This window comes from Gavia stellata, chromosome 6, assembly GCF_030936135.1.
Source record: "Gavia stellata isolate bGavSte3 chromosome 6, bGavSte3.hap2, whole genome shotgun sequence".
Taxonomy (NCBI): Eukaryota; Metazoa; Chordata; class Aves; order Gaviiformes; family Gaviidae; genus Gavia; species Gavia stellata.
Genome location: NC_082599.1, coordinates 47,337,420 through 47,409,508, shown reverse-complemented (window position 1 = coordinate 47,409,508; position 72,089 = coordinate 47,337,420). Strand labels below are relative to the sequence as shown.

At 40.6% G+C, this 72,089-nt stretch overlaps 1 protein-coding gene across 1 annotated transcript; it reads left to right on the top strand.

The window, feature by feature from the left end:
• The first annotated feature begins 41,110 nt into the window (after positions 1 to 41,110).
• Positions 41,111 to 69,122, top strand: PIK3R4 (phosphoinositide-3-kinase regulatory subunit 4). The gene is made up of 19 exons (XM_009822148.2): positions 41,111 to 41,840; positions 43,172 to 43,305; positions 43,481 to 44,063; positions 46,357 to 46,491; positions 49,024 to 49,245; positions 51,714 to 51,887; positions 53,043 to 53,188; positions 55,314 to 55,517; positions 56,389 to 56,590; positions 58,155 to 58,354; positions 59,291 to 59,501; positions 61,445 to 61,610; positions 62,415 to 62,579; positions 63,753 to 63,964; positions 64,246 to 64,377; positions 65,788 to 65,888; positions 66,942 to 67,030; positions 67,469 to 67,577; positions 68,518 to 69,122. Exons 1-19 carry the CDS (start codon positions 41,111 to 41,113, stop codon positions 68,686 to 68,688), a joined length of 4,086 nt encoding a protein of 1,361 aa, XP_009820450.2. The 3' UTR covers positions 68,689 to 69,122.
• The last annotated feature ends 2,967 nt before the right edge of the window (positions 69,123 to 72,089 follow it).

The window sequence follows — 72,089 nt, the reverse complement described above, 5'->3', positions numbered from 1 at the left end:
AGAGTTTTCCAAATGAATTTGTGAACTGCAAGGAAGTGTTAGGACACAAGAATCATTTTGACATGATGGTGTTAAGCATAAAATATTAAACAATATAATATCCATCAGCCCCAGAGATTCACAAAGTATTTCAGATTCTGGACATACCACCCCAGGGATACACAGCAATCAGTTAGCGGTTTTTATGCTTCAGAACAGTAAAGAACAGAAATTAGGGAAAATGTTTCATTAGAGAAATGAGTCAAGCCTCTGTATAACTACAAAAATCATAGCACCTTAGTCATTCAAAGCAAGCGGCACTTTTAACATGTCATCTCGTAACATATGCATAGTTTTTACATACCAAGAAGTATACAACTATTATTAAACAAACTTAATTTGACATGTCTGAAGCCATTATAATGAAGTTGTCATTAATAGCTGTATAGATTTCTTAGTTGTCCTAGTAGAGAAGTACTATATCATTTGTAATACCTGCATATTTCATAGAGTGCTTATACTGGAAACTTGAGGCAGCTACACCAAAAGCGTCTTTAGATATAGAAATCTTTAGAAAAGCAAAATTAAAGCCAGACTACAGGTGCCCCCCCTCCTTTTAACCCAATATTAGCACTTAGACTACCACAGCCGTAATATGAGCATTATCACTGTTACAACACTGGCAATAATAGAACTCATTTCCCCTATACACGCTAAGAGACAGCATCATTTCCAGCTAGAGGTTAACTTGTGTGTGATGGGAGGTACTGTTAATCTCAGAGCAGAGATCAAATGCCAGCTATTTCAGCAAAAGCTGCAAGATCTTTTACTGTGTAATGTGTCCCGTTCAGACCCTTTAGCTACATCCTCAGTATCTCATCTCCAGGCTGACTAGATGTCTGAAATCGTTCCCACTTGGAAGAGTTAATTCTTGCAGAACTCTTAGATTGTCACTTGAGGACATGAAATGTGTCCTTTAAAATGCATGTAGTCCTATAATTTCAGGAACTGCATGTCAAACATATGTCAGATTCAGTCATACTAATGTTGCTTGGCATATAATGACTACATTTACAGGCAAAGTTGAACAGTACCATTTTGATTCAACTAATGTAGATTTTAGAGCCATGAGGAATTATTTCTGTAATCCAGGCTGACTGTATATGTAAAGAGAACTTCTATCTCTAAACTGTGCACTAAGTCTATAACCTCTATTTCATCCATATAAAATCTTTTATAAGCACCTCTAATCAAAATTTCAGAGTTTGGGCTGACAACAGATTAATTATTCCAAAGGTTAAATACTGATTGAAGGGTCTACCTTATTTCCAATTTTAATGCAGCCTGCAAGCTTTTTTCTCCTTAATTAAAAAACCCATCCTTTGTGAGCACTCTTTTCCTCAAACAGTTACTTTGAGATAAGACTTTGACTGTTAAACTGGGCAGAGTTACCATTTTTGAGGAAAACAAAAGGTAAGGCAAAAGAACAATGCACTACACAAGCAAACATCTGATAAGCTCTGTTAGGAGAACATCCTCACAAGAGAAACTGTACTCTGTTCCTACTCAGACCTTAGAGCGACTTACAAATCCTGCCTGGTCACAGTTAGGGCAGTGATTTGAAGGAAAGACAGCTTGATGCAACTCAGTATAGGTGCTATTATCCAACTCTAATCAAATTAATTTAGAAAGCAGTGATTGAACTGTGAATTTGAGAAAGACAAATATGTTTTCATGCCAGGGAGTGGCTCTCCTGTGACAGTTAGGGGAATATCCTGCCTGCTCTCCAGCAGTCTGGTGACCTCCAATTGATTGACTTGTTAACTGACAAAGCTGCAGCAGGGACTCAACCACTACCAGGTATCTGAGTCAACAATTTTCTCAGATACGTTCTCCAGGGTAGGGTTTAGGGTTTTGGTTTTTTAATACCTGAGAGGTAAGAACACTGTCAGAGCTTTTCCAGTGTATGAAGTACTCATGATTTTTCTCCCCTGCATGATCTCTTTGAGGAAATGCTGCTCTTAAAGGCAGTTTTAATAGGATGCCTCCCCTCTTACCACTCTTATTTTCATTAAGTGTGTGGGTGTTCCACGTTTTTGAGACTCTTCTTTCCATGAGTTCCACAGTTACTGGGGGAAAGGGACAGATACATCTCACTTCCTTCAGAAAAGAGGCTAAAAGGGTTCTGCCAAAGCAGCTGTGTTAATTGCTAGACATACATACTGTCAATGCCAAGCACAATGTAGAAATCATTCTGTGCTGCCTCAATTCAGGACTCCCAGAGGTCATTTGGTGGTTTCCCTAAAGGATCAAACCCCATCTGTCATTGCTCATGTATAGAAGCTCATTGATGGTATCACTCTTATGCATGAACTGTTAGCTAGAGAAATTATTTCAGCATTCATCTTGTGGCTGGTGTGTAGCTCAAAAATAATTCTAAAGAAGTATTGGCTGGAGAAGCTGTAAGGATTCTGCCAGGATTCAGAAGGAGAGCTGGTGGTTTCTTAGCACAAAATGATGGTTCCTCCATTTTCTTTAACATTGGTCAGATGTCCTTTGGAAGCTGACTGTAAAGGAAAAAAGCATCCTGTGGTTTCTTTCAGGAAAAAGTTTTATCTGGGTCCAGCTGGCATTTTCAACAGGAAGTCTAGGTTTTATGGCCATGTTTTCGAAGGAGGTAACCTTACAATACTCTTGAAAAGTAATTTCCTCTAATGTTAATTCAGGTACACTCAAACTAGCAACAAAGGCAAAATTTATTTCTTGCTTTGCCAAATGAATTGAAAAATTACTTCAGGAAAGGAGATAACCCTCCCAGCATACACACCATTAAAACAAGCCACATACATGCTTTCTATTGTATTTCATCTAAGCAGAGAGGCCTCTTAAGCACCGTGAAATAATAGGCCTTTTATGTTTGGCAAGAAAATAACTGGCATGTTTATAGCTATACTATAGCTTTATCAGCAGAGGAAAACAAAGTTTTCTGATTGTTAAACTCAGAAATGGGGTTGACTGGGATCAGTCAGCCATGTCATTAAAACCACAAACCCATTCCATAGTCACTGAGGAAAACTCATTTCCAGGGCTACTCAGCTGCTGTTTCAGGATTGTTTGCAGTCACTTCCATGGCTAAAATTCACAGGGCTTTGGATTTTCCAGCCCCACAAAAGAAGCCGTAACCATATCAAAATATACATTATATTTTCACCTTCTCTCTGGTGTCTTCCTTTCCTTCATTATCATTTTTATTTGGAACTTGTTTTAAGAAAAAAATTTTACTTCATCTGTCAATGACAGTTCCAAATCCTAGGACATTGTTTCATTCATTTCCTTACTCAGGCTGAATTAATATTAAATGCCTCATACCTTTTAAGAACTTAATCATGATCATTTTTATGGAAAAACTCGATGCATAGAATTAGATAAGAATTACTCTTAAAAAATACATATTCCCATAATAAATAGCTATACAGGTCTAGATAAAAGCCTCTCTTAACCACAATTACCTCCTAAACTCAACTATGCTGTTAAAATGTCACTTACTCTCAAAGAAACTCTATCATATAACCATAAAACACATCTTCATACCATTTCTATAAAGCTTGTCAAGAAGCTTTTAGTTTTTTGTGCTTTAAAACATTCGAGTTAAAAATAGGAGAGAAAATCTTCAAGATCATAAATAATTCCATTATTGGATCATACCGATACTCCATGAAGTCCATGCTCCTGGGCCTGGTATGTTCAGTAAGGAACGATTCCAGAAGGTGATCCAAGAAAGAAAACATTTAATACACTGCCAGTATGGAAATTGTCTTCCTAAACCATACTGTATACCTGAAGCAAGCAAGTTTATCCTTCTTAGTATAAGTCTGGATGTTCTTATCTGTACACATGTCCTTCTTATAATCTGTTTATCTCTTGGACTTCATAAGATTCTGTGGTAATTTCCAGAGTCTATCTTTTCTGAACAATATGCGTTTATTTCACAGCTTTAGTTTTTACTGAAATATTTGATGTCTAATGCTCTTACAGATGATCAGTTTCTGTAAAGTTTCTAAGCAACCAGTAAACAGGATTTTTAGTTTCCAGAGTAAAACGCAACTCATTAAAGTGAATATGCAAAGCTGAGGTCAGATTGAAACCATTACACTTATTTTAATGTTGTATTTCATTTAAAATGTTTGATCAGTGAACAAGTCTCCTAGGACGCGTATCTTTTCTGGAACATCACAGTGAACAGCAGTTCTTCACCAAGCCTCATTGTCTGATATTATGCAGTGAATGTAATGTAAAGAGAATGAATGATAGCATCACATTCAGTTCATTTTATATTGATAAAGCTTTGTGTCTTGGGACTACCATGCTAATAGCCACATGAATGCTTGTTTTGATTAAATGGATTTCTTCCAGCAGCTTGGAGCAGCAGTGCCAGAACTATATTCCACTGAAGGTATTCACATCCTTACATATATGGAATGATTGAATTTAGCATCAAGTTACAGGTTGCTCTCTAAACCATTCAATCTCACCAATTGATGTTCAAGTTATAACTGATTTATGCATCCTCTGAAGTTCAGCTGTCAGGACAAACCTTGACCAACTCAAAGCTATTAGCCAACTAGCCCTGCATACATCCTGTGCTTGTGATTTTTGCCTCCGCGACTGTACAAGCAGCACTAGGAGCATCAGACAAAACTGTCTGAACAGAACATGACAATAGCACTGTTAGCATGGATCCATCACCCCTCCTGAGCTTTAATTTAATACCTGTCCAGATCAGTAATGGGTGAATATTGGGAAAACAACGACAAAAAACCCTCGAAGAAAAAGCTGTTAGTCATCTACTGATAATATTTATTAAAAGGCATTGAGCCAGTATTAAGCAAACAATCTCAAGGACTTACCCTGCTAGATAAAAGAACGTGATCCTCAAAAATAAAAAGCTTATTCTTAACACCATGCAGGGCAACCTGCTGAGCTCAATTGCACTTCCCACCCCTGTAAGTGTTTGTAGAGTCAAAGAAGCAAGTATTAGTATTTGGTGAGTATCAGCCCCGCCAACATTAGACAAATCCAAGAAGGAATGCGGTGTTTCTTTAAGCATGTAGTGCTTGAGCTGTTAGCCATTGTAAAAACATTAGGAGTAAGAAAGAAAATAATGAACATTACTGTACCAAAACAGGAAAAGCAGGTTTCCCCCCCACGCCCTGCCAGTTATAGCTCTGGTCCTTTTTTCCAAAATATATCATGTCAAAGGAATGTGCCTTTCTTTGCCTGCTGACCTCGCGTTTAGAGAAGTATGCTATTCAACATCATTTAGTGCACAAAGAGCAAAGAAGTTTAACTGTTTCAAAGGAATGCAGAATTTTAGCTCTTGTTATAGGCTGCTTCTGAATGCTTATCACATAGCTTAATACGGAGCACATATTGGATGAAAAAGAACAGCAACTCAGAGATGGCCCCGTTCCAGACTCACCCCTTCTCCCTCCCATGCTAAACAGCTTCCATTTCCTTGTGAAACAAACAACTTCAGATAACAATTCAGTTCTCCTAAGGATATTCATGTTGCATTTAAGTCAAGAAACCATGATCTACCAAAACATTTAAGAAACTAAGTTACAAGCCCTACTGCCAAGAATTCAACACAGATTTATATGATGAAGAGCCCAAGTAGGTACTGACCAGTTCCTACACCTGATCTCAGACTAATTAACATCTCTTAGTAGAGACAAAGTCCTTACAGCACAGAGAATAGCAGAGCATAATGTTTGTGGCTAACAGAAGAGTTGAGAGTGGAAGTCTGGTTTATTTTATTTATATATATATTTATATGTTTTTTATATATATATTTAGGAATTATTTTTCTCAAATATACCCCTCTTACTGTAACAAAGAGATTCAACACTATCAAAACTAAAAGGAAATTTAACAATTTCTTCAGCCAGCTAGGATAGAGATGAGTGAGTCAAGATGAACTGGAATTACACTGAAAACAGCTCATAACAGTGAAATATGGATTTTTGTGATCCTCCACAGACAGGTAACGACTACTTAAAGCTTCATGGTCTCGGACCCCAATTGCTTTAAGTGTCCACTAATTTCCTCAGAGTCAAAAATTATTTGTTCTCAGGGCCAATTTTCTCAAAGTCATGAAGCTCTTATAAAAACTTAAACATAGCCATTACTCCCAGATACTGTCATTAAGAAAACAGTGCAGCTAAACTTCTGATCCTCTCCCTTTAAGACAGAGATAGGTCACCCACAGGGTTACAGCTGAAGGAGGATTTTTATTTTATTTGTTTTTACCTTTTCTTGAATCCTCTTGTCTTTCACTGTCAATACAAGTTTCCAAATTGCATGGATAGGAAGCTTTATGAAATAGGAGAAGACAGACTTATGCAGCAGATTATCCATAATTTAAGCAATTTCTGTTACTGCACAGTTAAAGAGGCTTCCCCATCTGGAGTTTGAGATCTGAATGCATGTTTTCTGCCTCTTCTGAAAGATCGGTAGTCCTCGACTGTTGCACAATCCTTTTCTGCAGAGCAACTGATGAAAACAAAACATCAAATGCAGAGCCTACAACAAATGACCAGTGTTAAAGTGCTACAAGGGCAGTGTGAGCTGGAAGAACTGAGGGGCAGTTCTGTGAAATGCAAATAATTTCCCTGACAGCATGCTCTAACAGCCCTACTTCTGGTAAGAGTATTTCTGCTGAAAAAAAAAAAAAAAAAAAAAAATCAAAAACCAGTAACTAGATCCTGATTTTTCCTACCCCTCTCACTACAAAGAATAAATCCTAATGCCTCTTAAAGCTTGTTCAGCTGCAGTAAAAAGGTTAGAAAACTGCTGTTTCTAGCATATTCCCCCCCTTCTCCTCAAGCTGTATTTCACCAACTGCACTGTCTGATTTCACTTTTGTTTCGCACACAATCCTGTTATGTGGATTTCAGCCAGATTAATGCTTTCTTTCATTCTCCACTTTCTAAACTGGAACAGCAAGGCACCAGTTACAGGGCATAACAATGTAAGCTCAGATAAAGCTTAGCTTGCAACTGGAGCCTTTCCCTTGAATTTTACCTGCAAGCTCATTTCCTTTCAAGTCATTACATTTCTCTTTCTGTGAGCCCATCTCTACTTTGCACCTTTGATCAGCAGACAAGTAATAAGTGTTTGCCTGGCTTTTGTAGTGGATGTAAAAGCAGCAAAGCACATTTCCATCAATTATCATCCTAAATTTTTGAGTTTTAGAGTTATGGAAGTTTGCGTTGGTTTTCTTCCCTCATTTGTGGCTGTTGATCTTTTAAGCAGGAAAGTCCCAGAGAGGAGCTGTGTTCTTATTACAGTGAGGCAATTCAGTCCTCACTGCAACTCCACAGCCATTGGAGATTAACTCAGAGGCTTTTAAGTCTTTACTAAGGTGTATTTCTGTCTATAATAAATTATTTAGAGCTTGTCTAATACTACAGAATTTGTCCTGAAGCTATTAAATACAGCTGCCAAAGACTAACCAGCCAGAGCAATGTTATGGGCCTCCTGCATATCAACATCTGTGGGAGGCAAAAGAAATAATTTCTTTACCTTGTCAGCACAGTTTGTGGAAAGTGATCCATGTGGTAGGAAAATAATATTGCTTTGCAGGACTCTTCTCTCACTCATCCCTTCTAGGTATCACAGCTACGAAAAAAAAATTTCAGTGGATCCAGGAAAGGATCCAAGACAGATTTTCATGTTTGTTTTCAGCGTTAGCTCATCCCACACTACTCGCACATATCCTTCCCTTCAGGTTTGGAGGCTTGACACAGGCAACCATTCTGACATTTCATGCTTGGAAACCTGCCTTCAACAAATCCATTTTGTGTTCCTAAATGATTGTTTGGCTGCTTATACTTCAGCCCATCTGTTTGGATGGCACCAGGCCTGCTTATAAGGTGATCTTCCAGTTTTTCACTTCCCATCCAGAGATGCCAGCCAGTTTGGGGCACTTGGCACAATACCTCTCCTGCCCTCACTTTAGTACAAAGCCCCGACGAGTCAGAAACACTGCTTCTGTGCTTTATCAAATTTGTTGGCACTTGTATGGCTCTGACCACCTGAACAGCAGAGGAAGAAAACTGGAGCTGTCAGCAATGGAAATTGCCAAGGACACTTGTTGCTGTGAAGCCAGGGGAGTGTTATGAAGATCAGTGACACATCATAGCACAAGCATTTTAATTGCAAACACTCTATAAAGCCAGGATCACCATAAGCAGAAGGACAAGGATAGTAAAGCCAAAGACACAAGCCACAGACATAGAAGATTCAAGCAGGGGAAAACATTGAGGTCCACTTTGCTGTAATGGTTCCTTTAAAATGGACAAATACTAGGACAATTTTTTTTTGTATAACCAAATACAAAGGTGGGTGTTGGTCTCTTCTCCCAAGTGACTAGGGACAGGACAAGAGGAAATTGCCTCAAGTTGCACCAGGAGAGGTTTAGGCTGGATATTAGGAAAAATTTCTTTACTGAGAGAGTGGTGAAGCACTGGAACAGGCTGCCCAGGGAGGTGGTGGAGTCACCATCACTGGAAGTGTTCAAAATATGTGTGGACGTGGCATTGCAGGACATGGTTTAGTGGACATGGTGGTGTTGGGTTGACGGTTGGACTTTATGATCTTACAGGTCTTTTCCAACCTTAGTGATTCTGTGATTCTTTTGTCCAAGATCACAGTGTAAGGGTTTATGCCATTCACTGAAAAATCATACCAGGCTGAAGATGCTTCTTTGCAAAGTCCTGAAGTACATGACCAAGCTCTTCCAGAGGAAGAGACCACTTGTCAGCAGGCTTGTTTCAGGCTGGCCTAACATCAGTGCTTCAGCAGCCACGTGTACACCCACCTCTTACGCTGCATATGGGTACGTACTGAGCACAAAGGGAGACATCTGCAGTAATCCAGATGGCTGGAGCCTCGAAAGTGTAGGAGGACATCATCTGGTTCCTACATAACTTGGCCTTGGCCAATATCAGAATTCTACATTTTCTTTAATAGCCCCTTAAATGCCTTATTGAAATAGAGATTAAATACTGAAGTATTCAACTAGCTTTCTTAACTAGAAAAACTTGCACAAACAAGACTAAGTCAGTGGTACACATCACTAATGTTCTCCCCGCCTCCGCCCCCCCTTTAAGAAAGGCAGTAACAAGCCAAGGAAAGCAAAGACAAGCTTTCAACATACCATATCAGCTGTCAGAATGTTTTAGTTTAAGAGTTTTAGTGAAAAATTCTCTTTTCTCTGGTTTAAAATAATGTGACAGAGATTTCCAAACAGGCATTCTGACACCCGAAAGAACAGTTTCTTCTTGTTGTGCCCTGTGGTTTTATTAAAGAAACCCCCTGGCTTCTTATGCCACGATAGATTTAAAAGGAAAAGAAAGACATTCAAACACTTCAGTTTCACCTAGGAATGAATCCAGTTTATACTAAAATAATGATCCATTATGTGTTCAGAAAACAGGAGAGACTAAACCCCTCAGCTCTGGCATGGCAACTATCCAGTATCAACAAGAATAGCATTAACCTATTTGTTCAACTAATGCATGTGGTATCAGTCAAGGTGAATTTCCCTCCCACACAGCACTTAGACAACCCCTGCCCCATATTATAAAAATCTTTAATGATAGTAATAAAATATATCACTAGCAGCCAAAATCCACAAATGGCATCCAGATCCTGTTATAAAAGAGGTAAATAATTCTCTTTTCATTGAGTGAAAAAATATAGGGAGATATATATATATGCATCTATGTAGGTATATATGTATAGCTATATAGATGCATATACACATATATACACAACTGCCCCACCCTGAAAACCCATATAATAAGGAGCTGATCAACAAATACAGAGTTTGTCATACTACTCTCTGCAAGCTGCTAGTAGCTGGACAGGTAGCAAGATGTAACTCTTGCTCATCATAAGCTGTTTTATTGTCTTCTCCTATCACCCTGGTGTCTCAGCCAGAGACCTTCATCTTCCTAAACATTTAATTTCAAATTTCCTTGGGCCAAGACTTCTCTATCCCAATGAAGCCATGGCTTTTGGATCCTTTAAGCATATCCTATATGCATAAATGAAGTACTGCATTTTGGGTTTGTGTACTGTCACAGTAAGAATTTGCTTCTTCCCCTGTCTCCCCCCACTTTATTGCTTTGATAAATAGCAGTAATTCCAGCATAGCTGTTAGTATAAGATTTTCAACTAATATAATTCCCTGTTCTTGTGAGCAGGATATATTAGTTCAAGTCTAGTTAAAACTTGACCCAGTTCTTTTTTTATTTTGAATGATGTAAACTCTATCTTCAATATGCATCACTGATTCAGATTCTCTAAGATTTTAATGAAACAGTATATTTTTAGTTCTGTGTCCAGTTACAGCCTCCCCAGTACAAGAAGGACATGGGTATACTGGAGCAAGTCCAGCAAAGAGCCACAAAGATGATTAAGGGACTGGAGCATCTGTCATGGGAGGAGAGACAGAGAGCTGGCACTGTTCAGCCTGGAGAAGAAAAGGGTAAGGGGGATCTTCTTAATGTGCATAAATACCTGAGGGGGTGAATGAAGAAGGAGCCAGACTTCTCAGCAGTGCCCTGTGAAATGGCAGGAGGAAACAGGCACAAACCGAAATACAGGAAATTCCATCTAAATATAATTATTTATTTATTAAACCACTGTAATAGTGATGAAGCACTGGAACCTGCTACTCAGAAAGGTCGTGGAGTCTCCAACCTTGGAGATATTCAAAACCTTACAATCAGTCCTGAGCAGTCTGCTCTTTCTGACTCTGCTTTGAGCAAGGGTATTTTACTAGATGATTACCAGGAGTCCCTTCCAACCTCAGCTGTTCTACAAGTCTGAGAAATTACAAGCTCTTACTATAAAAAGTCCTAAGCATATGCAAATGGTATCATTGATTCTGCATAAAAATAAGTGCTTTATAAAGAAAAAAAGACAGAGTTAAAAAAATGTCACTGGTAAACTGATTCCCAAATGTATAGATTCATTATTGGTGCAGTACCAAAATATAGTATTTTATTTTACTGCAAGAAAGATTTTACCTGAGTTTGCATAATACTTCTCAAATGTAATACAGTACTCTTGTGTAGCGGCATTCACACAGACACACAAATAACTATATATACAAGTTTTGTTGCAAATAACTCCTCCTAGACAGCAAAGTATTTTGAGATTTTTTTCTACCTCTCTCACATGTGCATGAAGCAGTTTTCTTCCCCCTTTTCTTCCTAGAGACAACTCATTTCCCAAGAATACAAAGTCATAAGAAGCAACTGCCTGCAAGGGTACCTCTGCTTTGCCAGAGCCTCAACCTAGATGAAGTCACTCTTAGAAAAGATAGACTACAGCTCTAAAAAAAAGGCTCAAAAGCAGCATCCATTTCTCCAAACTTCTTTCCTTGGTTATGTTATTCATGTTCACCAGCCTTCCCCACCAATCACAAGATACCGTTAATTCTGTTTTGTAGCTGGTAGGAACAGGTTGATAAGATGGTGGACAGGGGCTGAGACTTCTACACTTACGTCCTGTTACAATTTCCATCACCAAAGCAGCTCCCTCCCATTGCATTTTGCCAAGTACAGGAATGCATCAGAAGTTAGCATCAATGGATCATACACAGGGTGCCTGATTAGGTGCCACACGGCTAAGAGGTGGACTGTCAGTGGAGCACACTGTGCTCATGTGCCTCTCAGAGGCTGTGTACACATATATCTCAGCTCTACACTGCTTTCAGAAACTTCATTCTTTTACCATCCAACCCTGAGGTCACAATTAAAGAGTTTATTTCACATGGGTAACAGGTTGAAGCTTTACACTTGCATTGCTGCACTAGAAACACAGAATACATATCCTTATGGCCACTGTCCTACAAATGACCTCCCTTTTACTCTCTGTACAGCCAGGAAAGCTATTTGTCTTTTGAAAGCTCCACGGTACTGGGATTTGTGCTCCATTTGTTACCCGCTCTCCTAAGTTCTTCTCTGCATTACCGATCTCTAATCAGCAGCCTTCCATTTTATAAAGTGTCACCCTCTAGTGCATTGTTTAACATTTATCTAAATTAAAATCTCACCCTATTTAAAATTTGCCTCTTACTCTAAAAATCTCTTGATCAATCATTCTGTAGCTACAGCCTGTCCTCTACAAATTTGATCAATGAGTGCTTCATTTTATCTTCCAGATTGTTTAATAGAAACCTTAATTAGTGTTTTCATTAATTAATACCAGACCCAATACTGATCCAGAGATAGCCCATTTGATAGCTCCCTCGCCACTGGTGTTTCATTGGTAATTATTCTGACATTGTAGCCCAGGCAATTCTGTATTCATATTACAGGATTATGAAGCAGAGAAAGGCTTTTTTCCTACCAAATTCTTCCTGAAGGAGCTTCCCACACATAGCAACAAGAAGCCAGAAGCCATGGTAGAGTTAGATAACAGAAATCCACCGTGTTTTATTTGTCTACTAAATACATAATATACTGCAGACTATTAACTTTGAATAGAAAAGATCAACTAATTATTCATATATATCTCAAAGGAGCATGAAAACGTCTTCCTCGCTGTACTGATAGACTGTGGGCTAGTTTTAGTGCTTGACAGAGCACTAAGGCTAGAAAGGCCAGGCTGAAGTCCGCTGCTTGTGAACCTGGCAGCCAGCTGAGCTTCTTCTCACCTCTAACTCTCTCTCATCCAAGGTCCAACATGTTAGAGCCCCACAGTCTTGTCTGCCTAACACAATTAATCTTCCTATAGAGTTGTTGCGCAGTAACTATCCTCAGATTTGCCTTCAAGCACAGGAAATCAGGTAGCCTATCCAAAAACCCGCTATGCTCCTAGCCAGCAGAAAATGCTTGAGGGGGTGAAGAAGTATTGCAATGAAGGGGGCCTTTTCCTCATTAGCCTTCCTTTTCTCAGACACAGAAATCTTCTAGCTCTGAAGAGGACTCATCTGAATGTTTTTCATCTCTTACTCAGAAGAGTCCTATGCAAAGGCACTTCCACAGGAGGTTTGCCTCAGGTGGAGAACACTTATACTACAGTCCTGGTCTTTAATGGGCCCACTTATTTAAGACACAATCAGAGACATACAAGGTCAGATTATTGAGAAAACCCTCTCTTATTTAAGTACAAGCTTTACAGAAATTGCATACTGGGCATCAAGGACTAGATCTACAGATGTACTTAGGGATAAGAGACTCATTCTTGCTTGAGGCCCCATAAGAGGCTTTAGAAATCTAATTTATTTATTTTTTTAAATCTTACCAGAAGAGTTATAATAAGACCCAGAAGTGCTGCTTGCTTTTGAGATAGAGCTTCCTCTTGTTTAGGTGTGAAGAAGAGGAAGGTTTCTCAAACTGAGTCCGATTCCAGCAATTCACCCTTAAATGCTTGGCACTAGCTTTGCAAAATATTTCCCACATAAGACTAGGGAAAGATAACAGGGAAATTCAACATGCATTCTGCCAGATTTGACATAACAACTTTCTCCTTGAAATTAAGGAGACACTTCACTAAAGTGGAAGTAGCACCTTCTAGCAACTCAACTTTGCTCCTCAAACGTTGCACAATACACTCAGCTATATTTCCTTATAAAGAAAACTTTTTTCTTTCTAAGTGTAGCTACCATTCTCAAGATAATTCAACAGCTGAGAAGCAAAAATAACTAACCTTTTTTCCCATCTTCTCATGGTCTGTAAGTCTTCTTTTCCTTTTCCGAAGCCCTTCTAAATGTTCCCCTAGGAACATGTTCCTTGATAAGACCGCTACACACCACAGAAGAAAGGAAGGGGATTACAATACTGGCTTTATAAGGGCTCACCTTGGGGCCCCTTCCTCTCACTTAAAGAGACCTAGCCTAGCGTATGGTTTAAGGAGAGTACTGCTAGGTAATTCTAGATTTTTTCCTCTTGTCTTTATGAAGATCTCAGATTTGAGGCTGGTGAAGTAAGCAAGCAAGGAGAGGAGATACTGTGAGCACATGAAATGTGACTTATCCTAGAGTGGAGAATGTGAATCCTGCCAATGACAGGGTATAAAGGATCTAATTGAAAGCTGGTGGAGAGTAAGGACCAAGTGCTGAGCACCTGAAACTTCATGTGCAATTACTAGTTCAGCTGCTTAGCATCTACTGAAAAAAACATACCCTACTTTATAAGAGACTCCATTTTTAAAAGGTCTACCACCCAGGCCAGTTCATTTCTCTACTGATCAGGTAAAAAGAAGAATGTGTTAGAAACCTACATACAACTAAAAGGAAGAATCAGCATGATAGTTTAGAATAAAAGCTTGGCCGACAGGCTCTGTATTTCTTGTAGTAAATTGGCAAACGCCTGACTTGAAGAATGGTATTTGAAAGTAAAAAGACACTCAGAAAATGGATTCTGGAAAATTACGTCTGGTTTAGACTTTATCTGTTTATATATCAAAGGACACTCTTCCTAGTAGCTGCATGTCAATCTGTTATTTCTGCTTTATACACACGCTAAAAATTACTTTAGAATTGAATTATCTGTCAGTTTTGGGTAGCCTGGATCTCTAGTGCAGAGGATATACAGCCACTTTAAAGACATCAAGTAGAAGGTATTGATCACATTATGAATGGATGATCAAAAAAGTGTGTCTAGAGAATGAGATGAGGCAGTATTATTTTATATTTTAGAAACTAAGGATGTGTCTAACTGAGAGCACCCATAGCCAGATGTATCATCATCTCACAAAAAGCAGCTGCAGAAATGCAAAGACATGAGACAGATGATGGTCATGAATAGTCATACAAAAGCTTTTATATGAAGAAGGATTGAAAAGATGCAAACTTTTAGAGCAGGCAGGAGACAGACACAGAAGGAAATAAAAGACAGTACAGAAGAACAAGGTACAGCAAAGAAGGGCTGAACTCTTATTTGCTTTTACCCTACGCAGGGGAAGAACCAAGCCACAGCACATCTGAAACGCAGTAAAGAAGTCTTTGGGGGTTTTTTTAGATTTTCTTTTGAATAAAATAGGAAGTTATTAAAATGTGGAATTTTTGTGCTGCGTGTCATCTCAGAGGTTAAATGTTACTCAGATTCAAAAGAAGATTGGACAAGTAAGCATATAATGGGAACATTCGTTAGAAAGGGTACAAGCTGGGATATCAAACTGTATGCTTCAGGGCATAAGTCCCTCATCAACTCTAGGGAATTAGAAACCAGACTTTTATAAGCAGTTATCCTGGCAGACACAGAAAGAGTTGTTAATTTATTTATAATGCTTTTGACCCAAAACACAAGGGGAAGATATAGATGCAAAAGGAAATACAAATAGAATTATCAAAAATACAAATGAATCCACATGTGATGGAGGAAAAATCCCAACTTACTCTTTAGAAAAAGGAAAAGGATGAAACATCAATTAATCAGCCAGAGAGAAACAGAACGAGGTTCTGAGGTTAGGCCCAGTAAGGTGGAAGTATGAGCAGACAGGAAAAGTGCTCCAGATTTTTCAGTGGAAGATAAAAATGCATCACAGTTATAAAGAGGGTGAAACAGAACTGCGCATATTGAAGAGATGAATAAATGGATTTTTATTAAAACAAAAATTACAGTGAACCAAATTACAGTGCAGATGCAATATTAAGTGTTTAAAAGTTTTGTTAATATAAGTTGATGCTTTACTGAGGGAAGCAATTTGTTTAAATGATTTGCTTTATGTATTTTCTCATCCTGAGCCTGGACATGGTTCAATTTTAGCAGAGGTGGAAGGTAACATAGAAATGATCCTTCCCCAACAGCACTGAAACTGAATTATGTGTTTTGTGCACAGAAATGATCATTCGTCAGGGCTGTTTGACACTAGCTCCCTTTGACACTGAATTCTCAAGGAAGGAAGGCAGGAAGAGAAAACCTGCCACTGATTTTGTGTCTCATGAGGCAAATTAGGTGAACACATTCCAATTGCAGAGTGTGCTGTGTTATGAACTTCTCTCAACTCTGAACACTGCATATGTTGCTAGACAATCTGTTGGTAGCTGGAGTGATCTTCTTCATTATCCTAGCTTATGGCCGCAGGTGTGCCACAAGCCATGTTTCAGCCCAGGCCATTTTATTATCTTCTCCTATTTGAAGTCAAAAGACCCCCCTAGCAAACTTCTTCTACAGACCCCGGGCAAGACATGTCTTAGTCACTTTACCATCATTGCTGGAATTCATTGAGCAGCCATGTCCATACATACCCCTAACCTTTGTGTTCGGCATGGTAACCTTCAACCTTACAAATTCTTGTAAGAGAATCTCTCTGAAGATGTAACTGAATTGCAAGATCCATAGCGCTGCGTGATCAAGCATAATATTACTGTCAGACCTACCACTTTTTCTCCCAGTGTGTGGGACCACATGTGCTAGATTCACATGGTAAAGAGGCAAGCAGGCAGTGTGATGGGGGCGTGACAGCTGGGGTGTGTGCCTTTGCCCAGCAGCTAAAGGTGCACAAAAGACATAGGTGCACAAAACACCTTCATCACCTACTCCATGCTCAGTGGTCAACGGATCACAGATTGGGTCAACAACCTGGTCATGGCATATCAGACCTCAGAGTGGGCTACAGACATTGGTGTGGTACAGCAAAGGAGTGAGATATAAAGCTAAGAGATAGGGAGCTGTGAGCCATGGGAGATCTGTGGGCCGGGAAGGCATGGCCTCACCAGCCAGGGCCCATCCCACTGCCCTCATGGAGGGAGCAGGGCAGGCTGGAAGGGGGCAGCCAGGCACAGCCTGGAGCCCAGGTCATCAGGCAAGTCCATAGGTGATGAGGTAGGTCCCAGGGGTCAGGCTGGGAAGCTAGTTCATGGGTCAGGGTCAGCGCGTGCATCAGCAGGCTCCACAGCTAAGCATGGGCATGGCCGTGATGCGGCTACAATGTAGATTGGTTGGGACCCAAGGAGCCAGAGCCTGAGCTTAAAACCAGATCCTGGGTGAACGGGAGGTGAAAAGGGACCTCACTGAGTCCTCCCAGCTCTCTCCCTAAGACCACCAGCTGTGCCACGGGGCACTAGACTGGCCCTGAGCCTAGGCAGCCAAACCCCTAGAAGGGGTGGGGGGTGCCCTCAGGGCCCTGACATGAGGTGAGAGACTGTCCTCACCCATTTCTGCCAAACAGAAGGAGTATTGTCGTGTTCTTGTATCACAAGTTACAGTTCTGGGGGTTCTCTTTGCAGGTCCCACCTTTCTCCTTAAGCGATTCATAAGAGCAGCCATACCCAGTCAGAGTACGTGTCCACTGAGACCTGCTTCCTGCAATGGCTTGTAGCAAATGCACAAAGAACCGACTAAGAGCAGAGCAGGCATATAGCGTCACTTCCCCGGGGTACTTTCATCAGCTTGCAGCAATCTGCAGGTCAAGGATTTCCTGCACCACAAGTGGTGTCTTTAGGTGGAGCAGCCCGGATTAATTTTTCGTGCGTGAATTTGTCTAATTCCTCTAAGAGCCCATTTAAACTGCTGGCACCCACAGCATCCTGTAGCCATGAGCTCCCCTTCTTAGCTTTCCTCCGGCTGTCAAATTCCTTTATGAATCACTCGAAAAAGCAAAAAAATACACACGTGTAGCTAAATTACTGCTGAATTCTTAGGGGTCATTGAGAACAGACCTTGATCTGGTATAGCTGTAGAAGTATCAGTTGTTTTGAATGATTTGATACTACTGTGGTCACATGCAAGTATAAAATTTTAGGCTTAGAGATACTAGTAAAAGGACTCTTGGGAAGAAATGATACAATGTGTTTGGTTTTTGTAAAATCTGGCAGCCAAAATGTTGAGCAGATTAAAAAGGAAGGTAAAGGGCATGTTAGCAGAAATTTTATTGCATAGAGATACCTCCAGAGACTAAACAAGCAGAGCAATCACAGCATCAGTGCCATTTATCACCGAGAGAAGACTCAGCATTCCCACTGTAACCTTATGTTTCTATGGAGAAGGCCTTCTCTTGGCTTTCTCCCTGTTATGATCAATATGATACACCAAATATGCACAAATGCTGTTTCCAGACTCAACTGAGTTTTCATGATAGAGAAACAGTACACAATTTGTCAGTCAGAAAAAGAAAATTACCATGCAAATACTGTATTTGGGTTATTCAGTGCAGCATATAACTGGGAAATGCTCGCTAACTCTATGGATTATGGAGAAAATTTGAGAAGTAACGTTGTAGAACTGGGACAGATCAGGACATCAGCAGAATGATATCATCCACTGCTGGTGTCAAACGCAGGGACTTTTCCCCATGTCTCTGCAACGGGAACATGCACACTGGAGATTAGGATGCTGCGCTGTTACACCTTTGTCGTATTGCCTTTTGAAGTGCAGGAGAACTTGCTCCATCCCTGAATATTTTTTCTTGGCATTACATGCATTAGATTGATGGAGTGGTTTTCAAATACTGCTCTTGAGAGCTTGTTGCCAAGGCTAGCTGGGCATATATGCCACAGGGCCCAGCTTAAGGCGTCACATACAGCGGACTTCCAGCCTACATCGAGTTGCTCCAAGCAACTTCAGGCTGCTGCTGCTCTCCAACAGCAACTTAGCTTGTAAGCGAAGATACCCACTTCCCCAGCTGATGCAAGTGGTGCTCTGCTGGCTTTAAAACAGTGACGAAAAAGGAAGCCTCCATTTTCCTCATGCCTCCATTTCAGGGTTTTCCTTTCAAGAGTCACATCAAGGGCTTCCCATACACAGAACAATCAACTTATTGAATGCTCTTGAGCTGCTGTGAATTTTGGCGTGGGAGAACAAAGAGTTATGTTTCATGGTCTCAGGAGATCATTTCAGGATAGGGTTTCTAGTGGAGTTAGTGGTGTCACTACTGGAGTTAACAGGGCATCTCACCCCTCTTTTCCCCCCATTTTTATATTTAAAGCCTATCTTCAGCACACAGGCCACTCAATCACCCTATAGATTCTTACAGTGCATGTGTAAGACATAACCTTCCATTTGTTTTTCCAGGGCATCCCATGAAGTAACATGATGCCATTACCCCATGATTTAATACTGTTCCCTTTTGCTTCTCATATCTCTCCATTCCAGAGGGCAGGAAGCTAACCTCCTCCTCTGTTGTCTCAATGCAATTTCCCTTATCACCTCATGGGAGCTAAGTCCCTACCTGCTTTGTAAGTCTTTGCTTCTGCTTTAAATAACAATCGTGTTCAGACTGACTTTACAAAAAGCACACTGTACTCCCTGCTGTCAATACAATGTTAGATTCTGTAAATAAATGTATTATGACATACTTAACAAAAAATTATTAACAGTTCAAGAAAATAACATTTGCCTAAACTGTCAATTTACCACCTGGGAAGCCTGCATATAGGAAACATCTGCATTTATTTTTACTATATCAAAATTTGATTCAACAGTACTAGGTTATTTCATTCCCTTGATTAAATGGGAGCACAGAGTGCCTGTTAATGAAAGTAAAATAAATGTACTGTGTGAGATAGGAGAAGGTTGTGGGGATAGAAAAAAGGACTTTTGGTGAAAAGGAAAGCAGTCTTTATCTCCATTTTTGTGTCTCAGGTAGAGTATTTATGCATAATTTACCCGATGCATTTGCAAGGAGTTCTCTTCTCACAAAACATGAAGCTCAGGCAGCTGGAAATACAGGCCAAATCTCACCCAAGGGTAAAAGGTTCTTTAAGTCCCAGTACCCAGTCAGTCTCGTCATGGCCACTATGATGAAGTAAACATTGGTATTTTATAAAGTGGATTTTGCCACCACTGATTCATTGCATATTGATGATAGAATAGCCATATATAAAAACATTTTCTGCCCACTGGCCTAGATTCTAACTTTTAACTATTAAAGGTTTGGTAACTGACCTATTTGAGCATTTCCTACATATGGTGTAGGACATAAACAGAATAGACATGTTTGCCTCCCAGACCTGCTACCTGGACTCTCATTCTTCTGGTTGCCTCCCAGTCTTCCTGGTAAATAACCACTCAGTAACCACAAAATGGTTACACTGACTAGCTGGGATATTAAACAAACCTACAGTGCTCTAAGGATCTAACAAATAGTTGCAAGTCGCACCTGTTATTAAACATCTAAAACAAATCTTTCCAAATGTCTAGTATTAAATTACAGGATGTGCTTGCTTCCATCTTTCAGCCATTTGCTATCCACTGCAAAAACACCTCATGTATTTTGTCCAGTGATGAGCACGTACATACAGGTAGCATAGATGAAGCACAGTTGTTAAGAGGAGTGTTTACCACGTATATTTTCTGTGAAAAGCATTAAAACCAAGCCTTACCTCCATTCTTAGATTCAGCTGTGATCCTCTCTACCAGAAGCTGAAGTGACACTATAAGGCAAAACAGGCATTTTACAAGAGCACTGCAAATGTTACGTCTTGGCTGCAAATAAAAGGCTTTAGTTTCCACAGCTGATGTTAAAGCCTCTTTGTATAACCACCATATTGAATTATAAAATAACATGAAAGTTTGAACTGGAGGTATCAGAGGACACTTTCCAGTGAATTTGCTCCGATGTAAATCCAGAGTACCTCCAATAAAGTCATGTCAGGCTTCTGAGGGTTTACACTAGGATACTATAGGATGCCATTTATGAACATGGCCATAAATTCACAGGAGAACACTTGTCACTCTTGTGATACCATTTTCAAGGTCGCAAAACACTGACATAAAAGTTCACTTACAATACTGTCCTTTTTTCACCAAAAGCATGTGTATTTTCAGAACTGAAGCACTCCCTCAGTACCTTTTAGTTCTAAAATGGCCACAAGGAACAACAATCAGCAATGCTCACATGCTCTTCCAGCCAAGGGACAATTCAAACATTTTACCCTAAATATCATTTACCCAATGACACAATTGTCCCACTGAGTCACGTCCATCAGGTAAACACAGCAAACAAAGACTATCCTATAGAGGATGTAATGAATAAATGTTGTCAACAAACACAGAGTAATTTTGACTGAAATGAAAAACAGAAATTCCCAGGCACTAGAAAAACAACTTTCTAGGTAAATCATGGGCATATGGTCTCTACTGTCAGGGAAGTCACTCTGAAATTGCATTCCTCCATCTTCAGCATGAAATTCTGATTGTACTGAAAATAATGGAAATGCCCTTATTGATTTTACTGAGAGAAGGTTTTCAGTCCAGTCTTTTTAAATCATTAGTCCAGAATAGCATTTACCAAGTTACTCTGCTTACAGCCTCCCTTCAGAGCTGGCAAACAGGTGGGAAGTGCTTTGCCCTCACTTCACCTGCAGCCCCCCAGGTTGTGAGTTGGAGTTTCCATCTGGAGCAGCTGAGCTATTGATATAAATTAGCAAATCACAAAATTCAGCCCAGCATTAAAAAAGTGGTCTTGCTTCTAGTGAAATGAGTTGTCTTCTCATTTCATATGAGATGGTGGGCTAAGGTCAGACCGCTTCCAGCTGTGTAATCGCTCCTGAATTTTTCCAAGTCTTCTCAAACTCTCTGACCAATTTAAAGCACTAACCTTCCACTAGGCAACAGAAGGGACAGGTTGGACAAACCAATTTCAGTATGCATCATGGCAAGTTCCCCTGAGAGCTTTACCAGCTGTTTATTAATGGTTGAGAAGAAGGTTAATAAAAACAGCTATGCAGAAAGATTAAATATATTTCCCATGCTGACATTCATACTGACTCAGAGTTCACAGACCTCTTAAAATATTAGCTGCAAAGCAGCATCTATCTAGGCTCGTCTTTAAACAGATTACACTTAATTTTCTCAATCAGGACCTTTCATCAGAAATAAAACAGGTAGAAGTAAATAAGAATTTCTAGACAAATCCCTTGGCTCAAAATTTGCTGCTTTTACAAACATTACACACAGCTACTACAAGAAAGGTCAAGGAAAGAATGAAATTTGGATGAATGGACTGCAGACAGCAGCAGTAAATGTTTCTGTTTGCCCTGGTTGCTTAACAGTGTGTGTAAAAGGACTAGAGGAATGCAGGGAAAGATCTCACATCCTCACTCTTACTACTCTGGAGTGAATGGTGCAAGTTGGGTGCCAGGGAACGCCTACTTGCAAATGCCTACGTATCAAAGAGTGGTAAAGCAAACGGATAGAAAGGACCTGTAGAAGTTACCTAGTTGAATGCTTCTCAACAGTTTTTCACCGCTGGCTCATCAGATCTTAGATGGCACACTTACCGAACAACTTAAAACCCCGTAATGTTAGCGAAATATACAGCTGAATATAAGTGAAAAAATGAATAAAAATGACAGTAAAAACAACTAAAGCATGAATGATCCCATTTCAGCCCATGTATTATTTAGTTACACAAGAAAATAATTACAACAAAACCAAATAAGATATATCTTTCTTTGCTTAAAGTTTGGCTTGTTCTTCAACTAAAAAAGGCTGAGAAACATTGACATACACTATTGCTCTGTCCTAAATTTTGTGTATGTTATTCCTCACAGCGTTTGTTTGCTCTCTAACCAAAGGCTTTCAGGGATGGAAATTAACCAACTTCCATGAGCAACACATAGACCAATCTAGCGGTTGGTTGAGTTGACTGAGTAATCTGTTGGTCAAAATGTGGCCTCTGTGATTTGTTCATCCAACAATTTCTTAAGAAAATGAAAATAAGTATATAAAACCCATGCATAACCCATGTTCTTTCATTCTTTGCTGGAAAAGAGCACTCATTTTCAGAGAGAATTAAACAAGGAGTAATTAAAAACTAAACATATAAGAATGAAATATTGAAAGTCATTAGCTCCTGAGACAATTTTAATGACCTTACTCAAAACTGCCCTGAAAGCCTATAGAAATGTTGTGGTACTAAGTTGTTAAATCAAATACCCAGGAACTACCATTATATGATACTATGGCATTAGAAGATATTACGATACTAGCCTTTCACATTTCCAGATCCTTCTTTACTCATAAGATCTGAAAGGCGGTTTGACAGTATTATTTTAGTCCACATCTATAGGTATCAGAGAAAAATTACTGTTGCAGTTGCAAAGCTGGCTGAGCCTGTTCAGAAAAGGCTTGGCACGGGAGTAGGAGTGATGCTGTACCTCAGGAATTAGGGATCACGTGCTCCTGTTACTAGCACGTGAAAATGCTCTCTACAATTACCTGAAAGGGGGTTGCAGAGAGGTGGGTGTTTGTCTCTTCTCCCAAGTGACTAGCGACAGGACAAGAGGAAATGGCTTCAAGTTGCACCAGGGGAGGTTTAGGATGGATATTAGGAAAAATCCTAATATCCTAATATCCTAAAGAGTGGTGAAACACTGGAGCAGGCTGCCCAGGGAGGTGATGGAATCACCATCACTGGAGGTGTTCAAGGAACGTGTGGACATGGCATTGCAGGACATGGTTCAGTGGGCATGGTGGTGTTGGGTTGATGGTTGGACTTGATCTTACAGGTCTTTTCCAACCTTAGTGATTCTGTGTGATTCTGTGTGTGAAAATGTTACAAAACCTGCCTTCTAGTCTGAAGCACAAGCCAAGGTATCCCATCTGGTGTGCCAGCCAAACATGAGATCTGCGTGCTGCTATGCAAGAGTTGCCAAGAAGTGCAAATGAAGGTGTGGTACATAGGAGGTAGGTGCTGCTGGTGAAAAAGCAATTTGTTAAATGGTAATATTATTCCTGTAACAATGCAGTGAAAGTAGCATAAATGGTCATCTCTGGGAGGCAATATTGTGCTATAAAACCAAATCCCTTACTCTCCAGAGAACACTGCTCATCTTGCCTGGTTACCTGAGAAAGTCCATCACTCTTTTTGCTTAATTGTTGAAATCAGATGTGAAGGTCTTGGTTGCACGTATCTGGGTTTGAATGTCTAGTGGCTGGGAAGAGGTGCGATCAGTGGAGATTCCTCCTTCTGGAATTCATTATTCCTTCCCGTCTAACACAGTCCTGGTGCTTTGAATGAAGCAGGCTGTGGAAGATAGATTATATCAGTATAGTTTCAACATACGTGTTTGTTTGTTGTGTGCACATAAATATGAACTAATAATACTTTAAAGTGCTTCAGCACTACTGGAAGCAAAGATTTGTTACTCAAAGGTTCTCTGTATGTAGGTAAGGACCAATTTCTCCTTTTATATAAAAAAGGAAGATAATTTTCTGTCAGTTTAGCTTGCTGGACATGAGATAAAAGATAATTAAATGGGTAGTAATTAAGGATGGTTAAGAGGCAAATTATTAGATATGAAAAACAATAATCCTCTGAAACACCCTTCAGTGCAAGGCTTCAAGGCTGAACTAAAGGTTGCCCTGCATTCTATATAACCTTAGTTTGTGAACCTCAATTAACTAAAAATCCTTCTTAAGCAAACAGGTTAATGTCCCCAGATGCTGATTAATTATACTGAAAATTCCCTCAAGCATCAAATCACTTGGCCAAATTGTTCTTTGGCCACTTTCTGCATACAGGTAATCAAGCATTTGATAGAGTACAGATGTCAGCTTATTATTGTACCTAGTAACTCCAGAAATGAGCACTAAATTGGAAGGAAAACTGTAGCACAATTATCTAAAGTTATAGATAAAGTGAAAAGAATTTCTGTTTTCAAGACCATGCAGCTCCTAATGACCATTTTAAATTATTCCTTACTCCTCATGAGAAATATCTGGCTTACAGAATTATCATGTTAGCCTTGACACCATAGGCTAATTAGATGTTAAGCATAACAGCTCAAAAAGGAAAAAACCTTCTTCCAACATTAATTCTTAAGAGGATCGTTTGAAGAATTTGTATGGCAAACTGTTGTTGTGCACAGTGCTCAGAGGAACTGTGCACCAGCATTGCAGATAATTTCCACTCAGCAAGAGAGGCAAGCACTCTGAAAATCAGGATTCTGCCAAACCTCAGCCTGCAATGGTCACCCACCTCTTTTAGAGAAACACCTGTATCAAATAGCAATGCCAAGGGACCATGACCATTTTGCTGACTTAGCTGAGAAAAGCAATCTTCCCTGCCCTGGGAGATGCTGGTGTGGAGACACTTCCCTGCCTGCTGTTCTGAAAAGCACCTACAAATTCCTTCTCTTAGATATTGCTCAGGGTTTTTTTCTGTCAGGATTATGTTATTTGTATACAATCACTGGTGTAGTAAAAACTTTTAACCAGGACATCTCCATGGATGTTAATTCAGCACAATTATACTTAACAACAGTGAAACTGCTTAACAGGGATATATATATATCCATTCAGTGACACAGGGAGTTAAGTATTAGCAAGCTCTTAAATCAGTGTGAAATGCCAAACTTCACTTCCATCACAGAGATTCCAGTAATAATAAGGAAATAAATACCAAAAAAAAAAAAAAGAAATGCTCTGAATAAGCTCCTTATTGCTGTAGTTTTACTTTGGTGGGACTTCATGCCGTGGCAAGTCTTTTCAGAAGCATTTTTGTCTCTCCTTATCAGAATAGCTGTTTAATTGAGTTGGCTGTCTACCAGTTCAGAGGATTCTACTGAATTAACATTTAGATTTGCTTAGCTTTAGCTAATCAGATGTGCAGGTGTGGTGTTCTTGCAGGTCTTTCAGTTAGAAAAACAAAGCTTGTATGTTGAAGATTATAGGTTAGAGCAATGAAGAAGATACATTGCAGATATTATACGTTCCTTAGTGTACCAGACTACTTTTCTTCCTTTTAAATTTTATATCACTGTTACAAATCACTACTGGCAAAAAATCTATGTTTTGTTTACATTAAATGATTATATATGTATAAACTGCATGTTCAGATTAAGAAAAAGAAAAAAACTAAGCAAAGAAGTCCGCAATAAATAAGGGAAAAGTGTCTCAATAATTATTAAAATTTCTAGCAGCTAGGATGGCTGTTTTTTCCAGCAATACATCACCAGTCCAAATCACTTTAGAAATAAGGGCACAAACCCAATTTCCATTTATCCCCCGCAGGTTATCTTCATGCCACAAAAACAGAAGAAGAGATGTCTACTGGAGAAAAAAAAAAGAAAAAGGAAGAAGAATAAATTACTTCTAGAAAGGAATTAATGAACAATTAATGAGTAGCTTTACTTTCAGCAGCCCACATGTAATTTCAAGACCTAAAGCCAAACCTGGCTGTTCCTGTGGAGATTTTTAGGATGTGCAAGAACAGGATGGTCCTCATCTTTCTTGAAACACCTACATCTGCCCCAGGGTGCTCAGGACCCTGGCTCTTGTACTGAAAGCATGAGGTGAGAGGGTTTCTACTGCTATGGCCAAAGATGAAGTGGACATAGTGCAATAAAACCCTGCTTATGCCATTGTCCCCCACTTCCATGCCCACCCTCCTCATGCTTAGTACAGCTCCAAGAAAAAGGCATGAGGTCTGTGCCTGAACACAAACCCTTTCCTGCCAAGTTTTCTCCCTGCCTCAGCAATCCTCTGTATTCCCCACTTCTCCACTCTCAAAGCTGGGGGCTGTGCTGCACGTTTTGCCCTGCATACTCTTGGCCAGCCCAGATCAAGAAATAACAAAATAGAACCCATTAGTACGGGTTTTATGCAGAAAAAAATCATTACTAGGAAAGTTTCTAATTTGTGAAGGTGTATTTCAGATAACAAAAAGGACTGGGAGAAAGGGGTACATCATCAAGACTTTGTTTTGTGCTTCTTGAACCTCAGAGTTCTTTTCTTCTTTCATGGTAGATTTTTTGCTTTCCTGTTTTTGGCCACAGAACTCTTCCAGTGAGGATATGGAATGTGCTTCCTACTCGGGGACATCCTGCCTTTTGGCATATTTTGTAGTAAACATGCAGGCCCAGCTCTGCATCACTCAGTGGAGGCTCTTAAGGTACCACTGTCTTCATCAGATAATGGCCTATTATTGTTGGCTACATGATAGAAATAATTTTTGAAGCATGTCAAGGCTAGAAAGTAACCAGCTTTAGCTACAAAGACAGATTTCTGTGTGTTACTGTCTTCAGAGGAGGAATAGGATATTTTGTACTCAAGCTCTCTAGTCACTTAGGAGTTGGCTGTATGTTCTTCGCACCTGACCCTTTCGTCTTTCTTCCCTTGTTTTGCCATGGCTTCTTTTAGGACCCATGTTGGACCAGACCACTCCTGAGAAGAAATTTACACCTTGGCACATCAGCTCCAGAAGCTGTAAAAGTGTAACAGCACTGACGGAAAATTTCTTACTTTCTAAAGTACACAGCAAACTGTATGCATTACTTGAGTAAAAAAGATTAGAGCCTTCCTGTAGTGATAGGAGAAGGGGCAAGAGTTTTAAAATAAAAGAGGGAAGATTTAGATTGGATGTAAGGAAGAAATTTTTTACCATGAGGGTGGTGAGACACTGGAACAGTTGCCTAGAGAAGTTGTGGATGCCCCATCACTGGATGTGCTCAAGGCCAGGTTGGATGGGGCTTTGAGCAACCTGATCTAGTGGAAGATGTCCTTGCCCATGGTGGAGGGTTGGACTAGATGATCTTTAAAGGTCCCTTCCAACCCAAACCATTATATGATTCTATGATTCTTGTTACTCAAATAATATTTCAGAATACTTACAGTATGGTAATGCCCCAAAGAAGTAGAAAAGCATAATTTTCCTGTCTAATACAAAATTATGGAAACTTCCTAGGAAAATAGGAAGGCATATGTACAAAAGATGAGCATAGAATCTTAATATAAACTATATAGGATCTCCTGAATATTTTCTTCAGCTGAGTTTCTGAACTCCCTGCCAAGCTGTTAATAATGTAAAGAATCTCAAACGATGAACACAGTTCATGTTGTTTGCAGAAAGAGAAGGTGATTTATTATTTACAAGAAGATCTAGCAAATAAGTACTAGATGTCAACTCACAGGTAGTTTTGTCCATACTGACAGGTTGCTGAGGGTACATACAGCAGTTTTGTTCTTCAGTTTATCCTGGTTTGATTTAATTCAAAATTGACAACTGCATTTGCCTTTTTATATTTGCAATAAAATACTGTGCAAACAAAATTTGGGAGTATACATGCAGCAAATCTTCTGTCAACACTGACTGGCTGCCAGATTTGGAATCGATTCACTGATTAGTTTGAGAGTGATTAATGTGAGTGCTTAATTTAAATCCCTGACTTAAAAACATTTATGGAAAGAGAACTGACAGCATAAATAGCACTTCAAAGTGCTATAACTGTTCATTCCATGGACTCTGCTTTTGTGAAGTGTGTGGGTAAGTTTTTGTTCAGGTACAACATGCCAAAAGGTGATGATGTTCAGGTGCCAAATTTTTCAGCCCTTCTTGCAGTAAGAAATGATAATTGTTAACAGGTTTTCTGAGAAAAAAGTGGAAGAAGAACCACTTTTTTTCAACTGAGAGGAACACCAAGAGATTGCTGAATAGAGTACAATGGTTAAATTTTTTATATACCCACACTAGGAATTTCAGCGTGCTGTATGTATACTATTTCTAGTCAGGATATGACAAGTAAAATTGCATGAAGTCACAGCATTAAAAAATGCTCTCTTGCATAGATTATGAAGGAAACAACCCTTGGAGATCAAATAAATACAATTATTTCTCTTTATTAGGACACAGCTGCATGCTCCCCCTTGAACAGGCTGAATACATATCCTCTTGCATCTTTGAACTCAACCAATTTTGGTTGTTTGCCATGGGATACTGTCTTCTGATCCTTCTAAGGCACTTCCTTTCTCAAAGTCAAAATCACAGCAGCATTTTAATAGATAAAATAAATTACTGGAAGCTCTTATGTCTTAATTTATGTATATATACGGTCATTGTTTAGTTGACTCTTTCATCTGTTTAAATCTGTCTGGACATGCTGGAAGCAGCAAGTTTTTAACGGAAAATGACAAATGCCCAGCTGCATTATAGTTTTTTTTCCATTCTGCAGCTCCTTTGGGAAGGATTTATAAGATAAATCCAACATGCATGTAACACTGTCCACTAAGATCCAACATACTGTGTTGCCAAGGCAGATTTCCCAGATACTTGGAAGGTATATAGTTCAGAACTGATGTTCTCCTTGGTGAATTTATTTTTGTGAAGTACTTCTGCAGCCTGTAGCAAATTCCATTCCATTTCTTATGGGCATATGCAACATGAAAAACAGTACAAATTTATTGTGCTGCTCTGCCTATACCTTTCCAGGTAAGAAAAGAAAATTGCCCCTTTTTTCTATTCAGTACTTCAGGCTGCCAATAAAAGTGAAAAGTTGCAGTAACCACCCATCATGATTTAGAAGATATTTTCATTGTTTTACAGAAGTCAAGCAACACAGAGCTTACCTAAAGTGGTCCACGTTGACCTGGATTATATTCAAATTAACAACTGATGGGAGAAATCCTCCAGACCTCATCATTAGTCCCTCCAAAGCAGCTCCACCTTGGTTTGGAGTGAATTGAATGCTATGGAGTTGGTATGTAGAATCAGGGAGAATGGATTCTGGCCCTTTATTGCCTTCTGCCAAGGGAAAAAAATTATTATAATGTTAATACTTGACTAGCGAGCACATACAATAGTGTAATTTTGCTGGGCTTATTCACTGTTCTTCAAAAACACAAAAAGCACAAGTTCTTGTTCCTTAAAAAAAGAAAAAAAAGGAATTGCTCTGCAAAAACTTTTTCTTCATCTTTTGAAATAAGCTCATGGCAATCTGTCTTCATTAAACTGTAAGGGATCTGGCTTGGGTCCTGGAATAGACTCTGGTTCCTTTTAAAACAGGGAAATAGCTCCTAAATACATTAAGCTGCTTTTTGGAATTTATGAAGCAGAACACAAATCTAAGACCTGGTAACATTTAATGGTAATGAGGCAATTCTTACATGAGAGAGTTCATTACAGGATCAGCTCATGATGTTTTCCAGCAGCTGGAAAATGGAATCTTTTGCAGGCTGGGAATGAAAAATCTTCCTTTAAAATTATCTTATGTATACCCAAATACACAATTAGTTTAAAATGGAAGCATAGCAGAATTCGTCCTGCTGCTTCTAATGCAATGGGCTTTTTAGTGAAGGAAGAAAATATGTTTTCCTCGTACTGTGCTGCTGTGCCAGCTGAGCTGCAGCACATGGGGGAGAGTGGGCCTTGCCTGTGCTCTGCTCCTCTGCAAATGTTTTGAGAAGGTCAACCCTGCTCTTGTACGAGGCAGAAGCTGTCCTTGTATTCAAAGAGCACAAGGACAAGGATTGTGCCTGGCTCTATGGTGCAAAGAACTTACCTGCCTTAACTCCCCAAGTGGTCCTTCCTACTGTATTTTTGCCATCAGTTGGCTTTGCAGCAAAAGTATGGCCCAAGAGGAGCTAAAGTCTCTTTCCAGTCTCATAGCTGGAGCGAGTTTGCCAGCACTGAGCCATGTAGATGTGATGCCTACCCCCCAGCTCACTCTCACTATTCTTTCACTACTCAGATTTTGACCAGGATGAGTTGCAATACACTGTTTTTCAAAATGACTGTATTGGTCGGCCAGTGGATGTTACTACAGTAGAGAATCCAGTTGTTTAGCTTCTCATTTTGCATTTTTTTTTCTGGTGGTCTGCAGCATGCATGCTGAGAGATTCTCTAAATGATCCAGGGCTACAAACACAATCACCCCAAAACATTCAAGTCCCATGGGAAATATTTTCCCTCTAGGTTGCTTTCTGCTGCTCTTCAAAGTAGTATTTTCCAAAGATGCTAAGAGGACTGTTTCACTTCACGTGCTACCCAAATACCGTCCCCAAGTTTAAGAGAGACATAAATCAGTCAAAAGCAACAGGACAACAAAACATCCCACTCAACCTTTTTAAAGACTGCAGAAGCCCAGAGGACACCTAGAATTGAGCCTTTCTGGAGGCATCCAGTCACTCCAAGTCAGCTGCAGTTTCTCACCAGTTACTGAGCTGGCTCCCACAGTCGATGCTGGCGTAGAAGAGGATGGTGAAGACCAAGGACAAAAGCTGATTCCCCCTCTTAAGTTAGGCACTCAGTTCACCAGCCAGCTGAGGGAGCTGGCTGTCATCACTATTTCCCTCCTTTCCAGTTAGGCATTATGCAAGGCTCAAATATGCTTTAGGAGTGAGGCCACAGAAAACACTGTCAGGGAATCAGGAGGGATGTTGGGAGAGAACAGAGATTAACTGTAACCCACAGGGATTTTTAAAAGAAGGGCCTCTATAAGAAGGAGCTGCACATACTTTCTTGCTGGGGCTTGCAAACCTTACATTAGCAGCTCTACTGAAGTCAACAGATAGGCAGGCTGGGCACAAACAGCAATATGAATCAACGCCAGCAGTTATCACCATACTCTTGCCTGCTGTCTCAGAAAAACGAATTATAGAGAACTACTTAAGTTAGGTAATAAGCAGTATTTTTTTAAAACAATGTGGGGGCAGAAGTCAAAGAAGCTTGAAAACTTGACTAGAAAGAGTGTTGAGGAATCACAAAGTAAGATGTTAGACTGCTGAACGAAGATTTTTTTTTCTTCAGACAGAAGATGTAAAAGAAAAAACAAAAATCACAAAAGAAAAAGCTGGCAGGAAAAGAAACAGGTATCCCAGCTGCAAAGGCAGCCAAACTGTGAGCTAGAAACAGATTGCTGAAGGAAGATACCCAAGTAAGTCAGCCAAATATTTATTCTGATGTATACCAATGCTTGGCCTGAAGCCCCAAACACTTTAAAATATACTAGACAAACAGTAAAAGTATGAATGAACATGCAACTTCAGCTTCAGATTAATTCTGTAGCAACTTAAAATTATTGTTGTCCTTCAAAAAGCAACCACTAATGGTTTGAATTTCAGAGACAAGTGAAGGAACAGTAAGCTCTGAATGGCACATGAGAGAGAGACAGAGAGAAAATATCCTCCAATAAACCAAAACCAGTAGTTTCCTGGTAAATGTTTTTTGTTATTGAGACAAAGAGGCTGCAATTCTTGGCCTACAGCTCAACCAGGATGTACAGGTTTGCAGCAAGTTTCTGGCTGAATTCTTGCCTCTCTCTACAAGAATTCAAACTAGCTGGTAGCAGCAATTTCTGTCCCGAAATCCAATCTATAGCTCTAAGAGACTATCATGTTGTCATGGCTCAGTGAGACAGAAAAAGAATTTCACTCGTGTTTGCAAATAGAGTGATATGGCTGAAAGCCCGGGTACACTCTTCTGTGGTGGAGAAGATACAATTTAACACTCTTGGACCCAATTTTATGCTCATTATAGGCAACTGAGAACTTCCCAGTGAAGTCGGTGGGCAGAAATCAGACCTTTTACCGTGAGCTGACAGACAAATAATAATCTACTACACAGGAGAATGTCATTTACCCTGCATGTTAAAAAAGTGATTTTTTAATAGCTCTGTAATATCAGGGATTCTTTAGAAATATAGGACCAGCATGTTAAGACACATAAATGACAATGCATCGATATGAAACAAGCCAAGAGCTCAGAAAAGTTGCAGAATCTTTTGGTGAACACCCTCCCACTCCTGGATGCAGTAGAGGTGCTTTTCTTGAAGCAGTGGAGAGAATAGAGCAAAGGAGAAAAGCCTGAAAATGGGGGAAAGGAAGCAGGAGAAGGAAGTTCTCCAAAGATGAATCTGCTATTATTTTTAAGACCCCTTTGTTATTGCTAGCTTAATTATAAGTGGATTTGCTGGAGAGGATTCTGTTGAGCATTGTGGCACTCAGCCTTGCTTTTTCTTACTATCTTGCTGTACCCAAAAATGGCAGCAATGTTGCAATCCTTGAAGTACATGCTCATAAAAGGAAAACCCACAGGGAAGCCCAGTGCATTTCTTTCCACTCGCTTTGTGTGCAAGGAGTGAAACCGTAGTTAATTACCTGCCTCCAGCCACTCCTTAAAAGCTGAAGAGCTTTTCTTTCTATTTGTATGGCTACAGTAGCCATGGCAGCTACTCATTTATTAGTTGCAGCATACATTAAAGCAGGCTGGGTAACTAGATTGTGTGGAAGGTGAAGATGCATGCAAATTTCTATTAAAAAAAAGGCCAACAATCTGTTTACTGAGAGCGGGTAATGGAGATGCTAATCAAAAAACGAAACTGCCTTGAATTTCGCCATAAAGCAAGAATGACTAAGAACTTAATATTGCACTGATGTACGCAATTATGCATCTGAAATGTCTAACTATCCCAGGCATCTGATAATAGATCATTCACTAAAGATGGGCCTGAATCAACCATTTTCCTCTCAAATGTGAATAACCAAAATCTTTGACAGTATTAGACGTTGTATTCAGACTGGGATTTAGAACTAAACATAATCACCGACTCCAGTGAGACATAATACTCTAGGAGCGAATTTCCCTGCTATTTTAGTGTTTCAGTGAGGAAGAGTAAGAGTGGAGGAGAAAGGGCACTGTTTGATATCACAGTATAAACATTACTGCTTCTGTCTCTGCCAGGAAGTTGCCACTGAAAGAACAAGATGCAACTGTTTTTAATACTGTATGTCCACATGAGGAGATCATGAAGAACAATGATTCTGTTCTCGCTCTTTTCTCATGGGGACAAACCCAGTATCACAGTGTTTGCTCTCACACATGGGTCTCGAAGGCAACTGTCATGGCCAGTCCCATAACTAAGTATAACTATTTCACTGTCCTCTTCCCTGACATTCCCATAACTAACACCACTGGCCAAACAGATGTTCCCAGCCCTGCATCACCTCCCCAGATGTTGCCATTACAATTCTCCTGCCAGTTGTGTGCCACGCAAGCTGACTCTGCTTAACAACTGAGTTATCTCGGTAGGCTTTCTCCAAACTGTACCTGTTCTCAAAGAGTTCAGTCTCTCTTGTAAGGGAGGAACCACTTTTAATTTGATCCAGATTTCACAGCAGCCAGGACCTGTTTGCTGTTCTTTGCTTGGAAATTTTATGTTCAACCCCAGTTCTGTGCTATCTTGTGCCTCTAAAATTCCAGCAAAGGATAGTTTAATAAGCACATGCATTTACAAGACAATACTCAGCCTTTTGTCAGTAGACACTTGAACAGTCCCCTCTACATCTTGGTAAAATTATTTCCTGCTGAGACAGGAAGAAGTGGGGCATGGGAAGCCAAAGCCCTGGAAATAGTGAGTTACAATTGTTTTCTTCGGACGGTCTCCACTTTCCGTGAAATTCGCCTATACAAACAGACTCCCAAAACGTGCTAGCGACTCGGTCAGTCCTTCCCAAATTCTAATCGTCATACAAAATATGATTCCAGCAGACCTGCTTGCTTGGAAAGACTTCACATTCCGGAGAGGCCATAGCCAGACGGGAGCCCCTGAGCCCTGGGGTGCTGTGGGGCGTGGGCTCGCCCCTGGGGTGCGGTGGCGCACGGGCTCGCCCAGCGAGAGCAGCGCGGAGGGGGAGCGCTGCCACCCAGCGGGCGCGCCTGGGCCGGGCTGAGCGCCTGGGCCCGCCTCTCTCCTGCCTGAACCTGCAGGTTCACTCTTGGTAAGATCAGCTCCTGTAGCAGGGGGCTGCTGTTTTCATCGAAGGGCTCGTTAAATACGTATTCAGGGAGGCGCTGCCGAAGAGCACCGTCTTGGTTTTGTACCCAGGATTTCTAAGGAAGACTAAATAGTCATAGTCTTAAAAATAAATAAAATAAATAAAAGAGCATAAGGTGTTTGGCTGGTGTAGGAGCTGACCTAGGCCAAGAAAAGATGGCCATTACCTGACTTGTGGCTAATACAGAAGAGCCCTTTCTGAGTCTCAGGCAGAGGAATCAAATGTAGGAAGGGGGAAAAACACATAGTTTAGTCCTTGAGGTTAAAGAGCTACCAAACTTTCATTTGAAGCTCAAAACGGACTGAATTTTCTCCCCCTGAACTTCCGTATTTCTGTAAAACAAAAAGCAAAACATTCTCCCTGCTCTACTTTCACTGCAAGGAGGTGGTTGGTAAGCACTATCAATAGCTTACAAGTCTGTTTAGGGTACAATAAAGCTTGGTTTTGCTATTTCCTGCTTTCTCTTTTTAATCCCCAAAGTTAAAAGTAGCTGCAGATGCAGAAGAAAATTGCACTAGTATAACCTAACAGCGGGAATGTATGCTAGTATAATTTAATTTATTATGTGGCTTGTAGAGATTTATATCAGAAATACTAAACTTGACCTGAATGAAACATTAACAGAAAAAGTGCGTATGAAAGTATCACACACGTCTTGATGCTTCCAAGTACATGGCGTGGGAGTGCAAGGGAGTGACATCTATAACACAACGTTAGTGACGGAAATCGACTTTGTTTAAAACAAATATCACTTTCCTCTTCCATATGGTTTCTCGCTGAGTTTTGTAAAATTAATATTGTACATGCTGCTTTGGTAGAAGCATCCAGGAACAAGTGATTCTCATTCCAAAACAATTAGCACATGACTAAGGAAGAAATCTGTCAGTATGTCAGTCTGGAGACTAAACTTCAGGCAATTCTCCTGCTTTAGGTGCTTTTAAAGAAAGTATTCTATAAACCGTTTCTCTCACCCATTTAAGTCCCTGGGATCCCTGCCATATCGCAAGTCCCTGGGATCCCTGCCATATCGCATGCGGTGAAGCCGTGCTAAATCAGCAGGGTAGACTGTCAGAAGCTTTCATAGAGCAGGATGGTGCTGCAAAAGGTTTTAAAATGTTTACATGTACTAATCTGGGGTGAGATGCACAAATCTTGAAACCCGTTACAGATTAGTAATGAAAAAAGTGCCATTCAGATAAAGCCAACTGATATATTAATGAACCTTTTTAAAAGAAAAAAATTATCCAAAACACTGACATAAAGAATCATTTAAATGAAAACCTCCGAAGCCATTTTCAGTAAAACAGATGAATTTGAGAGTTTCAAAAGCTTTGTTCTTATTCCAAGATACTTTATAGTGGAGATTCATTGAATCTATTTTTTTCTCCCAAAGCAGATTTGGTCTCAGACAACATGAATACCTCCATAAGCCCTGGAATTAGTGAAATGGGGTTTCCTACAGAGTTGTCTCTCCTAGTTAATCAACTCTGGTGTCCAACAAGAGCTCATGCTTCCTTTAAGTTCCTCCCACAGCAGAGACATGGAAAAGATCCATCTGCCCTGGGGATTCTCTGTCAGCAAAAGCCTGGGAAGTCAGAGCAGGTGCCCAGCCAGGACACCTACAGAGGTTTTTTTTGTCTTCCTCCCTCATTTTAAGAAATTTGATTTTTAGAAACTGCATCTCTCTCAACTTTGGCAGAAATCAGCTAGTAGGGTCAGCTAGTAGCTAGTTGGAAGGGACACATACACAAACACCTCAAAGCACAAACAATCTGGCTGAGTGTGACGAATTTGAGCCTTTTATCTATAGGAGAGTAGGCTAATAAGCATTGCATTAGGCATTCTTGGTTGGTTCTACGCTCCACAACGACAAATATTTTAAGCTTGCCAAACAACAGCCCCACTGTTTTTTTCTGTATCTTTTCCTTGATTGCCTAATCTTGCACTAGCACCTTTTGTGGTTCACAGACAATTTTTCCCACTGTTAGAGACAACCTGCTATTTTTAAAGAATATGCATGTTGACCCCTTCCCACTCATTTCTATGTATGGGGTAAATTCTTGGTACTGGGGCAGGAGGTCCATAGGACACAGCACTGAGCACAGTGAGTTTCCAGGATATTTCCAATCCTCATCCATGATTTAAATGAGATTACTGGTACCATAATGTTTTTGCTTTTCTGTATCTAAGCTCAGCTCTGTAGAAGCAGCAGAGTTCTGACATTTTCAAGACATGATGAAAGGCAAGACAGTTTGCATAGGTGCCCATAGATGTTTGCTTTAGAAGGGAATCAGATTTTGGCAACAGGGAAAAAAGATGGCAATGTATTTGGCAGCTTATTTAATTTCCATTAACTTCAGCATGGTCAACAGCCACCGCTAAGTGTCTCTTTTTACTTCTTGTATACATCTGAATAAATGTGGACCAAAGATGCAACAATGAAATGATAGGTTTTCTCTTCTATTAGTTTTCGATTTGGAGGACCGGCTAAGCAGTATATAACTTAGGAAGAAGAGGAATGGTAGGAGAAGAGCATACACACAAGTTGCTCTTTTTTCTATTTTATTGCTATGAAGCCACAAATGCATCCTCTCCATTTCTTGTGGCCAGTTTAGCTTAACTAGAATTAACTCCAATTACAGTGCATGAAAATGTGCCACTATTTTTGTCTGGGCACCTCTGCCCGCTCATGCTGTATGCCCAGAAGTACTGCAGAGGTTCTCACCATCAGACAAGTGGTTGAAAAACTGGCTTGAACTGTGACTCTAGCCCAGTGCAACTGTGTGCACAGACAATACGTCTTAGCTAGGAGACAGTAACTAATGGCTTAGCTGGGAGCAAAGTCTGCCTACAGGAGTTACAAAAAGCCCTCAGTATTAAAAAGCCTTACCCTCTTACCTCTGAAAACTGAACTTGCCTCCTCTGAGCAAAGGAAGGAGAGCACAGCTACACAGCATGGGCTGACAGATGCCCCTCTGCAGATGAATCTGGAGCTTCACTACGCAGTCTCTGGCATCTGTTCACAGCTGAGATGGGTGCTCAGTCACAGGGGAAGCGTAAGCACTCATGCACTCTGTTTTGGGAGGTGTAGGCTCTTACATTGTTAGCAGTAACATGTTTCCTGTTCAAAGTACACAAGAGGCACATCACCAGGGTGGGCTGGTGTCGTGGTTTAAGCCCAGCCGGACTAATCACCACACAGTCGCTCACTCACTCCCCTTCTTCAGCTGGACAGGAGAGAGAAAATATGAGGAAAAGGCTCGTAGGTCGAGATAAGGACATAGGGAGATCACTCACCAATTACCATCATAGGCAAAATAGACTTGACTTGGGGAAATTAGTTTAATTTATTACTAATCAAAATCAGAGTAGGATAATGAGAAGTAAAACCAAATCTTAAAAAAACAACACCTTCCCCCCACCCCTCCCTTCTTCCCGGGCTCAACTTCACTCCTGATTTTTTCTACCTCTTCCCCCCAAGCGGCACAGGGGGACAGGGAATGGGGGTTGCAGTCAGTTCATCACACGTTGTCTCTGCCGCTCCTTCCTCCTCACACTCTTCCCCTGCTCCAGCAAGGGGTCCCTCCCATTGGAGACAGTTCTCCACGAACTTCTCCAACGTGGGTCCTTCCCACGGGCTGCAGTTCTTCACAAACTGCTCCAGCATGGGTCCTCTCCACGGGGTGCAGTCCTTCAGGAACAGACTGCTTCAGCGTGGGTCCCCCACGGGATCACAAGTCCGGCCAGCAAACCTGCTCCAGCGTGGGCTCCTCTCTCCACAGGTCTACAGGTCCTGCCAGGAGCCTGCTCCAGCATGGGCTTCCCACAGGATCACAGCCTCCTTCGGGCATCCACCTGCTCCAGCGTGGGGTCCTCCACAGGCTGCAGGTGGATATCTGCTCCACCGTGGACCTCCATGGGTGCAGGGGACAACCTGCTTCACCATGGTCTTCTCCACGGGCTGCAGGGGAATCTCTGCTCCGGCACCCGGAGCACCTCCTCCCCCTCCTTCTTCACTGACCTTGGGGTCTGCAGAGTTGTTTCTCTCACATATTCTCACTCCTCTCTTCTCCGGCTGCCGTCTCCTGGTTTTTCCCCCCCTTCTTAAATATGTTATCACAGAGGCGCTACCACTGTTGCTGATTAGCTCGGCCTTAGCCAGCGGCAGATCCATCTTGGGAGTCGGCTGGCATCAGCTCTATCAGATATAGGGGAAGTTTCTAGCAGCTTCTCACAGAAGCCACCCCTGTAGCCCCCCCTGCTACCAAAGCGCTGCCATGCAAACCCAATACAGCTGGCCTTCTTCGGACCAAACTCTGACAGTTTCAAAACCTTAACTAGGGCTGCTGTAGCTACAGTCATAGTTCAATAAATGGAGCGGGAAGTAAGTTGCAGCACAAATACAGGTTCTGTTCTTCATTGAACACAAGCCAGAGCATAATTAAAGTCATTTTCATGGGATTTATGCTTACTAAACAGCCTCAAATACTTTCTTCTGAACTTGTACTTCATGCATCTGATTCAACTGAGAAAATCTTTCTGCTTTAAATCCATTAACTTTTTCCATTACAGAGAGCAACCCCTATATAATTGTTTTGCAGACAAGCCAATGGAGATTTTCTGATTACCCACTTACTTACAAGACAATCAATGCCCAACTTAGCCATAGACTTTCAGCAGCCACTCAGTTTTCTCCTCACACAGCTGTCTCCACCCATGTTATGCCCTAAAAGGAAGGGATGAAGTTTTAGATGATTAGGATTGATCAGAACAGGGTCCCATTATCTCACTGTCTGTTTCAAAGTCAAAAAGGGAGTGCAGCAGTCACGACTCCACATTCCCTTCTCTACCCACTATGACAGGAGCTAAACAGTGGGGGTCAAGAGCATCAGTGTTACAGCATGAAGTCGACCTGCCAAGTCACAAGCAGAGCAGAAAATTGACTCTATTTTCCTTCCCTTCCAGATCCCCTTTGGCACCTCTGATGCATACCCTGCCTGCCACCCAGGTAAAGGTCTGGTGAGTGGAACAGGTATGCCCAGATCATGGCATCCCAAGGGGAAAAAAAGGGCACAACAGCAAGCTACGACTTCAGAAGGAACCGTGCCTAGGCACCAATTTAACGCCTATAGGTTTCCTATTTCTCACTCTCCTCACCCTAGTCCTAGCCCTAACTGTAACACCAGGCTTGGGCTAGGATTTCTGCCCTGGGACATGCTGAACCTCCAGCTGTCAGTTGCTGGTGGGAGCATCCTGCTGGCAGGAAGCCCTCGCTAAGCACAACCCAAACCACTTCGGAGACAACCTGATTAAGTGACCTTATGCATGGCTGGTGGAAATCACATATTTGGGTGTTTCGATTGTGCAGGCACTGGTGTAGGGGATCCAAACATCACTGCTTTAGTAATGTGTTACAGGTAGCAAAGAAACAACATGGCAAAGGCAAAAAGCAAAGGGAAGGATGAGCAACCTCTGCCCTGGCCTCCTCCTTGCTCTCAAGCACTTTCAGGTCAAACAGTAAGAAAGGCCCACTATGAGTTTGCTATGAAAATTTTGAGTTTGGTATGAAACGCTTTTTCCTTGTATTTCAGATACATGAAACCCTGTCAGGACAGACCTAGTAGTGAAGTCATCTAAAAATACCTTCTCCCCACAGGCATCTAATGCTAAGCATCAGGAGAAGGAAGCATGGCAGCTATTCTCCTGTTTGCTCAGCCGAAAGAAGTTCCTGACTGATGCATCCAAGGCCTGTTCTACCAACATATCCCATCTCCTCCCAGCACCTTCTGATCCGCACAGCTCACGCTGCGTCAGTACCAAGCTCACAGAAGTAGATACGCGGTACGCCCCTCAGCTCTTCCTTGGCATTGCTAAACAAAGAGGCAAAAATAACTTAAAAACTGCGTGAACACATCACTGTTACTGCTGCCTTCGTATCCTCTTTTCCCATTACAAAGCACAAAACAAGAAGAAACCCTTCCAGGGAACATAACCAGCAAAAGAAGGTTCATCAGAAGATAACCAGCCCCGATCACAGTAAAGGCCGGAATTATGTCGCTGAGGCAGGTATCAGTCCAAAGCTTTTCTCTTTCCAAGCGCCGGGGGACGGGACGGGACGGGACAGCCCAGCAGCCCCACAGGCCCCGCCGCCGGCGGCGGCCGGCACCTCGGCAGCCCGGGCGGGCCGGCGGCGCAGGATGTGAGCTCACGGCGCCGCCCCTTCCCCCGCCCGCCTCATGGTGCCGGTTCCGCCGCCCTGAGTCCCGCCTCGCTCCATCCCGCCGCCGGGGCTGGGGGGTCCCGGCTCTGCCTGGGCCGGGCGGGCCGCGCCGGTGAGTGCCGTGGCGGGGAAGCCACCGCCGCGGTCCCCCCGCTCCCCTGGGCCCGGCCCCGCGCAGCACTGCCCCGGCGGCGGGGCCTGGGGAGGGGCGGGAGCCGCGGCGGCAGGGCCCGCTCGGGGCGGGGGGGCCCGGGAGAGCGGGGGCTGCGCTGCGCGGGGCTGGGGGGAGCGGAGTGAACGCGTAGCTGCGGCCGGTGTGAAATAGGCGTCCTGTTTTTCCCCAGGCTGACGCGGGAGAGCCCTGGTGCGGTGCCTGCGCCCGGGAGGAGGTGCCGCCATGGGGAACCAGCTGGCTGGCATCGCCCCCTCGCAGATCCTCTCGGTAGACAGCTACTTCTCAGACATCCACGACTTCGAATACGACAAGAGCCTCGGGAGCACCCGCTTCTTCAAGGTCGCTCGAGCCAAGCACCGGGAGGGGCTGGTGGTCGTGAAGGTGTTTGCCATTCAGGATCCGACCTTACCCCTGACGAGCTACAAGCAGGAGCTGGAGGAGCTGAAGATAAGGTTACACTCGGCACAGAACTGCCTTCCCTTCCAGAAAGCGACCCTGTCTGAGAAGGCGGCGATGCTTTTCAGACAGTACGTACGGGACAACCTTTACGATCGAATTAGTACCAGGCCATTCCTGAACAACATTGAAAAAAGGTGGATCGCTTTCCAGATCCTTACTGCGGTGGACCAAGCGCACAAATCTGGAGTCCGCCATGGGGACATAAAAACAGAGAACATCATGGTGACCAGCTGGAACTGGGTTCTCCTAACTGACTTTGCCAGTTTTAAGCCAACTTATCTTCCTGAAGACAATCCCGCTGACTTCAATTATTTCTTTGACACATCACGGAGGAGAACGTGTTACATTGCTCCCGAGCGCTTTGTCGATGGCAGTATGTTTGCCACAGAGTTGGAAAACATGCGGGACCCTTCAACTCCTTTGGTAGACTTGGCAAATAGCAATCAGCGAACAAGAGGGGAGTTAAAACGTGCAATGGATATCTTTTCCGCAGGTACTTGGAGCCATCAGGAGAGACCAGTGTGATGTTTATGATTGCGTGTCGGGATGCAGAAAAGCTTATTTGGGGGTGGTTTTTTGGTGCTTTTTAATTTTTTTTGTCAGTGGGCTTAGAGAACAGCGTGTGGAAAAAGTTGCTTATTTTAAGGGTAAGACCCAACCCCAAACCTTTCATTCACAGAAGAAGTACGGACACAATACAGTAAGCTACATCACCATGTTGTCTGAGGATGGAAATCACAATGGTTCTGTTATGGCTCAACTCTGCCCTGGGAAAGAGATAGTTCTGCAAGCCACAGACCATCATCTTCTCGTGGCTGAGGTTCCAGGGACGCATAGCATATGCCTCTTGGGACCCAAGAGGAGGAATCAGTCAGTGGTTCACCTAAGGTCCAGCTGCCTGGGGTTTGAGCCAGCTTTCAGGGCAATTTGGCAATACTGGCTTTAGAAGCCCCTTCTCGTTTCATTTTCCCCACAGGCAGGAAGTTGGATAACTAAGTAAGCTTCTGTCATAGTCCCACTCGCAAATCCTTGTTAAAGTCCAACTGCGGGAGCCTGTCTTGAGTCTTGGGCCTGTCTTGAGCAGTTTGAAAGCCTTAAGTTTGGCCTTTTTTTTTTTTTTCTTAAAGTGGTTGAAAATCTGAATTTAAAGGTAATGGTTACTTCATTTTATGAGCTGCTCTTATGGCCAAATTTCCAGGGCACCCCACTGATAAAGCAAGATGCTGACCATTGGGAGCAAACTGGAGGAGTGGGACCTTTGAAGAGAACGTGTGTCATGTACACAACAGAGGGGGCTGTGTTTGGCCATCATGTTATTTCTCACTGTGCTTATGAGCTTGTGTGAGTGAATATATGCTGTCTCCTAGCATCACCGTGGAAGTAGAGGTTATTTCTTTACCTTCTGTAAAAGGGCTGCTTAGTTTTGACCTACTGCCCGATCCACGCCGACTTACTGGCACTCTTCTTCCACGTGACAGTGATGTAGGTTCCTTTTCTGGTGGTGTATTTCCCAGCTGGCAGGTGGCAGAAGTCACTGCCTCATGTTTCGTAGTGGCAAACTCCTCTGCTGTTGGCATGTTTGAAGTAAAATACTTGGGAGATATTTCAGGGATCAAGTGTAAAAGCCAGTTCTTGGAGCTTGAGATGCTATCTCCTTTCTGCAAGTTAATTCGGCAGCTCATTTGCCTTATTTTTAATTGAGGTAAGAGTCATGTAGGGTTTGTTTGTTCTTGTCTGCATATAGAAAGCAAAGTTAAAGTGTCTGTTTATAATCCTCTGACATCTTTGACTTTTTTCTTTTTTTTTTTTTTTTTTGTTCTGCAGGCTGTGTGATAGCAGAGCTCTTCACAGAAGGCGTACCCTTGTTTGATTTATCTCAGCTTTTGGCTTACAGAAATGGCCTCTTTTCCCCTGATCAAGTCCTAAACAAAATTGAAGACCGCAGTATCAGAGAACTGGTAAGGATGGACTACAGCATGAGAACCATTTGTGTGGTCCGTTTGTAGTTTATTTCACTTACTTTGGTGACAAATTGGTTATTGTTTGGGTTTGGGGTTTGGTTTTGTTTGTATTACGAATGTCTAAACCTTTAATCTTTCTCTCCTGCTCCCTCCTACTTCTGCCTTTCTCAAGGTCACTCAGATGGTCCATCGCGAGCCAGATAAACGTTTAGCAGCTGAAGATTATTTGAAACAGCAACGTAACAATGCATTTCCTGAAATATTTTACACTTTCCTTCAGCCTTACATGGCCCAGTTTGCCAAGGAAACGTTTGTATCGGCAGATGAGCGTATATTGGTCATACGTAAAGATCTGGACAACATCATTCACAATCTCTGTGGGCATGATCGCACAGAGAAAGCCGAGGGAGAGACAAAAGAGAATGGGCTGGTTATTCTAGTGTCTGTGATAACTTCCTGTTTACAGACTCTCAAATACTGTGATTCAAAACTGGCTGCCTTGGAACTGATTCTGCATTTAGCACCAAGATTAAGTGTAGAGATTCTTCTGGATCGTATTACTCCTTATCTGTTACATTTCAGCAACGACTCTGTGCCCAGGGTGAGGGCAGAATCTGTGAGGACACTAACTAAAGTTCTCGCTCTCGTCAAAGAGGTGCCACGCAATGATATTAACATTTACCCAGAATACATTCTGCCAGGCATTGCACACTTGGCCCAGGATGAAGCCACCATCGTCAGACTTGCATATGCTGGTAAGAGGAAATCCAGTCAAAACTCCAAGTCTTGGGCTTTTCTGTATTTCCTTAACTGTTCTCTCCTCTGCTGAAAATCATCACATAGCTTGCTGTTTCTGTTTCAGTAAATCTCCCAGAAGTCTCAGAAATGACTGCAGGTAAAGATACCTGTATTCACTTAAGCTAACCGGTGCAGGTGGTGGCAGCAACTTAATAATTAATGAGTTGACTTACACTAACAGATGAGTTTCCAGTGTAGGTCTGTACCCAGAGTAAATAATTACGTTTTGAATAGCTGACAAAATGTGTTTGCTCTTTGCTAGATGAATTAACTTTTTTTAAAAATCAACATACATTCTTCTCTGTAGTTGTGCATGTAAAAGCAACTTGCAGAATGTGTACATGTGCTTTGGGCTAGGGCCTGGACGTAGCACACAGCAGGTCTGCCCACAGCTAAGGTAAGGGATCAGAGTTTAGAGCCTCATGCTCAGGGAAGCAGCCCTGGCTTTATTCCCTGGATAAGTAAGAGCATAACAAGAAAAGTACTTCTCCAAGCGGTCTTGGTGTAGCTAAGCATGTGAACAGGGCTTTCTGAGCTTGCCCACCCTTTGCTGCTTTTATTAATTTATCTTAATTGACAATTCATTAGCTCAGATTGTTTGCTTAGAGTGGCCTGATTGAACTGAATAAATATGAAACTAACTTAAAGCATCAGTGTGTTGCTACGCTTCAGAGTTATTTTCCCACAAAATGAAATTTGATATTCAGGGGCTGAAATTGCATTATTTGCTACGTAATAGACTGGCTTGTACTGTAGCAGGTGTTTTCATTGTATGTTTTTCAGATATGAGTTCTGCCTGGTTCAGGAAGAAGCTTTGTAGTCATGCCCATATTTGCTATTTACCACGTACCCTTATTTGCCATGACTAACATATTTTTAAGTGTGTTATTCTGGGTTGGGGTTTTTTTGTTTGTTTCTTTGTGAAGTTATAAATGGATAATTCAGTTGAAAATGTCCCAGGTGATGGGGTGGGTTTTTTTTTTGTTTACTAAGTAAGCTGATAAAACTAATTATTGATGACAATGTATAGTTAATGAATAGAACCAATTGCTTTTGGTCACCTTGATCTTCCACATCTAGGGCTTTATAAAAGAACCATTTTTTCATGCCTCACTTTTATTTGTAGATTAGAAAAAAAACCCCAAATCTTGTAAAATTATAGTCTATTCATAATTAATTTTTAAGTGAACTAATATTAAGCTGAACTTGTTAAATAAGCTGAAATGGAAGAAACAAAATACAATCTCCTTTTCTGCAAGTGCAGAAAGGCTACAGGTCTCAGTACCCATACACTCCAGTTGCATCTGCTTACACAAAGGTTCTCTCTGTGTTCAGTGACTTTATTTTCAAACTGAGTACAGCTAGAATATTTTCTGAAATTTGAAAAGGTTATTTGAACTGTAGATGGTTAAGTCTGATTAAGTTGCCTTAATTTAAAATAGCTTTTCTTTTAAGAAAGCGATTTAAATTTCAAATAAATAAATTTTTTTTTTAAAGGTAGTCTAATACCTGAGTTAATTTGTGTTACTATAGCACACTTTTTGGAAGTGGTCAGACTGGTGACTTACAAGATTTGATCTGGGCTGTGGACAGGCTCCACTGGCATGCTGCGGTTGTCTTGGATGGCACCCAGAACGGCTGCTTAAGTGGGACTTCTGCCTCGACAAGATTATTCCTGTGCCAGCAGTGGCCTGACCCATATAATAGAGCCTGAGTAGCTTCAGCAGCTTCCAAACAGTGCAGAACGGTGCCAAATCGCATGGATAGATATGGGGACAAATGTTCTAAAAGTGAAATCCAGCCCTCAAGGGTAACCTGGTTGTTGTTATTCCCTAGGATACCTATCCTGGCATGGTGGTTTGTCGTTGTTTTGTTGCACATGGATGTGTTAGTTAATTCAGGTTAATTGGCCTTTAGTTCTATCAAGTTATTTAGTCATTAGCCTGAGAGCAGGTGGCATTTAGGGCTAGTTTTAGAAGACTGAAATTAGTTCTTGTTACACTTGATATCCTAACAATTTTTCCACTTTTTTACATGACAAAAGTACCATGTGATTTGATGTACTTGGTAGCTTCACTGGGGTCAGGGTCAACAGAAGTGGATTGACCAGAGCATGTTGTATAATGTCAATCCCATTTGCCCATCATGACTGGTACGGTCAGTGGTTATAACCTCTCATCAGGGGGATCATCAGACTGATGTAAATTGGCAAAGTAGAACAATTCTTAACCAAAATGTTTTCCTTTGCAGAAAACATAGCATTGTTGGCAGAAACAGCTCTGAGATTCCTGGAGTTAGTGCAGCTGAAAAATCTGAATATGGAAAATGAACCAAATGGTGAAGAAATGGATGAAACATCTCACCCTAGTGATAACTATGACACAGGTAATGTCACTTCTACTTACCTTGCCTGCTTATAATAGCAAATCATGGGCCAAAGCTCCTAGTTAGCATTGATCTTCTTAATCTCTTAAAGTTTAGCCATCGTATTAAACGGGAAGAATGCTTTGTCTCAACGAGTATCAAAGCGTGTGTATTTACAGCTTCATGCAGAAACAGACACCTCTGTTCTGAACATTGTTAAAGACAAAAAGATATATAAATGAGCACACTTTTCTTCTCCAAAAGTTCTAAAGGTATTTGAGTGGGATGCTGGCTGCCTGGTTGCATATCCAGCTTCACTCAGGGTCTCATAAACAAGTCAGCTGCGAAAACATGGCTGTATTCCAAATGCTGCTTCCATTGAAGTGGCAGGCAGTGTTAGCTTTGAAAAACCTGTCAAATTCTAGCATAGTTGTAGCACTGTATTTTTCAGTCGTTCGTCTTTTTCTGTTCCTATGCCTGGCAATTCTTGTCTGTCTTTTTGCCTGAAGATGCTGAATGTATGGATGCCATTGGGCAGTAACACTGCTATTTTTGCTATTGTAACTGTAGCACAGAGAATGAGTTAAAATCCTAAGGATGGCTTTTCTTTTTCTTTCCCTGGGGAAGGAGGGATGGTAATAAGTGACCTGTGTGTCAGCTCCAGTGCCTTTTAGTGATGCATAGATTTCTGGAACAATGCTGGTCAAGTCTTCTAAGCTGGGAAGAGTTTGTGGTTTAAAAACTGTCATTTCTCTTTTGGGCTAAGTAGATCAATCTGTGACTAATTATAATTGGTAATCATCCCACACATATTCCATTTGGTAGGGGACAAAGGCATGTGTTAATTATCTCTTACCTAGCTGCAGGATGATAGAACAAAAACTACCAAAACCAAACATAGAAAATCCCCTTCAAGTTCCTTCACATAAGGCATGGGGTGCTCAGAATTGCTGAGGAGTGAGAGAGGAAGCCCCATTGTACGGGCTGAATTTCTAAGAAATAGTGTTCCCTGTCCCTCAAAATAGCTTGGAGATTGTCATGGTTTAATCCCAGCTGGCAACTAAGCGCCACGCAACTGCTCGCTCACTCCTCCCCTGCCCCAGTGGGATGGAGGAGAGAATCGGAAAAGTTAAAGTGAGAAAGCTCATGGGTTGAAATAAGAACAGTTTAATAAATTAAATAATAATAATAGTTAATGATGATGATAATACATTGTAATGAAAAGGAAAATAAAAAAAAGAGAAATAAAACCCAAGAATAAGTGATGCAAATGAAAAAAATTGCTCACTAGCCTCCAACTGATGCCCAGCCCATCCCTGAGCAGCGGTCTCCCAGCCAGCTTTCCCCCTAGTTTATATGCTGAGCATGACATCATATGGTATGGAATATCCCTTGGGTCAGTTGGGGTCACGTGTCCTGGCTGTGTCCCCTCCGAACTTTTTGTGCACCCCCAGCCTACTCGCTGGTGGGGTGGCATGAGAAGCAGAAAAGGCCTTGACTCTGTGTAAGCACTGCTCAGCAGTAATGAAAACATCCCTGAATTATCAACAGTTTCCAGCACAAATCCAAAACACAGCCCCATACTAGCTACGATGAAGAAAATTAACTGTACCCTAGCCACAACCAGCACAGAGATGAAAGAAGTAACGCAAGGAAGAAAGGAGTTTGAATAGTTCTATTCTTTTTACCCTTTTAGAAACCAAGCATGAGAAATTTGAACCCAGAAGGCAACTTTCTCATGTGACTGACAGACAGAGTCATGATAGAAAGCAAATTAGCTGGTGTCTGACTGCAGGCAAATGGTAATCACCCCTGCAGAGCTGGGACAGCAATAGCTGAAATTTTTGTGGTACTTGTTTGGGAACGTCCGTTGTACAGCTTTCAGTAATAGCCAGTGCATTAACAATTCTATTATTTCCATTTAATGGAAATATTTTTTTAGTTCCATCATGGAGTAGAGGCCATGGGCAAGGTCATCTTCAAATTTTTCACTGGCATCGTTAGGGTAACTGCTGATATTTAATGAAATTGGAAGTACTCACTTTTTCAAGTATTGTTTATTCCCCTCTGTATCCTTAATGAAGCCAATCTATCTGCTTAACTGAAAATATACTCTTGATCCGTTGTTAGTTCACAAATTTTGAAACTGATAGTCAAATAAACATACCAAACCAGAATTGCCTTAAAGCATTTTGTTTACTGTTGTAACATTGCTGCTGACTCATGCTGATGCTTCTTCACATCTGCATTTCACCTATATATATAAAATGAGCTGGATCGTCTTAGCTGAAGTTATGACAAGTTTAGAATATATTGATCTGGTAAGAATGTCTCACATCTCTAGACTCTTTGGCTTTGCCACCACCGCATGCTTAGTCCGAAGTCTTTAATGAGCTGGTTGTTGGAATTGTTGAGGTTCTGTTGCATTGCCCATCTTACAGAATCAGGTGTTCTTCAGGATGACCTATCAGTGTAACTCCTTTAGCAGCAGGTAGTATACATTCACATATTGTTTCTTGCCAACCCAAATATTCATCCTGTTGTCTCTTGCAGAGTTGCAAGCCTTGCATGAAATGGTCCAGCAGAAAGTTGTGACTTTGCTAAGTGACCCGGAGAATATTGTGAAACAAACACTGATGGAAAATGGAATAACACGTCTCTGTGTCTTTTTTGGACGTCAGAAAGCCAATGATGTTCTTCTGTCTCATATGATCACTTTCTTAAACGATAAGAATGACTGGCATCTCCGAGGAGCTTTCTTTGACAGCATTGTTGGTAAGTGTTTTGTGTCAGCCAAACAGAGTAGAGAGATAATAATGTAAATAAATTAATTTTTGCATATCCCAGAAACTGCTAACAGTCATATAAAAGTCCTTTCTTATAAAGATTTCTATAATTTATACAAAAAGACTTTGGTGAATTACTTGGTGTAAATGTTTCTTTAGGGAGAGAAGATGAAACAATGTAAATACAAATATATTTTTCTTTTAGTCCAAATATTTAATACAAATGAGACTGAGGCATTTAAGTCTAGGTTATATTAACATAAAAAATAAACTTAAAATGCTAATTTTTTTTTTTTTTAGTCTTTGCTAAAGCCACTAGCTCAAAAAGCTAAATTATAACAAGTAAATACTAAGATTTCTGCAAGCTGTCTAGTAGATGTATCACTGCACATGTGTGTATGGTCCCATTAACTTCAGCAGACCTGTTCATATGATGAAAGCTATGCATTGGTATAGGCTAAAATTATAATTTGAAAAATTTTTTTCGTGCCTTAAAACCTCCCTTAAAGATTTCTGTCAGCTCAGAAAACTTAATAACAATTTTAAAAATCTTACCAGTGATGACATCAGCTGTTAAGTATATCTAATGTTCCATGTATGTTGGAAATTATTCCACATGACTATTGCTGAGAGTCAGGCTCAGCATTTGTGGGTCAAGAAAACTTTCCCATTGCAATACCTGGGAGGAAAAATGGTACTTCAGGTGCATGGCAAGAAAAACGAGCATGATCAAACTTCCAGCAGGGCCGTTATGGTAGGTACACGTTCCATTATGACTGGAAGCCACAAAATGCTGTGCTGGCAAACCCTGCCAAGATGTGATGCTAGTAACTTGTCAGAATTTGTTTAGAAGGAGCAATGGGGTAGTCGAAGCACAGACCACAGTGTCCTGGCTTCTTGCAAAAGACATGTAGGGAGATGGGAGGCAATTAAATGTAAAAGTCAAGACATGTAACCTATATTTTTAACTACTCCTCCTCTTCTAGTATCTGTTCAAAACCTCCACAGAAGAATTCAGATAAAGTTTAAAATTTATGGTTTTGTTTTACACTCTTTTACTTAAAACTTTTGCACATCTTTAAAACTGAGCTCTCTAGCTCATGTTTACGTATGTGCAGGCACTGCTGCCTGTGGCTGTGGGCAGATGCCCTTCTGTAACAGTGGCACTGAGGGGATTTCTCTTACCTGTGCTATTTCTGCCTTCTTCCTCTCTTCCTTTTAGCAACTGGTTGCGAAGCCCAGCATTAATACATGAGCGAGTATATTGATTATTACCTTATTAGAATAAAAGTGATAAAGTTATTTTATGTTTAATCTCGATTCTGATGGGAGAACATTGAATTTTCTGGTATTGATCAATCCCAAATAACTGGTTTAGAAGGAGAGGCAGTTATGGTCTATGCCGTGTACCACATACGACAATAGCAACAATAAGCCTGAAGTATTCAATGAAAAACTAATTATTTTTTTTCTCTTGAGAATGATTAGAGGACTTGCCCAGTTGTTTGTGGGAAGGAATGTTAGCTTGATGGATGTGAAGCTAGAGGAAAGATCAGAAATCCAACAAGGTCCATCTCCCTGACCGTTACCAGAGATTAACTATTTTAAATGGGTTATCTAATCCAAACAAGCATTCCAAATGAGTTTCATGTGGCCAGTGGCTGGTTTTCACATGGGAAAGGAAGAAGAACAGGAAAGCAGTTTCTTTTACTGTGGTGCAGTTGATATATTTTTCTCCAGCAGCTTCAAAGTAATTACTTCCATTTTGCTTTTGATCTTGGCTTCTTTCTAAGATGTTGCAATATATTTTAAAATTGGATTTATTTTTGAAACTAGGGTCACAGTGGCTTCATGATGGCAAATAATTTGAGACCAGTTAACTAAACAGCAAATCTTGCAGCCATTTCAGGCTGGAAGAGTTTTAGAAGATTGTTCTAAAAGTTCCTTTTTGACCATTAGTGATTCTTTCTTTTGTGGCTAAATGAATGTATGTTATAGGCTTTCCTTGCTGATAATTAGTCCGGTATCCAGTTCAGTCTTTTCAGGAGTCTGAATGATACTCAGATTACAATCACTGCTAAGTTTAAAGACAAAATCCTGCTAACAGAACCTTTCGTTGTTGCTCACTTGTCCTTTCCATGTACAAATGCAGGCACTGCATCCCCACCCCTTAGGAGCACTGCTGGTTTTGCCTTGCTGTTTCAGACTTCTGCTGGCCAGCTGTGTGCTGACATCTATGCCTGGCATCTGGAAGTACCTCTGCAGGCACAGGGATCTGCTTTTATCAAACAGTTTTCAGAATATTGGTCTAACTTTGAATGGAAAGCAGCTTCATTTTTTTTCTAATGACTAATAATCTGTTTTGAGATGTCTCTGTGGGATAGCGATTTTAAAATTTGGTGAGGAAAGGCAAGGAAGTGCTACTTGGGGTTTTTATGTGTTCTTTTTATGTTCCAGGTGTTGCTGCTTACGTTGGCTGGCAAAGCTCGTCAATACTGAAACCTCTGCTTCAGCAAGGTCTCAGTGATGCTGAAGAATTTGTCATTTATAAAGCCCTCAATGCTCTTACTTGTATGTGCCAGTTGGGGCTCTTGCAAAAACCCCATATTTATGAGTTCGCTTGTGATATCGGTAAGTTGGAATACTGGAGAATACCTTGTTTTCCTAGTTGAGAAAAGAAATCTTAGTACTACATAAAGCTTCGCCGTCAGATTAGTGGTCCAATATGCAAACCTATAGTACTGTTTTAGAATCTACACAAAATTGTGTTAATGAGCTATTGATAGTTGGACCATGTTAGTGCTGAGAACTCTAAAATAATAATTTTGGTGGAACAAACTGGAAGCATCTTCTCTGATTTTATACAGGACAGCAGCAAACAACACTTAGTCCAAAAACTTTCTGCTTTAAGATCTTTCTTTGTTCTTCATGCCAATCTGCTATAAAGAAAAACTCCTGGTTCCTTCTGGAAGTTGATCAGGCACATAACTTGCAAATTCTTACCCATCAGCCTTTGAGGACGGGGGGAATCCAGTCCTTCAGACAAAACATGATCCTTTCTCATCCTATTTCTAACACCATAAAAACCCATTTAACTCAATAGAACCTTGAATACGGAGTTGGTCTCTCCTTCCTCATCAGGCTTATCACTTTAATTTAGACATGTCCAAGATTTACCAGCTATTTATGGAAAAGAAAATACCAACTGACCTTTTGAGATGCAGTCTGCTTCTTCCTAATGTTATGGCTTTTCAAATGCACTCAGAATTTGGGGCAGATGATCTGTCATTATATCTCGTTACTAGATACAGTCCCTTGATTACAACTTCTTAAAACCCACATAATTGAGATGGACTTCTGAGTCTGATAATCTTACAATATAAGTAGTGACTATTCAAGGAAAAGAGGGGAAGAAGGAAGGAATAAAGTATTTACTTAAAAAAAAAAAAAAAACCAACCCACTGTTATTAGGATACTCCATAATTGTCCAGAATAAGGTTGTTAGTCTCCTTTGCAAATCTGGAGTTGACAATTGGGGATTGAAATGAATAAATAGGAAAAATATGCTTTTTGGCAACAGCAAGGGAGCTGAGCAGCACAGGCACAGTGAAGTCCATGAAATAACTTTCTCGCTATGAGCGTTTTAACCTTGGTACTCTGCAGGAGAGAAGGCTCAGTCTGGGGGTAATTCTAGGGGAAGGAAATGACATCCCAGGCTGTCATACACAGGATGATCCCCTCTCTTTAATACGAATGATGTACTTTAACAGCCTAATTTTCTTTCAGCACCTTTCCTGTGTCATCCTAATCTTTGGATACGTTATGGTGCAGTCGGATTTATCACTGTGGTAGCACAGTATTTGAATATTGCTGATGTCTACTGCAAGCTAATGCCATACCTCCATCCTTTTATCACCCAACCAATAATACAGGTAATACTTCAAATAATATTAATGTGAATATATCTTGACTAGTCATAATTCTTAAGTGTGTCTTGGCCATGGTCCTGGCTATAAGAATACTAGAATATTTTTTTTTCCAATTAAGGTTAGAGGCGATATAGCTTTTTGATCTCTGCTGGCAGACATTGACAGAATGGCCATTGCCTTCCATGTTTGAAAGACTGTTGTCTCAAATTTGTTGCAAATTGCAGAACATTTTACAAAGCCTAAAATCTACAGGTATGTCTTTGGTTCAGGCCCTTTTCTGCCTTGTTTACAATCAAAGCCTTGAAATACTGTGCTAGTTTATAGGAGTCTAAAAGGCATGAAAAGCTGGCTGTGAAACAAGTGTTTCTATCTTCTATGCTTTCACTCCAAGACTGAGTATTCCAGCCCTGCCCTGCTAACACATTTGACTGTGGTCCTGACCCTCTGAAAACATGAACAGCCTGTTAGGTAGCGATTACCATGCTTGGGATTTCAGCAGTGCTACTCCTGTGTTTCAGTGCTTTGCCAAGGATAAGGGCAGAGTGCTCAGCATCAATGAGTTACGTAATTTCATAACAGCACATGTCTAGGAATGACCTGCATGATGCTGGTAATATGATCATATAGGCATCTTTGCATATAACTTTAGGACCTGTAGAATGCAACTCTCGGGTGTTTAAATAGATAAGACACAGTTGCAGTACTTACATTTAAAAGAGCATCATGTGTTTAACATTTTCTTGTAAACCATACAGGTGGTAACTTCACTAAAATAATATTTTTCCTTGTTTACATCTCCCCAGAAACCTTGTGCTGTGTTCTAGGCATTGATTGATAAATTTCTGTCTTGTTAACTTCCTGCTTCATCTTAGCATACAAATCTTTTCTTTGCTATGAAACACTAAATATAGTAAGCAAGTAGGGGGTAACATTGAGCTGGACTGTAATAAAGAAGTCCTCACTTCAGATTCATTTTGAAGTTGTTTTTCATGTAGACAGTCAGCTATGAGAAGCATGTTATAGGAATGAGGTCGCCTTATGCTGTTGTGAAGGAAGAATTGCAGTCCCAACCCCACCATCTCCCATTAGTTATTTTGAGTATTCTAATTTTTATACAAGCATTTATGTCATAATTTTGGGCCGAATTAGGTTTGGCCATTTAACTGTGGGACTGTAACCGGGGGCCTATTTCATTAATATGGCTTGCCCTCCCCCCCGCCATCTTAAGACCTACTCTTGAAACAGCAAAGATCAAGTCCGAAAATAAAAGTATAAATTCAAAGGAATGTTGGGGCTACAAGTAATCTGGATTGCATACAAGACTTTTTGTCTGGACATGCTCTCTGGACACAGACAGACATTGAATCACCACCTGGGAGAATAGAAACTTGTTTGTTTTTTTCTGTTTTAATAGTAATGAACAATCTTTATAGGGACCACCCCATGGCACCCAAGGCATGATTCTAAATCATGCCTTAACTCATCAGTTTCTTATGACTGCTTACTAATGTCCCAATATGCTTTTGAATATTACTTAATTACATGCTTGTGCATCCTTATTCCCTTGTATGCATAGGAGGAAACTTGGTAATCTGACTGACATGGGGGAAGAGCTCTTCTAGTTGGTATCTTTACAGAGTAAATGTAGGACAAAGATGGACAAAGTTTGAAATTTCATTGTACTAGCAGTAGAATTTTTAATCCTATCTAGCAATGCCAAGTTAACGTTCTGAGACTGTTGGGAGAACAGGGAAAGAGAACGGAGAAAATCTGCTATGACCAACACAGGGAAAGATAATATTTTCACGAAAGGAAAGAAGTTGAATGTAGAATGTTGGCACAATCATGTGCAATAATTTTTAAGTCCTACATGATTTTTTGTTAATGTAAATTTGAAAGCATCTCTTCAGGGCTGAGCTGGAAACTGGTTTTTAGAACATGTCTTCAGAGGAAGAGATTGATTTTTATATTAATATTTGCAGTTGTCCAGTTACTGACATTCAGGCTAGGAAAAAAAGAAGTGCAAACATTGTAGACATAAGATGACAGCATTTACTGATAGATTTCCCCATGTTTATATGGATGTCAGCCTCCTCCATGTTGACTGGTCTGTCTTTTTAAATTGCAGATAGATAAAGAAATAGTCCTGCTAAGTGTACTTAAAGAGCCTGTCAGCCGTTCCATATTTGATTATGTCTTAAGATCAAAGGATATCACAAGCCTCTTCCGACACCTTCAGATGCGTCAGAAGAAGAGAAATGGTGCTCTCCCTGACTGCCCACCCCCAGAGGACCCTGCCATTGCACAGCTGCTGAAGAAGCTACTTTCACAAGTGATTGTTTTTCATTTGTACTTTGAAAGTCAGGCTTGAGATTCTTGGGCTCTGTATGTCTCCACAGACCCTAACCTTGCAGTTGCTGCTCTGAGGGACTCCCAGTCTGAGGTTCTTATTCTGAAAACCATTCACTTAATTGATTTCAGTATATGCTTGCAGGACAAAGAGTTCAGAAGTTAAGGAAGATTCTGAAGAGATCTGCCAGAAATAGGGCAACCTTACATTTGGATTTCTCAAATACATCCTCTTTTTTAAAGCTTCAGTTGTATATCTCTGATTTCTGACACATCTGTGATGGTATCAGTGTTACAGAATATGTGCTATGTTTTGTGTTGGAGAGAAGAACATGCATTTGTTGAAGAGATAGACATGCAAGTAACAGTGCAAAAGCCAAAGGGGGCTGGAAAGTGTTGAGGCTTATATGTGAAGAGGGGAACACTAAGAATCATCCACACAAAGTAGTGAGAACTGGGAAGAGGAAGGGCTGCAGCTGAGTGTGTGTATGGGGGGGGGGGGGTGTTTTTCTTTCGTTTTTTTTTTCTCCTTTGTTTTCCTATGGCTTGTGGGCTATACGCATGACTTAGGTGGCAACAAAGCAGATTGCACCAGACAGTGATCCAATATTAAATGCTATTCTGCCCTGTCACTATTCCTGGCCCTGTTCCTGAGGAGGAAAGATATTCTTGTTCTGCAGCAGCTTACCCAAAGTCTTGTATTGAGTGATAGACTGATGTCTTGAATTCTGGGGATGTGCTCTCTCCTTCCACTTCTGAGCCAGTCGTTAATCTTACTGCTTCTTACATCTTCATGCCTTGATGCATGTTCTTGTTCAAAAGTAAATAGTAATATATTTTCTTTTATTCTACAGGGGATGACTGAGGAGGAAGAAGACAAACTGTTAGCACTGAAAGACTTTATGTTAAAATCAAATAAAGCTAAAGCCAATATAGTGGATCAGAGCCACCTGCATGACAGCAGTCAGAAAGGGGTGATCGACTTGTCAGCTCTGGGAATAACTGGGAGACAAGTGGATCTTGTTAAAACAAAGCAGGAGCCTGATGACAAACGTGGTTGGTATATTTTGTGGTCTGTATAGATAAAGTATAGCCTTTCTTTCAGGATCAGAGAATTGAGTCTTTGATTTACTCAGCAAGTGTTGTCAGTCATTCAGCCTACATAACTATCATCATCCTCACTGACTTTGCAATAAGAAAATTACTGCTGCTATTTGAAATGTGAGGTGCTGGAATGCTCTTTGAATCAGTGAAAGATGGGGATATTTTGCCCCTGAATTAGTTTGACTGCATTTGCAGTAGCAATATGCACAGGTTATTTAGCTGATTGGGACAAACAGGATGCTAGTGACTCATGGTAACAGTGTACATTATGAAGGCTACATTTCTGCTCTCTCTGTTTCCTCTCAAAAAATGATGAGCTCTTTAACTGTGAAAATCCAGGATGTTTTCCTGAGGTAGCCTGGAGGAAACTGAGGCCTAGGTGTGATGCTGAAACAGGCTGGCACTGAGGGGTGCCAACTGTTGCTCACCCACCAAGTATGTGCTTTTTTACCTTAGGGTTCTTCAGCTGCTCATCCACCCCTATTTTACTTTGTTGCCTGCTCCTCTTTCAGCTTGAAAAACCTCTTATGTTTCATTATTCAGCTTTGAAATCCACTTGCTGCTAACTCTATTCCAGTTCTTTGTATCCTCAAAATTCTTCTCTTCCAGACAGTGAGCTTTGTCTTTGCTCTGTCAAGCTTGTAAGGCCTTCCTCTGTATACCACTGGTAGGTTCTGTGTTTTCAGATGTAAAAGTACAGAAATGTCTGCAAATCAGGCAGTTATTGCCATCTTATTTACAGAATTAAGATGCTAGTCTGCAAATGTTTTGCATATCCTTTCAAAGGAGAGTACCTAAGTACAGGATTTTTCAGTTTTTTGCATCCTGTGGAGTCAGGAGTGGACAGGATTTAAAAGTTAGTATATGAAGTCTGTATTTGAACTGATTGACTTCACCCAAAACTGTCACCTGCAAAGTCTTCACGCCTTAACTTCTTCACTGACTTTGTCCAAATTTAATTTGTCCCATGTTTTCATTTCACTTTCTATACTTTACAGTTTAAGCGACTCCAGAGAAATGCTGAAAACAAATAAATTTCCTACTTACAGATAACATTCTTGAATCTGAAGGTGATGTTGCGGTTGTGATGGAAAACTGATTGTATTTGATACTGACAATGATTTGCATACTGTGCTATTTCAAATTTATCCCTGTCTTATGCCAGTAATGAAGTAACTCTCATAAGAAAAAATTATCAAGTGGAGTCTAATCCTGCAGCCTTCTAGATGTAAAATTCCCTTATACTGGAATGATTTCTGCATGAGTCACCTGTAGGATTAAGAAGGTGTAAACAGAGCACTTGTCACATGTGTTCTGTTTGCCTCATAAATCCCTGTCAACTGGCTTAAACAACCTAGCAGTATGTTTTTCTCTATTAACTATATAAACAAAAAATTGGCATGTAAACATTTGACTCTCATGTAGTCTGAAAGTAATGACCAGCCTGAGCGAATGTTGTTATGATTATGGGGTTTTTTTTGTCTCCTTCCCCCTCCTCCCTCCCAATTGCTTATAGCTAGAAAACACGTAAAGCAAGACTCAAATGTAAATGAAGAATGGAAAAGCATGTTTGGGTCCCTGGAACCAACTAACATCTCGCAGCCAATACCCAAAGGACATGGGCAAACTACTGATCCTGAAGCCATCCAGGCCGGGAAACCACTTCGTTCAGAGTCCTCAGCTGGCATTTGTGCCACTTTGTCATCCTCCCCCCAGGTATTGCTGAAAAATACTATCTTCGCATCTTAAACTGAAATAATTCAATTGTTTTAAAGCCACCTGGGACTATAGGGATGTGGCGTTCTTGTTTTTTTGGGAGGTTATTTTAAACCAATGCTATTCCCTGGTGTCTTCTCCAGTAGAGTAGCTGACTTTCAAGTTCTTATTTTCAAAACAGGGATTAAGAGAGGATGGAAGTAAGTTTAGTCACTTGAACAGAAGAGCTTCACTAATGAATAGATGCTTTGCATGAAGAGAGGGGGCTTTGTGGGTTAGCCAATTATTAGGTAAGCTGTTCGGCAGGGAAGACTTTTCCTCAGACTGCATGCCCTGATATGTGTTGTGAGGAAGAGAAGAGGTGTCATGATTTTAACCTGGAACTGGTGTATTACATCATAGCTGCATTTAGACATCCTGTACCTGTAATACTTAGTACTGGAGGCATCTCTTGACACTGAACACTTCTTTCTATTCTGTTTCTAGTTGGAGATTAACTTCTGCTACCTTTAAATGAGTGTCCACTCTGAACTAAGAGGGAAACACTTCACACCTTTCTTTTTAAAGCTCAATATAAACAAATAATTGTTCGAGAGCTAATCTGTAATCCTGTCAGTCTTGAGAGCAATAACTGCTTCTGTAGTAATCACATTAAGAGGTGTGCATGGCACATTAGTTTCTACAAATAGAATACAGAACAGACTAGGCAAACAGGGTAGAATAAGTGAATGGTTAAGCTTTTCTATAAATAATAATTTTCACTATTTTTAATTGTTTTCATGCAAGCATGGCTTTTTTTTAATGCTAATTCATTGCTAACTGATTCAATAAAAAAGATTTTTCCACTTTTATTCAGTGTGACCCAGTAATTTAAAAGCAGGATTTATCTATGTGTAGAACGTAAGGCATATATTTTTACTTGATTATCTCTTATAGTCATCTGATGGAACAGTTGTTCAACCCAGGAAACCGACCATACAGGTACTGAGCAATACAGCGTCCCCATCTGCACACCAGTTACGCATCACCACTTGCAAAACTGAACTTCAGCAGCTGATCCAGCAGAAGCGAGAACAGTGTAATGCAGAGAGACTTGCCAAACAGATGATGGAGAATGCTGAGTGGGAGAGCAAGCCCCCACCTCCAGGTAAATCGCAGGCCACTGAGGTTATTATATTAAAAAATATATATATATAATTTGAGTCAAAACATCATCATCTCAAGGACAAAAATGCAACAGATGAGGAAAAGAGGAAATGATTGGTTTAGGAAATGTACCTACTATGCAGAACACCTATTTGGCAAAATACATGCATGACCTAAGAAAGAGGGTCTGGAACAGAGATCTTTACCTTTGCAGTAACAGATGCAAACCACTGGTCTAAAGTCCAGGTTGTGTGCTTTGTTCCAGTGAGTTTTCTGAGGTGGGTTGTTTATAAGCAGGTATATGGCAGATAACTTGCCATCCTGTAACAGCATGTAGCTTGGTTTGGGCAAGGGGAGAAACACTGTGTTGGGAGGTAAGAAATACGAGTATTTTGCCTGGGGTCGCTGCAGATTTTCAGCCACCCTGTGAGTGTTGTAACTTCTCGGCCAGGTTTTCTTACCCAGTGGCATGCATACTGGGGTGGGTTGTTTGAGCTGCCCTTGTTTACAAAGGAGCCTGTCCCCACCAGCAGTGGTGACAGTGACACAGTGCCCAGCCACAGAGATGTGTGTTCCCATACTACATTGTTGCTTTCAGAGGGGAAGGAGAGCCATTTTTACCTCTTGTTCCCTTTTCTTTACCAGAAAGGAGCAACACCCAGGTTTTGCTAATTAGGGCTCTGGCAGCCACTCTGGGAGAAAACACATGGTTTTAAATCGCAGTCATCTTCCTATGGCCCCAACTTAAATTTTGAAGATCCAAACTGATACTGGGATTTACCGAGATTAGTTCTCAGCATTTTCTGTTGATATTCGCCACTCCATGCACTTGTTGCTGGGTATCGCATATGGAGATTCCTGACTGTCCTCTACTAATGGCAGTTCCTGTGCTTCAACTCCAGATGCTGGGAGCAGAATCTGTACCAGCTAGGCTTGCAGTAATCAACACAGTGATGCTAAAGTCTGTTGGTAAATCTAGCACAAATGCACACACCTGGGCATATACAGCTACCGTGTCAATATAAGGGAAGTAGTAGAAAATCATCAGCAAAATGGTGCAACCAGATAGCGTTTGAACATAGCTAACCTTGACTGAGCTTGGCTAAGCTCTGCATTTGTCCTCTGAAGAGAGTTTTACAAGCTGTGAAATAATGTGTCCCAATACAAGCAGCTGACCTGCTCTGCCACATGAGTGAGTGCCAGAAAGATGTTCATATTTAAAGTTTGTATCTTATTCTGAAATTTGCTGTGGTCTGTCCTTCATTATCTTCATCTGCTGTTAATCTTTCACTATAGTAGATGCGTGTTAGAAGTGCAGCCAGATACTTTTGCTTTGCTTATTTCAGAGGAAGAAACATAGCACACAAATGTTAGCAATTTCTTGGCAAGAGCTATTGTTAATTTTTGAAGTTCTGGAATAAATTTTCTATGAGATTTAGAAGAGCTGTTATTTCATTTTATTAGGTACATAAGGCTAGCGTGTAGTGCAACATTGAGCCTGTCACTTCAGGCACTCTACAGACAATCCGGGAACTTCAGTCTGTTCAAATGTGTTGCTCACTATGTGCATTTTGGGCATTTATGGGATTGCCATTTGTAGTACAGCAATCTGCATAGGCTGATGGCAGGAGAACGGTGCACTAGTATCTCTACAAAGTCTATGAAGAAGGGCTCTTTGTAATTTCACTGAATGTACATGGAACCCTTCTAAAAGAAAACTCTTACCCAGATCTGCCGATACGGTTTAGTTTAGAATTGAGCAAACAGGCTTTTGCCTTTAATATTTAAAATGCATTAGCTCTGTGTTTTCAGTGCCGTCTGTGCTTGGCAGCTGTAGTGACTATATCCCAATATAGCTGCTGGTGACTGGGATTGGGGCATTTTTATGTTCCTGTTAAGTTATGAAATCAACACCAAACGTTACGGTTTTGTTTTCCCCTGCAGGATGGCGTCCCAAAGGATTGTTGGTAGCTCACCTTCATGAACACAAGTCTGCGGTGAACCGCATTCGGGTCTCTGATGAACACTCCATTTTTGCCACTTGCTCAAATGATGGCACAGTGAAAATCTGGAACAGCCAAAAAATGGAAGGAAAAACCACTACAACCAGGTAGATTTAAAATGCATAGGATTTTGGGGCTGCTGTTCTAGAGTGCAAAATAAATTAGAGCAGGGAGCAAAATACTAATCACTTGTGGGTGGGTGTGCTGGAGATTTCAATAATGAAATATACTGGTGTTCCTCTTTGCATGCAACTATAAAATACTAGATTGCTGTTTCAATTAGTTTTAATAAAAGAAAAAAAATTGCTAGCAAATGCAAAGGGACTGCTTCGCAGTTGTAGTAATTACAGGCTTCTTGATTTCATTCCTATACAGACATAAATATATTCTGGTGCTGCTGTTTAAAGCCATCTGAGGATTTTGGAACAAATTAGCTTTATGCTTAACTGTCTCATCCACTGATATTTGGTGCAGGAAAGCTGTATTGCTGCTTGAAACTTGGATGGTATGGGGCTGACCATCTCTGTGAGAGAGATATCTTTGGGAGAGGAAGTTGTCTGTCTCAAAATACTTTGAAAAAGATGTAGCGGACTGCAGTGTCAGTTAAATAACAGTAACTACAGTATGCTACTTTGATACAAATCTAGGTTAGACTTTTACTGGTAGACAAATGTGTGCATCTGCAGTTGGAGACTGTCATAAACTAGAGGCTCAAAGATGAGGAGTTAAGCTTGCAGAGGCAACTTAGGCTATGTTGCTTTCTGATTTTGGAACACTTAGAAAATGCTATTTTGAGAGCTCTCTCAACAATCATTGGGTTTAAGTAGGTGTTTGAGAGAAGTAATTTTTTTTTAACGCGCCACAAAAAATTTCTTTTTTTTTTTTTTTTCCCCTTTCCCTCTACTGTTTAGATCAATTTTGACATACTCTCGGATTGGAGGACATGTAAAGACACTTACATTCTGTCAAGGCTCGCATTACTTGGCTATAGCTTCGGATAATGGTGCCATCCAGCTTCTTGGTATTGAAGCTTCAAAGCTCCCTAAATCTCCTAAAATTCATCCAATACAAAGCAGGTATGTACTTAGAGCAGTTAAATCTCACCGCAGAGCTCAAGCTGTTAGTATATCCCTTGATTAGATCCCTTGATTTTCTCCAGGCTTCCCGCTGGCTGAGCCCAGGCTCTACTGGAAGGCTGTAATCCATGATCTTATCTTGCTTCATGAAGAAGGGTTGAAAGGCAACTGTGCAGGGCTGAGGATTGATAGCTTTAGGTTATTGGTGCCTCCTGTGTTACTGGACTTGTTATGAGCTTGAAACAGTCAGTCTGAATAGTTCTCAATTCTTTTATTTATGCACTGGCTTTGGTAGTTTCTTACCTCCTCTGCTACGATGTTAATACTTATAAAGTAATTTTGGAGATTCTTTTACAGGTCGTTAGATAAACATTTACAAATGTACATCTGCTTTGGCCTCAGGCCTGCAGTTTTTTCTCCCAGGCTTTTAATGTGAGTAAGGTGGCAAAGATACGGGGATCAGACACTATTTAGGGGAGTATTTGGGGATGGTTTAGCTCTTTCTTACCTTTCTCTGTATGAGCTGTTTTTGAATATTTGGCACTGATTCAACAGCTTAATCTTCCAGCTTGAGTGAGGGACATGTCCAGGCCCCAGCCAATCTAGCAACCATCTCGAAGACCTCTTTTCTGTCCAAAGTAAAAGTAAGGTATCTGTCTCAAATGTCCTCTCTTATTTGGGATTAAGTTCAGAAATGAAATAAGCCAAATCTAATGGAGATGGAAACTACAAAGCAGATTTTCCCTTTTGGTATACACTGCACTTGTGCCTGAAGAAGGTGTCCATTTGCACAAACAGTAAGTGATTGACAGTCCTGGTAGTGTAATATGGAGAGGGGTGTTCCTGCCCGTAAAATCTGGGTAGATGAGTATCTGATAAACATGGAGCATGAATGGGAGAGAAACATGAAACACAATGAGAGACCCAGAGCAAAGTTTGCAAAGAGCTGCTGACAGCATCTTACCAGCCTGTAGAAGGCTTGCAGGTCCTATTGGCAGAGAGATTTGAGAGAGCATAAGCATCTGTTGTACTAAAATTGGAAAGTTGTTTCTGGCCCATGCCTTGAGAAGTGACATGAAGAGGAAAATGCTGCTTAACATTAGCTATTGGAAGGAATCTTAAACTTGGAGGGAGTCATATCTGTTTCTAAATTAGTCTATTCTTTTAACGCAGGTCCTTAGATCTGAAGGATGATGGCTGTGTGGTAGATATGCATCACTTCAATTCAGGAGCCCAGTCAGTATTGGCTTACAGTACAGTTAATGGATCTTTGGTTGGATGGGATTTGCGATCTAGCAGCAACGCTTGGACACTGAAACATGATTTGAAGTTAGGCCTCATAACTTCATTTGCTGTGGACATACACCAATGCTGGCTGTGTATTGGTAAGCCTGTACTGCTTGTCAGCTTCTCTCTCCCTGCTTCCCCCCCCTTTTCTGGTTTTCTTTTACAATAACGGTAGCTCAAGCTTTGGTTTGATCTGATTTGACTAGAATATGCTTTCCTCAAACAAGAGGAGAGAAATACCTCCTCATCTCTTTGTGGGAAGTATTCTGCCCTCTAAGTACTTGAGGCTGAAGTCCATCTCCCTAGGAAAAGAGCACAAGGATATGGGTAAAACCCTATATATTTATTCCTCTGACTATGGGGATCTTTCTCTCACCAGGAACAAGCAATGGTACCATGGCATGCTGGGACATGAGGTTTCAGTTACCTATCTCCAGCCATTCTCATCCTTCCAAGGCCCGAATCAGACGCCTGCTCATGCATCCTGTCTATCAGTCCTGGGTAATTGCAGGTAAAAGATGTCTTAAACTTACCTCACGGTTGCCAGAGGTTGTGATTAAAGGAGCTTCTGTTTCAGCTTCTGCATCAAGCCCTGTGGGCAGTTACTTTTTTTTTTTTTTTCTTCCTTGTAGTTTTTCTTGTGCTTTGCTTGGGGAGAGGAAAAAGGAAAGCTTCATACTTGTGTTCTGCCACTATGCTCTTCCCAGCTTTTTGAAACTAAAAAAGAGAGCGGGGGTGTGGGGGGGAAAGAAAAAAAAAAAGTAGTGTTAAGCCATTATGAAAATGACAGACAGCCTTTACAATTCTCATCTTCTGAGCATTTCAACTCTCATGAGGATCCCTCCCTGTGTGCTGTCTACCACAGCACTTTTTAAGGACAAAATGTTATAAAAGATAAAACCGAAACTCATGACATACATTGAAGTTGATGGCAATTCTGCCACTGCCTTCAGTGCCTCTGTAGAGCAGAGACTGAACGGTTGTCCCATTCCAATTCCCACTTGAATCTAACCCAGCTGTGTCATGGGTTAGAGCTTTCAAAAATCTCCCAAGATTCCTCATCTGGTATGCTCACAGCTGTTTCATCCTCACTGCATGTAGCACTGTCATATACTTCTAAGTGTTTGTGTCAGAAACACATTCTGAAATGGACAAGTAGCTTAAATTAATCCTACAATAACAAAATTGATAAAGTTGCTGTGAAATGAGAGTAATTTGAGTTTCATATTTTACTTGCTTCTTAGGCTTCACTTCTTATTTTAGTTATTAACCACCATGGGAAATAAAACAAACCTCTTGAAAAAACCTAGAAATAAAGCAAGTTTCTCTATGTTTTCTAGTTTGTTTCCTCCCTGGTAAATAATAAATGAGTGACAAAGTTCATTGCTTTGGAATATTATTATATATATTATATAGTCCTTGCCTGCTAGGTTGCTGCCAGGCATGTAAACAATCCCTGGAACAGAATTCTTTGCCTCTCCTCACTAAACATGGGTGTAGAACTTCACTGTAGCTACTGAACTCTGTAACTTCGGATTGCTGTCTTACCTACCCAGGAGTAATCTCCAAAGTCCCTGATGACCATGCTGAACAGACTATCCATTCCTCAAAGAAGGATGAGAAGTTATCTAGGGAGGAAAGTGAGGTTTTAATCACTTTTTAAAAGGGTTGGAGATTAAAGCAGATTTCATTTAAACTCTTAAATTAGGCCCTTTTAACTGTAGTGAAGCTGCTTCCAAGTGGTAAACTGAACAAAACACGTGCATGACTTTACTGCTAAAGCAACACTAACACAAATGCTGCAGAGAGCAAGTGGAGAGTGTCTGTATGTCATACCCTTGATATCATGTCAGTAAGAACAGGTAGCAAGAGCCCACCAACCTGTTTTATAGTTTTTGCCTTGGCAATATCTTTCCTGTAGCTGTTCAAGGCAATAATGAAGTCTCCATGTGGGATATGGAAACGGGCGATCGACGCTTCACTTTGTGGGCCAGCAGTGCACCTCCTCTTTCAGAACTGCAGGTCTGGTCTCTTTCTTTTCCATTTTCTGTTGTGTAGCCGGGGCTAGAACAACCTCAGTCGCCATGCTGTGCATCAGTACCGTTGCCCGTCTCCATGGCCGTGCCAGTTTGGCACCAGGAACTTGCCCTGGGATTTATTTTGGCACCATAATTGTTTTGCTGTCAAAATTAAATCCCCTTTTTAAAACAGCAGTGTAACCTGAATGTTCACTGGTATCTTCCACTATCTGTGGAATGTACTTGTAACACTCACCTGCTATATCCAGTCATATTCTTAGAAAACCAGTGAGCTGGTCAAGCCTGTAAAGATTAGGGCAAAGCCAAAACTCATGGTGTGGTATCTTGTACGTACTTTTATTTGCTGTTTCTGGGATTGTGCATAGTTTTGTAAGCATCTGCTCTTTTGCACATTCTTTCTGTAATATAATTCCACTACTACACTTAACTGCTTGTTTAAAGCATGAAGTTGCTCTTCTTCAAGGAGTTAATTGGGGAAGGAGCAATCTGGGCTATCGTTCTTAAAACACAAATACATACACAAAAATAACCACAGCTGCTTCTATAAATGTTGTAAATGCAGATCTGGAATCTATCTAAACTTGAATTTGTACATGCTACAAAGACTGCAGGTTGAGTTCATTTTGGCCACATGCTTTGCACACAGGGAGCTCTGTGATTCAAGCTAGTTTTCTGTTGTATATCCATCCCTTAATGCCTTCATAGCATAAAAATTTGAGAATCCATGTGCTTTTCAGCATGATTTGCCTGCCTAATTATTTCAGAAAAAATCTCTCTCACTTGCCGTCATTGAGAACGTAATTTCCAAGATTCCAAAAAAGCATTATGGAGAGTTAATCTGTTGCATTGCTCTGAGAAATATAAGGAAGCAATTTACTTTAACGGGCCACATCTTAATATATTAAGGTAACTTGGCATTTGTCAGAAAGATTTGGAAATTGAGTGGATGAATGTGGTAAAGAATGCATTCCCTTTCTGAAACATGGCAACAGCTATTGCTGATAATTTATTTCTATATATCCCTTCTCCCTACTAGCCTTCTCCTCACAGCATTCATGGAATATACTGTAGTCCAGCATCTGGTAATCCCATATTACTGACAGCAGGCTCAGACATGAAAATAAGGTAATAAAACTAAGAACTTTCTTGTTTTACACCCTCTCCTCCACCCCTGCTGGTGTACTACATTTTGCCAAGCATTGCTTAAGTAAGCTCCAAGAAGTCAAAACAATAATGCTGAATATGTGGTCATTAGTAAGCATCAGTGAGCTGAGAGAATTGTTCTCAGCAAAAGTAGTGCCAAACTCGATGCTACTCTGAAACACAACATATACCCTTCTGTAAAGTTCTTGCCAGGCTGTGTGACAAGAAACAAAACAGTAACTCATGTATAAGCTTGATATGAACGTTGATTTCTCTGCATCACTCTCTTCCACTAAGTGTAGAAAGCATATAGCATTTGTGCCCAGTCATTTTCATCCTAAGAGCAAGACAGCTTTTAAACAGCTGTATTAAGGAGATAAAATTGAACATCTCAGCTTGATTTTGTTTGTTTGTGTTTAGGTTTTGGGATCTAGCCTACCCCGAGAGATCATATATTGTTGCTGGAAGTTCTAATTGCCCATCTGTTTCCTACTACAGGAAGATAATTGAGGGCACGGAGGTGGTTCAGGTATCTTGCTTTGTTTGATAGACACCTATTCTGCTTGCCTTTTGGATGGCCCCATGGGTTATATTAATTACATGATGGCTTTAATTATCATTATCTCACTCTTACCTTTTATGGATGGTGTGAGCATTGCATTTTCAAGCAGTTAGGAAGAAGTTATTTTAAAAGAATCAGTTATTTTTGACAGAATTAGACTTACCAAATACTACTTACATGCAGAAGCCAGAGTCATATGTTTCTTTTGGGATATTGAAATCTAGTGTTTCAACACTTTGGACTTTGAACAGTCTTTGGAATGTCTTCTGTGGATCTTAGCAAGGCAATGTGAGATGTATTGGCACCAAAATAATATGGTAGCAGAACTCTGCAGTTTTGTATTACAACCTTCAGAGTGACTTTTGGAACTGGCAGTGTTGCTACTTGTTGAACAGCACAATGTTTTGTTTCAGTTCAGTTGAATGAATGCTACTTCAAAGGTGACCAAAAAAAAAAGTCAGTGGGTGTCTACCTATGCATTATGATATTACAGTGTTTCATCTGAAGTTCTTAAACAATTACATTCATGCTTTTGTTTTTATAAAACCCTTGGGGAGCTAAGATGTATGTGTCGCTGTAGCTTTTCCCCCCCGCTATAGGAATATCAAATCTTAGTAGTTAGTGTCATTGAAATAAATATGAGAAAAAAACATCCTTTCCCTCATCAGAGTGCTGTAATGTCAGTTCAGATTAAGACTTAAGTTGTGTGTGATGAAAAGAAATGAACCAAGGAGTAATCCTAAGAAAACTGTCAAAGGGTGGGAGGGTTTGTGTTAGGGTTTTTTGTTTGTTTGTTTTAAGAGGTTTTTTTGGTCTTTTTACACTGGCAATCTAATATATGTAACAATTCCCCTTTGCAAATGCACACCTTTCTGTAAATGATATTTCTCATTTTGTTTTTGTACAGGAAATTCAAAACAAGCAAAAACTGGGGCCTACTGATGAGACCCCTCGGAAGGGTCCAGAATCTCTCCCAGTCGGCCATCATGATATTATCACAGATATCGCAACTTTCCAGACTACGCAAGGGTTTATAGTAACTGCATCAAGGGATGGAATCGTTAAAGTGTGGAAATAGAAGTTGTACTAATATATAGTATGTAAATATTTGTAATAAAGAAATAGTATTATAATGAAGTTTTCAAGGACTGTTTCCAGATCATGGAATAGAATGGACTTTAAAGACTATAAAGGTGATAAAATCGGTTATCTGTATCCTACCACCCTGTTAGCACTTCGTAATCACTTCTTTTATTAAAGATGTTTGGCATCTATAGCATTTCCTTGAAATATCAAGCAGTGTATGAAGAAATCATTTAGCCTGGTTTTGACTACATTTTTCTTCAAGGATCTTTAAGAAAATGATTTAAAGACGTCCCACACAACACATTATAAATGTGCAAAAAGCAAAGAGCTGGTACAAGTACTTCAGTGTCTGACTGCTCCTATGTTGAATCTGAGAAATGAAGTAAGAACCCGTGCACTAATGTCCTGTACATTCTAATAACTATAATAAAGTCCACTTGAGCTTCCCTGTTTGGTACTTGGGTCTCTTTATACCCCATGTTCCCCTGCAGTGATTCTGTAGTCTCAGTTGTCAGAGCCATTGGGCTGTTAACTGTAGTTTGAGATCAGCTTAGCTTAACCTTGTGTCAGATCCTCAACTGTAGTTTGTGCCTGGCATCCAGCTTGCTTTAAACTTGAGTCTAATGCTAAGCTCTGCTGTCCTGGGAACCTAAAACAGCACCTCAAGGATGGTGTTCTCTGTCATTCAGTATGGATATTGGAAACAGCCAAAACACAAGGTTTTAGGAGGAAGGATTTTTCTCATCATGCAATGTTCATGTGAGATGCAGTTCTGGAGGTCAGACAGGGGCAGTAAACTTTCTCACCACTCTTCCACTGTCTGAGCCAGATTTTCAGATTTCAAAATCCTTTTCCGTCTCCCTGTCTATGAGGTAACTCATTTTTTACCTGCATTTTCAGGTTCTGCTTTACAGACAGAAGGTTATTTACCCCTAAAACAGGGGATTTACCCCCTCTCCATGGATGTACTCAGAAGGTCACTGACAATGAACAGCACTAATTTGGCACACATTTTTTGAGTATAGCTGGAAAAAAAGGGAAGCCTACTGCTCTACAGAGTGTCTGCTGGAAGCAGGGAATGCTCTTAACTTGTGAATTGGGTTCTCTGAAAAGACAACGCATGAAATAATGATGTGACTTGTTTAAAGAGAGTCTCAGAATTCACTGGAAAAAGAAATTTGACAGAGAATGACTGCTTTTAGAGACTCTACCTGCTTTTCATTAGAGACTGCATTACTTGGATAATTTAGTGCAGCAGGTAGTTTAACATGTTCAAAAGAGAAAGTGAGCTCAAGAACAGCACGACATTTCTTTGCAGACCTTCTCATGATTTCTTCTCTCTGTTATGCTGAATGAAGTTTTTTCTTTGCTTGTACGGAGCAGCTGATCCTGTATATGAGATTAAATATTTCGCCTCTTTATGTTGTATGAACTCAGGAATAAGGTAGGTTTTCTCAGTCCACTTGTATCGCAGAGTAGCAAGGAAAAGGGTGGTAAGTCTTAATGTGGTAAGTCTTAATGGTGGTAAGTCTTTAATGGTTGGACTTGATGGGTCTTACAGGTCTTTTCCAACCTTAGTGATTCTGTGATTCTGTGTGAAGTCAAGTTCATACTACTGCTGTATCCATCTGGCATGCAGTTCTAAACAGGTCCTTATACACATCAAAGGAATCACCCCTTCAGCTGCATTGATTGGTTAATGGTTTTGCCCATTGACAAAATAGTTTGATGAAAGAAGTAGAACAGGTTTTATTTTCAGGTATTGTAATCCATTGATACCATATGAAGCTTATAAGATACTTTTTAAGTAGTATCAAACACAGGACTGTTTTGTATGGTGGCTATAGTACAAAAAGAATTTGCATTATTATCTTATCTCTACAATGTTAAAATATTTTCTAGTGATCATTAAAATGTTATAAACTGGGGCAAGCAATGAAGCTTCATAACCAGTGTATGTCTGAGTGTGGCTTTTGCCTGTATATAGTAATGTTGTAGAGTAAAAAAAATCATGGTGGCAATTCTTATAAGAAATCTTGTCAGACTTCATTGGGACCACTTGTAGGAAAATGAGCTTTGGCCCAGACTTGAGAAATGTCACCATTGTCAGGCAGCACAACAGTTACAGTTTCAGTAGTTCCTGTTTCCGAGATGCTATCATATGTCTTTTATAGACTTGTGATTCTTCCTTTTTACTTCTATTTTTTTATAAACAGTTCAGAGGCATTTTGTTTAAGAGATGGCAGTCTGTTAATAATACCTAGATCAAATATGATTCATTTTTTTATACTTTAGGTGAACATAGACATTGTTGATTTGAATACCAGGAGTTTGTTAGGCATACTCTGCCATCGTGAACTAGCCTGTTGGTGCCAGTAAAACAATTCATACCATTATAGCTAGTCACAAGAATCTGGAAAACAGGGTCAATGCACTTAAAAGCCTGTATCCTCTGAAGGTGATAGTTTTTATCCCTAGTGATTTTATGGTAATCTTTCAAAACTTTGTCTAGAGCACAAATATACATAAGGGAAAAAATTCTGTCTCTTAGAAAGCACAGTTAAGAAACTTTCAGTCACTTCATCAACGATGCAATGAAGTGAGAAAAGAATTTTTATTATTTCCTACCTATCTGCACTATCTTGTCTTGTTCAGTTCAGCAAACTGTTATATAGCAATATTTTCCTCTTCCCCTTTTTTTTTTATATTTAACAAAATATATTATATTGCATAACTTTTTAACCACTTGAACTTGGAGTCTTTGCCTTACTAGAGAGGAGTGTGTGTGTGTATAAAAAGTCACTAAGCTATTTCAATAAAAGACTACATAAAAAATCCAACTAACTAGAAGCCCCATAGCAGCTCCCAAGGAGTTATGAGGATCAAAACTCCCATGATGTCTTAAGACTATCAAACTGCATTTCAAGAACAAAAACTTAATACATGTTTGATACTGTAAATTACCAAGTGCTTTCTTCATCCACTGAGATGAAGAGAGCTTCCTATGGCTATATCTAGATGTATATATTTAAAAACAAAACTTAGTGTATTCACTGTATTATACCAAACAGAGAAGAAGAAAAGGAAAGCTCACACGCACAGTACTTTTCTTTTGCTGAACGTGCAAACAGTGTGCCACCTTAAGCCATTACTTCATCCACCCTGAGTTGCTTTGCTGAATTTCTAGTCAACAGAAAAAAGAACACACAGAGCTGTGGTACAATTCATAACAAAAATTCAAATGGTCTCCAGGACCTGGGATTCTTGAAGGCCTGTCACATGCTGGGAAACAGCACTAGGCCACCACCAGCAACCCTGCAAGGGGCAAGGCTCTATGGGTCAGTGAAAAGAGCAACACTGACTTGTTACGCATTGATAACTGCCAATCCCATT

What these genes read in the sequence shown, in the direction of transcription:
- PIK3R4 (XM_009822148.2), top strand. Translation starts at nt 41,111, where the DNA reads ATGGGGAACCAGCTGGCTGGCATCGCCCCCTCGCAGATCCTCTCGGTA. An exon ending in TCACCCAACCAATAATACAG is followed by an intron (nt 53,189 to 55,313) that starts GTAATACTTCAA and finishes TTTAAATTGCAG; the next exon opens with ATAGATAAAGAAATAGTCCT. An exon ending in TCAGTCCTGGGTAATTGCAG is followed by an intron (nt 64,378 to 65,787) that starts GTAAAAGATGTC and finishes TCTTTCCTGTAG; the next exon opens with CTGTTCAAGGCAATAATGAA.